Source organism: Halichoerus grypus, chromosome 9 (genome assembly GCF_964656455.1).
Source record: "Halichoerus grypus chromosome 9, mHalGry1.hap1.1, whole genome shotgun sequence".
NCBI classification, from domain to species: domain Eukaryota; kingdom Metazoa; phylum Chordata; class Mammalia; order Carnivora; family Phocidae; genus Halichoerus; species Halichoerus grypus.
Genome location: NC_135720.1, coordinates 111,493,647 through 111,561,801, shown reverse-complemented (window position 1 = coordinate 111,561,801; position 68,155 = coordinate 111,493,647). Strand labels below are relative to the sequence as shown.

At 49.8% G+C, this 68,155-nt stretch overlaps 1 long non-coding RNA gene across 3 annotated transcripts; it reads right to left on the bottom strand.

The window, feature by feature from the left end:
- Positions 1 to 52,523: 52,523 nt before the first annotated feature.
- On the bottom strand, positions 52,524 to 65,288 carry LOC118524253 (uncharacterized). Of its 3 annotated transcripts, none has more exons than XR_004911531.2 (5): positions 65,190 to 65,288; positions 63,329 to 63,565; positions 60,264 to 60,390; positions 59,473 to 59,596; positions 52,524 to 53,863 (listed from the first exon to the last, which is right to left on the bottom strand). It is a non-coding gene; the product is annotated as an uncharacterized LOC118524253 (long non-coding RNA). The 3 variants fall into 3 exon arrangements; XR_013441274.1 differs by lacking the exon at positions 52,524 to 53,863 and adding an exon at positions 58,085 to 58,335; XR_013441275.1 differs by lacking the exon at positions 52,524 to 53,863 and adding an exon at positions 59,088 to 59,179.
- Between the last annotated feature and the right edge of the window lie 2,867 nt (positions 65,289 to 68,155).

Here is a 68,155-nt window from a genome sequence, read left to right as displayed (position 1 = left end):
TGTTTTGAGGCTGGTGCGGCAATCCAGGTGAGAGAGGCGATGAGAAGGGACTGGATTCTGGATTTATCCTGAAGGTAGAGCAGAGACTCCCTTACCGAGTGAACATGGCGAGAGAGGAGGAAGGAGCCAAAGGTGACACTGAGCTAGGCCTCTGATCTGAGAGCCTGGAGGATGGAGCTGCTGCTGACAGAGACGAGGAAGCCCTGGGAGGGGCAGGTCGGGGAGCAGCAACACAGCAGGTCTCTGCCGTGGACAAGAGACAGCTGAGGCGGCTACTCACGGCCACGTCCAGCAAGTGGTCGGGCATCTGAGCCCCGGCACCAGGTCTGGGCTGGTAAACATGGGAGCTGTCATCCCCGAGATGGGGTTCAAAGCGTGCGTGAAACAGGAGGAGACCCAAATACACCCTGCACATCCCATTTTTTAACCGTGCACACGCCGGAATTCTGAGCTTGCCCACCCAGCAACCTTCTGACCTATAATTACCATGCCGAGAATTTCCCCCAAGGAGACAGGCTAGCCAGTGTGGCAAGACTCCTGGGAGTCATTTACAAGAGTTCCCCCAAGTTGAGAACTGCATAAATATCCATCCAAATGAGGAGACCTAGGCCCGTAAACTGACACCCATCCACAGGGACTCACACAGGGGGAGAGCTCACGGCTGTTGGACGAGAAGGCTTAAATCTTAATGTGCTGCCATAGGAAGACAGCCATGAGGTGTTAAGTGAGGAATAACAGCAGAAGGAGCTAACACTTCTTTTTTTTTTTTTTAGATTTTATTTATTTGAGAGAGAGAGTGAGAGCAGGAGCTGGGTGGGGGGTGGGGGGAGGGGGAGAGGGAGAAGCAGACTCCCCGCTGAGCACAGAATCCGCCACGGGGCTCGATCTAGGACCCCAGGACCATGACCTGAGCCGAAGGCAGACGCTTTACCGACTAAGGCACCCAGGCGCCCCAGGAGCTAACACTTCTGAGTACTCACTGTATGCCAAGCACTGTACTAAGGCCTTGGAGGAGATTATTTCATTTGATTCCTGATCACGTTAGAAGTAGATACTATATTCAGATCCTCATTCGACAGATGAGGAAACCGAGGCACTGCTAGTTGAGTAACTTGTTTGTGGTCACATAACACGGGGTAGAAGGGGCAGCCTTCCAAGCCACTGTGTGGTGGAACATTCTGGTCCTGCTTGGTTGAAGATAGTTTATACCTGCACCATCTAAGGGGCTACCCAACATACTTTAGGAGGGGTTGGTTTGCTTTCTTCTTTAGATGCTTCTGTGGTGTCTGAATTTTTTTTTTTCAATAGCGTATATTACTTCTGTAATCCCAAGAACAAAGGTGCTTTCCCATGTTAAGGGGAAAAGAAAGGAAGGAACAAAGGCAGACTCACCTGCTCTGTCCTCCTTCTCCAGGGGCCCGACCTGTTACTGAGCAGGGTTGCTAAGGCATCAGTGCCAGGGCCCAGAGGCTGCGAGCCCCAGTGGCCACAGGGAAACACTACCTGGAAACACCGAGTGGGAATGGGGTCACTTGTTAGTCCAAGAATGAGTATGGAAACATGGAAACATAGGGGAGGGCCTGCACTTGGCAGAACTCAGGCTCCCACCAGAAAGCCAAGGACATGGAGAGGGTGCCGTCCTCGAGGATCTTCTCCTGGGAGCTCAAATGGCCCGGTGGGACCCAGGGGAGCCCCTGATCTCTCTTGGCAGCTCCTCACCCTGGACTCACTCGCTCGCTGACACTGTGCGTCCCAGGCTCTGGTTATCAGGCAGCAAAGACTCTAAGGGCTTTGGATTTCTTCTATGAAAGGTCCCTACCTATAAAAAGCTGGAGGCTCCCTTCGGTGTCTGGCGGCTCTCATGCCCATGCACCCCCACCCTGGAGGGGGAGTTCAGAGGGAGGAGGGGAGGCCGGCAGATGCCAGGGTGGGGGCATCTCTGGAGGGCCGGGGGGACCCAGGCGCCCCTCATTCATTCATTTCTTGCCGTATTCATCAGTGTTAGAGTATTTCATTATGCAGGGAGCAGCACACACCCATCATCTCATTTCATTCCGTAACGGCCTTTTGACATCATTTCAAGCAACCACATTTTACAGATGAGGAAGGTGAAGCTGAGCAAGGCTAGATAACTTGTCCCTGGTCACCCAGCCTATAAGGCAGGAATGAATTCAGATTCAGACCCGGGTCCGTGTGACGCCACAGTCTGGCCCCAGCTGGCCCTAGGGGGCAGCACCTCCCAGAGGCTAGTGGGTCCGTGCCGCCGCACAGCTCTGCCACTCACCGGCGATGTGGTCTTGGGCAAGACTTCGCTACTCTGTATGGGGCTTTCCCCACCCGTCAAAGAGGGATGAGCATGGTCCTACCTCTCTAGGGACTGGGGTGTCAACTGAATGAATATGTGGCCAGCCCTCAGCCCACACGTGATTACTACAGGCATTCAGGGCCATTAGCTCTTTCCCACGTGCGCTGCAATGCACCTATTTATGGAGGACCTGGGGATATAAAGTTGAAAAAAAATCATAGTTCCTGCTCTAAGGGAGCTCAGTGTCTAGGTCATTAACATCACTTGGGAAGCTTTCAATAATACTCCCAATGCCCAGGCTGCACCTCAAGCCCAAATAAGAACCCTGAGTTTGGCTGGGGCCGTGGCATCAGAATTTTCGAGCTTGCTGGTGATTCGATAGACTGCCCACTCCGAAAAGGCAGGACCAGTTCTTGAGCCTGTGAGCTCTGGCTCTGGTCCCTAAGGGACGGGGGTGGAGGGGGGTTAGGCCGAGTGGGGGTGTGGGAAGTGTCCTTCCTGTGGCACTAAATGAGTTAGGTTTATTGAGGTGTTACTTACATATAGTAAAATCCACCCTTCATCGTATAGTTTTATGAGTTTTGACAAAAGTACAGTCATGTAACCACCACCACAATGAGAACACAGAACAGCTCCAAGCCCCCAGAAGTTTCCCCGTGCTGCCCCTTTGGAGTCACCCCTTCCCCTCACCCCCAGTCCCTGGCAACCGCTGACCTATAGTTCTGTCTTTTTCGGAATGGCACATAGACGGGACCGTACGGTACGTAGCCTTTTGGGTCTGGCTTCTTTTCAGAACCATGTATTTGAGACTCATTCCTGTTGCTGCATGAATCAGTGGTGCGTTCTTTTTCGTTGCTAACTCGTACTCCCCTCACATTTTGTTTACCCATTTACCAGCTGCAGGACGTTTGGGTTATTTCCAATTATTCCAGCAATTAGGAAAAACGCTGCTAGGAGTCACACACATTCATGCTCAGGTTTTTGTGTGAGCATACATTTTCATTTCTCTGGGGTAAATATCTACAATTGGATCACTGGGGGTGCCTGGGTGGCTCAGTCGGTTAAGTGTCTGCGTTTGGCTCAGGTCATGATCCTAGGGTTCTGGGATCGAGACCCACTTCACAACGTGCTCAGCAGGGAGTCTGCTTCTCCCTCTGCCCCTCCCTCCTGCTTGTGCTCACTCTCTCTCTCAAATAAATAAATAAAATCTTTTAAAAAATTAAAATAAAAATAAAATTGGATCACTGGGCCACATGGTAAGCATATGATTAACTTTCTCAGAACCGGCCAGCCTGTCTTCCAGGGGGGCTGTACCTTCTTGCATTCCCATCACCAGTAATGAGGGCCCCCCTTGCTCACACCCTTCCCAGCATTTGGTACAGTCAGGGTTTTGTTTGTTTTTAATTTTAGCCATTCTGGGGTGGGGACAGTGCTCACAATCTTTTTAAAGTTTATGAATATATCAAAAATATCATGTTTTACACCTTCATTTTTTTTTTAAGTAAGCTCTTTGCTCAACGTGGAGCTTGAACTCACGACCCCGAGATCAAGAGTCACGTGCTCCACCGACTGAGCCAGCCAGGCGCCCCATGTTATACACCTTTAATCTATATAATTTTTATTTGTCAATTATACCTCAGTAAAGCCGGGGGTGAGTTTATGAATGTAAAAAAAAATAATAATAAGAGCCATTAATAGTAAATGTTTTGCAAACTCATAATCATTTAAGCACCTACTACGTGCCAGGTAGGATCCTAATCCTTCCAAAGTCCCAGGAGCAGCTGGTATGATGGGAAGGGTACCCATGAAGGTATGAAAGGCTCAAATGCCAGCTCTGTTGTGGGCTTGCTGTGGGACCTCGGGCACATCACTCAATCTCTCTGAGCTTCCATTTGTTTATGGTAACTAGACTGAGCAATGCCCTCTTGCAGATTTGGTGTGAAAATCAAAGGAGAGAAAGCAGGTACACTCCTGGCTCACAGGAGGAGTTCAATAGCTGGGAGTTGTTACAAGCCTTGTTCTTTATGTAGCTAAGTACCTGCAAAGTTTTGTTCCAGCAAGTCTGGTTGCTTCTACCTTCATATTCTAAACGGAGCCCCTCCTCACTTACACCACCACTCTGGTCGGAGCCACCACCTTCTCTCTGGAGGTGGGGGGTGGGGGTGCGGGGGTTCCTGCACTTGTCCCTGGTGGTCCTACTCCAAACAAAAGAGTTCTTCCCAATTTGATCCCCCACCTCCACCACCTCCCTGTCCAGGGTCCCGGTCCCAGCCCTCCAGAGGCATCACGATTTGAAGTCCATCTGGTGTCTCCCTCCCACCACCCACCAGGAAACTCTTCCCCTGGATATCTGCATGCCACACCCCCCAACTTCACTCAGGTGCCTGCCTCACAGGACGGCTCCCTGTCCACCTGCCTTACCTAGAGCACCTTGCCACTTTGTCTCTTGCCACTGCTTCACTCCCTTAATCACACCGCCATTATACTGCTTGATCTGGTTTGCAGTAAGACTAGTATCTATCTCCACCACTAAAAATGTAAGTTCCTGGGGGCCCCTGGGTGGCTCATTTGGTTAAGCAACTGCCTTCGGCTCAGGTCATGATCCCAGGGTCCTGGGATCGAGCCCCACGTCAGGTTCCCTGCTCAGTGGGGAGCCTGGTGCTCCCCCTGCTTGTGCTCTCTCTGTGTCAAATAAATAAATAAAATCTTTTAGAAAAATAAATAAAAATAAAAATGGAAGTTCCTGGAGGGCAGGGACTTTGCTTCTCATTCACACCATGTTTCCCAGCCTCTGGCCCATACGGAGTCTGTCCTCGGTCAAGTTCTAGGGACTGCTGGATGAATGGTGTGGCTCAGATGCAGCAAGGCAGTCACCGTCCTTATGAATCATCGCCATGGCCACACAGCTTCGGTCCTAGAACCTTCATGCCGGCCCTTGCCTACCACTGACCCTCTTTTATTCGTCTCTGTATCCCAGAACTCGGCACATGGCGAGTGCTCAAAAATGACCCTCTGGCCTGGATTCACACTAGCTCCGTCAGGCCACCAACATGGCAGGTGCTGTTTTTCTTCCGTTGAGGTGACTGGAGGTCAAAGAGGTGAAATGGTGTGTGCAGGGTCATGTGGCACTTCTGTGGACTTTCTCAGGGACCAGAACGAGGGGCCCCTAACTCTGCATGTGGCCTCACGCCTTGGCCTTTTCCTTACTGCTGCCTGCCTCTACCCCATAGCTGGACCCCCAGACCCTGCTCCTTTTTGAAACTGGTCATGGTGGGTACATTCACAACATGGAAATTGGCAAATTAGCCCCTCTTAAAAATGAACAACTCGGGGGTGCCTGGGTGGCTCAGTTGGTGAAGCGTCTGCCTTCGGCTCAGGTCATGATCCCAGGGTCCTGGGATCGAGCCTCGCGTCAGGCTCTCTGCTCAGCGGGAGTCTGCTTCTCCTTCTCCCTCTGCCGCTCCCCCTGCTTGTGCTCTCTCTCTGTCAAATAAATAAATAAAATTTAAAAAAAAATGAACAACTCATTTTTACCGTTGGACACCCAGGCTGGCGTCCGGAGAAGACCGAGTGAAGCCATTTGTTCGTGCCTTGGGCTTACAACCCTCAGGGTGGCCCAGATGCCTGATCGTCTGTTTTCTCCCCGGCCTGGCCTCGCGCTCTGTCCCGGGCCACCTGCCAGCTGGCCTTGGGCCTAGGCAAACAACGAGCCTCTGCAGGTTGAAGGCCAAGGTGGGGGTGAAGACGCCTTCCTCCTGGCGCTCCTGGCCTGACCCTGGCCTCTGCCTGGCCACCGGCTTCCCGCTCTCACTGTCTGAGCCGTGTGCAGACATGCTGCTGCCTCTGAGTTTTCTTTTCACCCTCTTCTCTCCACGATTCTCTTATTTCTCATCTTTGCCATTCTCCTCATGCCCCTCTTTATCTTTGGGAGTAAAAATGAGAGCTGACTTTTTAAAGATTTTATTTATTTATTTATTTGAGAGAGAGAGAGAGCACGAGCAGAGGGGAGAGGGAGGAGCAGACTCCTCGCTGAGTGCAGAGCCCGACGTGGGGCTCGATCTCACGACCCTGAGATCATGACCTGAACCCAAACCAAGAGTCAGAAGCTTAACTGACTGAGCCACCGAGGCATCCCAAGAGCCTAATTTTAAGGAGCACTTACTATATGCTTTCCACGTATCAGCTCATATAATCCTCACACCAGCTCCATGGTACAGATGAAAGTAAGGAGGCACAGAGAGATTCAGCCACTCGCCCCACATCACACAGTAGGGGAGCAGAGCTGCCCCGAGATGCTCTGTGACCTCTCTGGGAAGCAGCAATAAGCACATCAGACTTAGAATTTTAAAACACGGTGTTGAGGGGCACCTGGGTGGCTCAGTCAATGAAGCGTCTGCCTTCGGCTCAGGTCATGATCTCAGGGTCGTGGGATCAAGCCCTGCGTCAGATTCCCTGTTCTGCACAGAGTCTGCTTATCCCTCTGCCCCTCTCCGTGCTTGTGTTCTCTCTGTCTCTCTCAGATGAATAAATAAATCTCTAAAAAAAGGGGCGCCTGGGTGGCTCTGTCGGTTAAGCATCTGCCTTTGCCTCAGGTTGTCATCCCAGGGTCCTGGAATCAAGCCCCACGTCGGGCTCCCTGTTGAGCAGGGAGCCTGCTTCTCCCTCTCCCTCTGCCCCTCCCCTTATTCATGCTCTCTCTCTCTCAAATAAATAAAATCTTTAAAATAAAAAAAAAACCAGGGGCGCCTGGGTGGCTCAGTTGTTAAGCGTCTGCCTTTGGCTCAGGTCATGATCCCAGGGTCCTGAGATCGAGCCCCGCATTGGGCTCCCTGCTCCACGGGAAGCCTGCTTCTCCCTCTCCCACTCCCCCTGCTTGTGTTCCCTTTCTCGCTGTGTCTCTTCCTGTCAAATAAATAAATAAAATCTTTAAAAATAAATAAAATAAAATAAAATAAAAACAAAAAAAACATGGTGTTGGGTCCTGGTTCTGTCACCCCCTTGTGACTTCAGTCTAGAGGCCCCAGCTTCCTTCCTCATTCATAAAATTGGATGACCAACACGTGCCCCATCCATTCATAGGCTTGTTTCAGGGTCAAAGTACACAGTGGGTGTAAAAGGGCTTCAAAACAGTAAAATGCTGAGTACATGAGTGGATGATTAGCATGTAGTTCTGCTTTCCAATTTTCATTTTCTCTTGCCTCTCAGAAGACTTCTCTGCCTCAGTGGTGCCAGAGTGTGTGGCACCCAGTTAGGCTCCTTCCCAGATATGGAGGCGCTCGGGAAGTGTGACTTCTCTTCCTCTCTTCTCCGCTGGGCTCCTATTTCCAAAGCTTTTCAGGAAGACTCACCACCTGTCCCCTTCTCCCACTACTGAGCACAGACTCAGAGGGTGGAGGGTTCACCCTAGCAGGCTTCTTTTTTTTTTAAGATTTTATTTATTTATTTATTTGAGAGAGAGAGAGCACGAGCAGGGGGAGGGGTAGAGGGAGAAGCAGGGAGCTGAGCAGGGAGCCCAAAGCAAGGCTCATTCCCAGGACCCCAAGATCATGAATTGAGCCGAAGACAGATGCTTAACCAACTGAGCCACCCAGGCGCCCCACCCTAGCAGGCTTCTAATGCTCGGATCCAGACCAGCACTGGAATTAAATCCACAAATACATCTTAGACATTATAGTAGGAACCAATCAGAAATTATGCTTCATTTTCTAGAAACTGGAATAAGGAACCTTTTCAGAAACACATCTACTTTTATGGAACAAGGCAATAAATCCTGGTCTGACTTGATTTGTCTTTTTTAAAAATTATTTTAAAAATATATTTAATATCTTTTCATGAGAAGACATCACTCTATTGGAAATATAACTTAAAGGAAAGTGCACACATCTTAAGTGTACAGATGGATGATTTTCCATGTTTGCTCACCCACATCACCACCACTCAGACCAAGACCCAGGACATTTCCAGCACCCCAGAGGTCTGCCTCATGCCCCCCACCTCAGGCAATACATGCTCCCACAGTATTGATTTATTTTTGGTACAAAATTCAAAAGGGACAAAGGTTAAGCTGAAAAACCTCCCTCCCATTCTTCTGTCAGACACCAGTTTTTTTCTCCAAAGAGTCAATATTACTGGTTTCTTACAGATACTTCCAAAGAAAAGAGACAGGTGCACCCACACACAAACGCACAAAGTTATGTTGTTATATTATGTTATCTTGTACGTGTATTCTCTCCTTTTTATACAAAAATTACTTAACTATGCAATTGTTGTGCACCTTGTGTTTTGTTTTGTTTTGTTTTGTTACTTAACAATACATCTTAAGACACTAGAATCATTTTAGAGACTCTTGGGTGGCTCAGTGAGAGACCAAAAAAAAAAAAAGTGACTAAAATTTGGAAGGTAAACTGTGGTATATCTCAAAGGCCTAAATTGCTGGAGCTTATTAGTTTGGGGTGAATAAAAGGGAAAAGAAATATTTTGTACTTTCAGATGCATTAAGCAGTTTTCCTGGGAAATTGGTCAAGAGAATCCACTGGTGGTGTACGAACTTCCCCGGGGAGGGGGGCAAGTCGGCCCCGTGCCAGAGGGCAGCTGAGGGGACTGGGCTGGGCTGGGCTGCGAGTTCCAGGAAGCAAAGTAGGGCACAGTCAGGAGCGGGAAGTCTAAAAGATAACCCAAATCAAAGTCTTCAGATGCATCAGCAAGGCCAAAGAGCATGAACAGGGCCCCAAACCAAGACACAGCCAACGGGCAGAGCTTCGGAGCTGGACCGGCTGAGAACGGAGTTAGGAACGAGCTGGCAGGCACCAGGTTGTTGTCAAGAGCCAGATCAAAGTGCACTGGTGTCTGCATGCACGTGCGCAGCGTGCCGACCCCGCCGATGGACTTTGCGGAGCATCGTTACAATAAGGGCCCCCAACAGAAATGAGCCCCACCCCTGTGCGCATGCCCCTTTGCAACGTGACTGTGCCGCTTCCGCTGTCACAGGTGGAATCCACGGCACCTCCCCTTGAGTCAGGGTTGGCCTTTAGACTTTGCTTTGACCAATAGGATGTGGTAGGGCTGATGTACAACCTCTGAGGCAGGGGTCCTGCTTTCTCTCTTTTGGAATGTTCTCCTCTTCTCTTTTCTCTCTCCTCTCCTCTCCTCTCCTCTCCTCTCCACTCGCCCCACATCACACAGTAGGGGAGCAGAGCTGCCCCGAGATGCTCTGTGACCTCTCTGGGAAGTAGCAATAAGCACATCAGACTTAGAATTTTAAATATCTCCTCTCCTCTCCTCTCCTCTCCTCTCCTCTCCTCTCCTCTCCTCTCCTCTCCTCTCCTCTCCTCTCCTCTCCTCTCCTCCCCTCCCCTCTCCTCTCCTCTCCTCCCCTCCCCTCCCCTCCCCTCCCCTCCCCTCCCCTCCCCTCTCCCCTCCTCCCCCCTCCCCTCCCCTCTCCCCTCCTCCCCCCTCCCCTCCCCTCTCCCCTCCTCCCCCCTCCCCTCCCCCCTCCCCTCCCCTCCCCTCTCCCCTCCCCCCTCCCCTCCCATCCCCTCTCCCCTCCCCTCCCCTCCTCCCCTCCCCTCCCCTCCTCCCCTCCTCCTCTCCTCCTCTCCTTTCTTTTTCTTTCTTTCTTTCTTTCTCTCCTTTCTTTCTTTCCTTCCCTTCTTTTCTTTCTTTCTTTCCTTTCTCTCTTTCTTTCTTTTTCTTTTTTAAGATTTATTTATTTGAGAGGGAGAGTGTGCAAGCTCACACACACAGGGAGAGGGAGAGGGAGAAGCAGGCTCTCCACTGAGCAGGAAGCCCGTCACCTAGCTCAATCCCAGGACCCTGAGATTATGACCTGAGCCAAAGGCAGACGCTTAACCAGCTCAGCCACCCTCGTGCCCCTTTCTTTCACAATGTTTCTATCACCACGTGAAACCCATCATGGAAGACCCGACAGAGAGAAAAGTTAGGCATTCCGGCTGTTCACCGCCCAAGTGGGCTGAGCGGTCAGCAGACTCCAGCTACATGAATAAGACCAGCAGAGGAATCGCTCAGCCAACTCACAGACCCACAAGAAATAACAGATCATTGTTTTAAGTCATTACATTTGGGGATGGTGTGTTCACAGCAACAGATAACTTATATATCCCTTTACCCTTATACGGTTACTACATGAGTCTACAAAGGGTCTCTCGTGTTAGGCAAGCTCAGAATGATGAGACCCAGAATTACAAATATCTTACGTGTTAATAATTATATTTTCTGAATCCCTTCACATGTAATTTAATGTCATGACAATCCAGTGAGGAAGAGGAATGTGGCCTATCTCTGTTAAACACATGAAACGGTGGCACAGAAAGATTATATGACAGTCCCAACATCACTCAGCAAGTTAGTAGGAATACTATTATGGACTGAATTGTGTCCCTCCCCACCTCAAATTCATATGTTGAAACCCTAACCCCCCCTTGTGACTATATTTGGAGGCTGGGCCTCTAAAAGAGGTAATTAAAGTTAAATGAGGTCATAAGAGGGAGTCCCAATCCGATAGAATTTATAAAAAGAGGAAGGGACACGAAGGATGCATACACACAGAGAATAGGCCATGGAGGACATAGTAAGAAAGTGACTGCAAGTCAATGAGGGAGGCCTCAAGAGAAACCAAGCCCTACTGACACCTTGATCTTGGATTCCCAGGCTCCAGAACTAGGAGAAAATAAATTTTTAAAAAATATTTTATTTATTGGGACGCCTGGGTGGCTCAGTTGGTTGAGTGTCTGCCTTCGGCTTGGGTCGTGATCCCAGGGTCCTGGGATGGAGTCCTGCATCAGGCTCCCTGCTCAGTGGGGAGCCTGCTTCTCCCTCTGCTTCTGCCTGACACTCTGCATGCTTGTGCATGGGCTCTCTCTCTCTCTGGCATATAAATAAATAAAATCTTTAAAAAAGTATATTTTGGGGGCTAGGGGGATGGTTTAGCCCGGTGATGGGTATTAAGGAGGGCATGTACTGCATGGAGCACTGCATGTTATATGAAAACGATGAACTGTGGATCACTACATCAAAAACTAATGATGTATTGTATGGTGACTAACATAATAAAAGAAAAAAAAGAAAAAAATATATATTTTATTTATTTTATTTGAGAGAGACAGAGATAGTGAGAGAGAGCAAAAGCGGGAAGGAGGGGGAGAAGCAGACTCCCCTCCGAGCAAGGAGCCTGATGGGGGGCCCAATCCCAGGACCCTGGGATCATGACCTGAGCAGAAGGCAGACACCCAACCAACTGAGCCACCCAGGCACCCCGAAAAAATAAATTTATGTGGTTTAAACAACTCAGTTTGTGGTATTTTGTTATGGCAGCCCCAACAAATAGTGATACTTAAATTTAGGTCTTCCACTTTCCTAGTAGGAATTTTTTTACAATGAGATACCATTTCTTGCGTATCAAACTGGCAAAGATTTTTAAAAGATAAACTTAGTTGTAATAAGGATTTAGAGAAATGGACTTTCTCAGACACTGGTGGGAGTCTAAATTTGTACAACTTTCTAGAGGGAATCTGGTAATACATATCAGAGGTCTTTAAGATGTAGTTACCAACATTTTTTCATAATAGCAAAATATTGGAAATGGCGTATGGCAGATTAAATTTTCTAAAGAAAGTACTGGGGCATCTGGGTGGCTCAGATGGGTAAGCATCTGCCTTCGGCTCAGGTTATGATCTCGGGGTTCTGGGACTGAGCCCTGGGTTGGGGTCCCTGCTCAGCGGGGAGTCTGCTTCTCCCTCTCCCTCTGCCTCTCCCCCACCCCGCTCATGCTCATTCTCTCTCTCTCTCTAATGAATAAATAAATCTTCTAAAAAATAATATATAAAGATGGAAACACTGATATAACTCATTTCCTATGCTCTTCTTACAATGTGATGTTAGCACTCCTCCATTGAAGGGCAGGGTCTATTCCCTCCCCTTGAACCTGACAAACCTATGTAGTTGCCACAACCAATAGAATACAGTGGAAATGAAGATGTGTGACTTTCAAGGGATTGTAGCTTCTACCTTGGCCTCTTGGATAAACACATTGTGAAAATCAGCCACCTTATCAGGAGGACACTCATGCAGCTCCTTAGGAAGGTCCATGCAGAGAAGAACTGAGGCTTCAAGCCTTCAGCCAGCACCACCTTGCGAGTTACATGGGTGAGTAACCTTAGAAGTGGATCCTCCGGTCCCAGTTGAGTCTTCAGATGACAGCAGCCCCAGCCAACATCTGACTGTGGCCTGTGTAAGACCCCAAGTGAGAACCGTCCAGCTCAGTCCTTCTCAAATTTCTGATCAACAGAAAACCTAAGAGAAGATAAATTTTTATTGTTGTTATTTTTGTCACTGTGTTTTGGAGTAATTTGTTATACAGCCATATAGAATTAACACACAACTTATATGTCCATCAATAAGGGACTATTTAAATATATTACAGTACATGCCTATCATGAAACACTGTTCAGCTGTTAAAAAAATGAGGAAACTCTTTAGGTACTGACATGGAAAATTCTCCAAGATAATTCGTTAGGTGAAAAATGCAAAGTGCAAAATAATATATAGAAGATAATCCCATTTGTGAAAAAAATTATGTATATAGATATATGTATATATAGAGAGAAATGCATATATATGTACATATGCATATTTATAGAGAATACACCTGTATTTTTTTTAAAGATTTTATTTATTTATTTGAGAGAGAGAGAGCAAACGAGAGAGCACGAGTGGGGGCTGAGAGGCAGAGGGAGAGGGAGAAGCAGGCTCCCCACTGAGCAGGGAGCCCGTCTTAGGGTTTGACCCCAGGACCCTGGGATCATGAACTGAGCCAAAGGCAGATGCTTAAATGACTGAGCCACCCAGGCCCCCTGAGAATACACCTGTATTTTATAATTGTGTGTGTATATATACATACACACATACTATATATATATATATATATATACACACACACACACACACACACACATATATATGTATGTATAATTTATATACATGCAAAATATCTCTGGGAAGAGCATAAGACCTTGATAATAGTGATTGTCTCTGGGTGGGGAGGAGTTGGGTGACTTGAGAACAGAGGTGGGGAGATGCCTTTGAAATTTTGAACCTTGTGAATATATTCAAAAATAAAGTGTAAAATTTTTAAATAGTGTTTTCTCTTCAACTCAGAAATTTCACTTCTAAGAATTTATACTTAGTAAATAATCATGGCAAAGATTTAGCTACAAGGATGTTGTCACCGCTTCATTTAATATCATCAAAATGGTGGGGTGCCTGGCTGATTCAGCTGGAGGAGTGTGCAACTCTTGATCTTGAGGTCGTGAGTTCGAGCCCCACGTTAGGTATAGAGATTCCTTGAATAGATAAATAAATAAGCTTTAATATCGTGAGAATGGTAAACCACCCAAGTATTCAGCAATAGGAAGTTTGTGGAATGGCTTATGCCACTCTCATAATCTGCCACCATCAAAAATGGTGCCAGAGAGAACAATTCGGTGCCCAGTGAAGGGATCGTGATAGAGTAATTGACAAGAAGTTATGAAATGGTACGGCTTAAACTTATCTTTAAAGTAAATTTAACTGTATAAATGTAGATGGAGATCAAAACACATGGATAGATACAGTTAGAGAAACCAAAATGTTAACAGTGATTGTCTCTGGGAGGTCTGATTCTCGTTAATTTTGTTTTCTCCTGTTTCATCTGTGTTTTCAACAATAAATGTTCCACGTTTATAAAAACACAAAGGCTAGAAGTTTGTGTCTCTTGCTCTCTCTTTTTTTTTTAAGACTCATGGATGATCCTATAAATAGCAGCTCTGGGTAGAGAATTTGAAACTTTGTTTTAAAATTTTTTTTTTTTAAGTTTTATTTATTTATCTGAGAGAGAGAATGGGAGACAGAGAGCATGAGAGGGGGAAGGTCAGAGGGAGAAGCAGACTCCCTGCTGAGCAGGGAGCCTGATGTGGGACTCGATCCCGGGACTCCAGAATCATGACCTGAGCCGAAGGCAGTTACTTAACCAACTGAGCCACCCAGGCGCCCCTAAAACTTTGTTTTTAAAGAGGACAGTTCTTCAAGAGCAAAGGTCACTAGACCTTCATCATTGAGTAGAGAAGGCGGCCCACCCCACTAAGAAGTCCTAGCATTTTGGTTACAACATTGACCTCCTCCCAGCCTGCTGGCCAGTGGGGGCCACGTCCAGTTGCTATGTCCCCCCAACCCTGATCAAAACTTGTAGGCAGGGTAGACTCCAGAATTTCTAGAGGAAGGTGGTCATCACTGAGGAGTGATCTTGGGACAAGTCTCCAACCTGCATTTCCAAAGTCAGCACACTGTTTTCACTTCCATTTGTAGGTTAAAAATCACCGAGTGTTATGGGATGAATGTTGTCCCCCCCAAATTTGCATGTTGAATTTCTAGCCCCCAGTACCTCAAAATATGACTATATTTGAAGATAGATCTTTACAGAGGTAATTAAGGGGGCGTCTGACTCTTGGTTTCGGCTCAGGTCCTGATCTCAGGGTCATGAGATCAAGTCCCACATCAGGCTCTGGGCTCAGTGAGGAGTCTGCTAGAGATTCTCTCCCTCTCCCTCTGCCCCTCCCCTGCTTGCATGCATGCTCTAAATAAATAAATAAATAATCCTTAAAATTTTTAAATAAATATATTCTTTTAAAAAATAAATAGATAAAGAGGTAATTAAGGCAAAATGAGGTCATATGGGTGGGCCCCAATCCAATATGACTGGTATCCGTAGAAGAAGAGGAGGGACGCCTGGGTGGCTCCGTTGGTTAAGCATCCACCTTCAGCTCGGGTCATGATCCCAAGGTCCTGGAATGAAGTCCTGCATCGGGCTCCCTGCTCAGCGGGGAACCTGCTTCTCCCTCTGCCTGCCGCTCCCCCTGCATGTGCTCTCCCTCTCTCTCTGACAAATAAATAAATAAAATCTTTAAAAAAAGAAGAGAAAAGAAGAAGAGGAGATGAGGACACGGACGGCACAGACGGAGGACGGTATGAAGACCCAGTGAGGAAAAGAGAGGCCTCAGTAGAAACCAGCTTTGCTATCATCTTGATCTAAGACTTCTAGCCTCCGGGATGGTAAGAAAATTCACGTCTGTTGTTTAAACGACCCTTCTGGTGGTACTTTGTTACAGCAGCCCTAGCAAACGAATACAGCAAGTTTCCTAGAGATACACTCTTACATAAGATTGAGAAGATGCCCATTGTCCAGAGGCGCCTGGGTGGCTCAGTCGGCTAAGCGTCTGCCTTTGGCTCGGGTCGTGATCTCAGGGTCCTGGGATCGAGCCCCACATCGGGCTCCCTGCTCAGTGAGGAGCCTACTTCTCTCTCTCCCTCTGCTCCTCCACTCATACTCTCACTTTCTCAAATAAATAAATAAAATCTTTAAAAAAAAAAGAAGAAAGAAAGAAAGAAAAGAAAGAAGAAAGAAAGAAAGAAAGAAGAAAGAAAGAAAGAAAGAAAGAGAAAAGAAAGAAAGAAAGAAGAAAGAAAGGAAGAAAGAAAGAAAAGAAAGAAAGAAAGAAAGAAAGAAAAAGAAAATATGCCCATTGTAAAGAAAGAAAGAAAGGAAAGAAAGAAAAGAAAGAAAGAAAGAAAGAAAGAAAGAAAGAAAGAAAGAAAGAAAGAAAGAAAGAAAGAAAATATGCCCATTGTCCATAGCGAAGGGTATTATCTTCTGCTAGTGGCTCTGAGGTATGGAGCTGATGGTGATTATTGGGGCCCCCCTTGCCCCTTAGTGGCACCACCGCTGGGGCACGTTAGCATCCCTGGACTTCCCAGAAGTAATCCCAGCACCCATCCAGCCTGAGGGTTTGAGATGTGGTCTCCAGTTCCCTGCCAAGGCTGCAGCCCTACATGGAGGGGCAGCCTGGCCCTGAGGTCCCTGCACGATCTTGCCAGTCCCCTCTCCAGGGACCATGTGGGACCCTGACCCTCCTCCCAGAGGGAGCCTTCCTGGACCTGCCCACCACCTCTATCCCCAGAAAGGCTGGCTGCTAAAGTCCACCCCACACAGCCATCAGATCCTGGAATACAGTGGCTGGTCTGGAGGGAACTCGCTGTCACCACATCCCAGGGACTGCCCTTTGTGGGGCTTCAAAGGCCCTGGACATTCTTGGGGCACCTGGGTGGCTCAGTCAGTGAAGCATCCGACTCTTGATTTCGGCTCAGGTCATGATCTCAGGGTCGTGAGATCGAGCCCCGAGTTGGGCTCTGCACTCAGCAGTCTGCTTCTCTCCCTCTCTCTCTGCCCTTCCCCCTGCTCTCTCTCTCTCTCTCTCTCAAATAGATAAACAAATCTTTTTTTTTTAAAGATTTTATTTATTTGACAGAGAGAGACACAGCGAGAGAGGGAACACAAGCAGGGGGAGTGGGAGAGGGAGAAGCAGGCTTCCTGCTGAGCAGGGAGCCCAATGCGGGGCTCGATCCCAGGACCCCAGGATCCCAGGATCATGACCTGAGCCAAAGGCAGACGCTTAACGACTGAGCCACCCAGGCGCCCCGATAAATAATCTTAAAAAAGGAAATAGTAAAGGCCGTGGGCATTCTCACTCTCAAAGGCCACATCCCTCAAATGTATTCAAATGCACCCACGTGCCACATCACATATAATTTGCATAAACTATAGAAGCGGAGTTGCAGTTGTCTAGTTAGCATTTTGTAGACATTTAATTATTTCATCTTTATAATATGCTTTTCTAATTTTGGAGCTAGTAACAATCCTCACTGTGGCTCAAGTGTTTCCATGGATGTTTGAAAATCTGGCTGGTCCCGGGCACCGCAGCGATGGACACAGCTGTGGGTGGTCCCTGGGGCCCTTTCCAAGGAGGTCCAGCATGCACTGGGTGTGCCTGACCCAAGAGGAGCCCCCCAAGCACCCAATGTCCATTTGCAATGCCCCAACCCCCTTTCAGAGCTGTAAGGTAAGAGGGCCACTCTTTTCCCGGCAGAGCTGGCATCTTCCTCCTCCTTAAACTTGCTCCTTGGCGAGCTTGCACCTTCTCTTGCTTCCAGCAGATTTCCCCTGGGTTGGAAAAGCCAAGGGCTAGGAAGTCCTTAGCCATCATAGAATCCAAACCTCCCCCCACTACAGAGATGAGAAAACTGGAGCCCAGAGAAAGGAGTGTCTCCTTCAGGAGCACCCATGCCTTTTTGTGGAATTTGAATGCAGAACTCTGCCCTAGGTTGAGATTGAGGTTTGGCGATTACTCAGGAGGAACCCTTGAAGCAGAGTGTTTCCACCCTTCTCTGACCATTGCAAGTCCCGGGTTTGCTTTCATCCCAGGCCAGTGGTTTTCTCCCAGCTGTGCTGTTGCTTACTCTCAACAGCACCCCGCTGGGACCTTGGGGAAGGTGGGGGGGGGGGGGGAGGTTTGCCCCAGGTGCTTTGTGTCTAGTGTTGCCAGATACAAAACAGGATGCCCAGTTACATTTGAATTTCAGATCAACAACACTTTTTTTTTTTTTTAGTGTAAGGCTATTCCAAACGTTGTTGTTGATCTGAAAATCAAATGTAACTGGGCATCCTGTATTTTTATTTACTAAACCTGGCCACCCTCTGAGCATCCTCTTTCGTTTGGGTCAGGCCCTTCCGACCAGCAGCTGTGAATTTTCCTGCCACCTCACCAGTGTGAGTCACCCAGCAGCAGACCTCCAGGCAAATGTTTTTGAACGGAACAGCATCACGGTTTGGGGGAATCCCCCCACTGTCCCCATAACACATGTGCTGGCAGAGAACGATGCCCGTGAGAGGAAAATAAGAGGGCCACAGGAGTTCCCACCACCTTGGGGACAGCCCCAGCCATGCTAGCTCTGGGAAGGCGGCTCGAGTTCAGCGGCTTGCTCTTCAGATCTCGGAGAAGCACATACTGCTGGGAGAATCTTCAGGATATCGGCAGTCGGAGCTTTCCAGCCAACTCCTCTGAAGGTCTGATAAGTCTTCCTTCCCCGCCTTTCTGAGAAGAGTTCTACTGGGAAGAATGGGTGCATGGGCTGTGAGCTGGACCGGTGGCTTGACTTCAGGGATCACCACTGTATCTTCATCGGGGGTCACTGTGGGTAATACAGGAGGAAATTAATGCAAAATGCTTGGCTTACCATCAATAGTGGCTATTGTTCGAATACTCTAAAGGCTTTTGCTTTACCCCCAAGCCAGTGGGTCTTCCTGAAAAGGCTGCTCTCAGTTCTCTGGGCTCCCACACACTTTGTCCTCATGAAGCTTTGGGCCTCCAAAATGGGCACGTCCCCTGGACCAGAATCGGCATTCAGCTGAAGTCGTCTGTCAGTTCTTCATGTGGGTTAAATTTTTCAGTTGCCCAGCAGAGCCCTGAGGAAGCAGGGCTCAGAAGAGGTTGGCTTTGAGGGTTGAGGAAATACATTTCCTACCCTGGTGTCCCTGAGGGAAGGCAGGCCACATTTGTGCCTGTCAGGGGGAGCCGGGAGGGGGCTTGGGGTTGCGTCCCTGGAGAGGAAAAAAGGAGGGGCCGTGGGAAAGGGCCTGCAAAACACACGTCCTCGCTTTTCTCTTCTGGAACTTCCGATACCAGGCCCCAACAAACGCGCTTTGGTTGGAACTGAGGTGGGAAAGCCCCTGAAGTGGAAAGGTCTCTCCCTTTAACATCTGGCTCGGCCAAGGGCCCTTGGGTTGGGACACTCCGGCTTCTTAGAAAGAAACTGAAAGCCCTTAGGAGAAACTCCACCACTTCCCCTTCCTTAGTAAGAGGAACTTGGAGTTGCCCTGACAGGAAAGTCTTGGTGGGGTTTCTCGGAAGCTGCCACTGCTTCTCTACTGAGGAAAACCGCAAGCCGGGGGCCAGGCCGGGGGCCAGGCCGGGGGCCAAGCTGGTGGAGAACCAGCCATTGACAAAGTCATGGCCCTCAGCTAGGCTCCTGAGCAGGACTGGGGAGCTGTCAGCGTTTCCTCTCCAGCACCACCCGCCACCCTCTCCGTGGGGTCTTCATGCTGCTCCCCTCCCTCTCAGCTGCCAGGTTCCGTCCCCACTGCCTGCCCCCTCCCCAGCCTCCTAACCGAATCGCCCTTGTGTCTGTGTTCTAGCTCCCCGACTATAGTCACCACCTGTCAAACCTCATGCATCTAGTTCCCACCCCTCAGAGAGGCACTGACTCTCCAGTAGGGAGGGTACCTTGGGGGTACCCCGTGGGCACAGGGAGCAACATTCTGGAAGAGGCCACACCTCCTGTGCTATCTCAGACGGCCTACCGAGTGAAGAAAGGCATCTTCTGGACACACAGGGCTGCCTGACTTAAGGGTGGCTTCTGTTTACTTCATGCATTTCTAGACTGGACACAGGCTTCTCTCTGGGGACTGGGGTGCCTCTCCCCCTCTCAGACATACCCAAGGGCAGCTGCTACAGCAACAAAAACGGTACACAGGCACAGATCACATCCCAGGCCCAACCCCAGAAGAAGCCGGACACCCTCAGGTCCTAAGCTTTCGTACACACGGGTCCATATGATATGGCACCAGAATTTGGCCGTAGCACCCTTGCTGATAACCTTGCATGGCTTCCCGCTGCCTGGAGGACAGAGTCTGAGCTCTGTGGCCTGTGTATAAGACTCTTTGCCAAGGGCCCCAGTTGTCCTCTCCGGCTCCTCTGAGCTCTGATCTATTGAGCCTCTGCCTCCTTCACCCAACCATCTCCCGCTCACATAAGACCTAGCAGGGCATGGATTTCCTAGGCCAGTCTTCGTTGCTCCCCCATCCCAGTTCAAATGGGCTGGGGCCTGCCCTCGGGACCTCACTGGCTGCACCACTCCCAGGACCCTTATCCACATCACCTTGTGATCTCTAGTCTCTTGACCATCACCCAGCCTGTAGGATCCTGAGGGACAGCGACTGAGGGCTTGGATATCTCAGTGAACGTTCTGTGAGGGAATAAATGAATAAACGAGTGAATTTACTGCTATGTGCCAGGCCGTGTGGCTGAGAGCCCCACGTGCCCACAGGCCCAGACATCCACGTGTGGATGTGGACGCCCACGTGCAGTGGGAGGAGGCACGTGCATGCCTGTCACGGTGTCCCCGACATGTGTCTATGGGTCTCTGCGTGGATACGCCAGCATCCGCGATGGCGCGCTGTGGGCCAGCAGGTGGCGCTGCGCCCTTCCGCGGCGGCGTCGGTCCTCACCCGCGCCGGGTGTCCACGCGGAGGGGGCCGCAGCGGGGGCACAGAGCAGCCTCCCTTACCCCACGGCGGGGGGCTGGGGGGTGGTGGGAACCAGGCCTGCCTTGGTCTCGCGGGGAATCAGTCTGGTCTTCCAACTGAGCAGCCGGGGCTCTGACGTCACAGTGCCCAAACTCCAGTCCAACCTGGCTCCGCGGCCCTCTGTAAGCCCAAGGCCAAGCCGGACCTCTCGGGAGAGCCGGAAGCCCAAGCAACTGCAAGACATAAAGATTAAAATAGAAGCATGGGCTCAAAGTTCCAGCTCAGCCTCTGGCTGGCTGTGTGACCTTGGGCCAGTCCCCTACCCTCTCTGAACTCATTTCTTCGCGAAGTGGGAATCGTGCCAATTTGTGAATGAGAGAATCGGTGTAAACCACGGGCTACAGTGGGGTTGTGCCACAAGGCAGCGGTTCTCAAAGTAACCTTGGAAGGCTTGCTAAAACACCGATGGCTTGGGCGCTCCTTGCTCAGATTCAGCAGGTCGAAGGTGGGGCCTGTGAATTTGCATTGCTAACGGACTGCGGCCGTCTGGAGACCACACTCGGAGAACCCCTGGATCCAGGATGCTCACAGGCGTCAGGGGAGACAGGCAAGGGACAAAAGCGTCGGGCCTCTGGTGGGATGTAATGGAAGCAGAGGAGAAGCGGCAAATCCTGAGGGCTGCAGGGGCCTGAGGGAGGGAGGGGGGTGACCTGGGCAGTAAGAAGGGACCTGGCTCTGTTCCTTCCTCCAGCCCTGAGCAGTCACCCTGGAGGAGGTGAGCCCCGGCGCTGGGCCCGCTGCCGGGCACCACATGGCTGCCGCCTCTCTCCGTCGAAGGGATGGGACGATCGGGTCTCTGCTCCCGGCTTGGCCACCACTGTGCTGCCTCAGCTTCTGGGAACCCACATTTCCTTTCTGTCTTTTTTTAATAGTGCTTTTTAATCAAATTGTCATAAAGGCGACGCATGTCCATCTTGGAGCATCAGTACAAGGCAGAAACGTATAAAGAAGAAGTGGGAATAGCAATCCAACATCCAGTCACTCAGAGATCAACCGATCTCTTCTCCGTGTCTCCGCGCCTCGTGCGCAATACTGCGTCCACCTGACGTTGTAGCCCACGTCTTGTCCTTTGCCATGAAAATGCTTAGGAAACATGAATTTAAGGATAGCGCAACAGTCTAAGTGGAGGTCTTATGACCTTATGAAATGCTGCCTGCATTTCAGGTGACTTCCCCAGGGGGGAGCTTCCCTGAAAGGGGCTTACTGGGTCAAAGAGCACGAAACGTTTTCTTTTTTAAATTTTATTTATTTGTTTGTTTATTTATTTGGTGCATGAAAAGTTTTAAGACTCTTGACACATAGGGATAAAGGGCTTCCTAAAACCATTGCGCAGGTTGACCAACCTAAGACAGGAGGGTGACGGCAGCTGCTGGGCCCAATTCACAACATTTGAAAAGAGCCGAGGCGGCCCAAGCAGCCGCAGGGAGGGAAGAAGGGCCCGGCCCCGTCCAACGTCCACGCCAGCCCAGGCGGCGCCATGCCCCGTGCCACGCTCCAGGCAAAGGATGTGGCACCTCTAGCCAGACACGGCCCCGGGCAGAGCTGCCCTCCTGCTCCCCCAGCCAGGGTGGCTGCTGAACCCTCGCTTCTGTACCTCACGTCCAGTCTGTCTGCAAAGGCTGCTGGGACTCCTTTTATTTATTTTAATTTTTTATTTTTTTTTAAGATTTATTTATTTATTGTAGAGAGAGAATGTGCACACGAACGTGGGGGGGGGAGGGGCAGAAGGAGCAAGAGAATCTTAGGCAGACTCCCCGCTGAGCATGGAGCCCAATGCAACCAATCTCACGACCCTCAGATCATGACCTGAGTAGAAATCGGGAGTTGGATGCTTAACCGACTGAGCCACCGAGGCGCCCATACTGGAACTTTTAGAACGTCCTGAATGTGACCATTTCTCCCCACTCCACCGCTACCAACCTGGCCCATCTCTGCCTGGATGATCGCAGTAGCCTGTCACTGTCTCCCTGCCCACCCCCACCTCTTGCCTCATTGGAGTCTCTTCTCCACAGCAGCCAGAGAGATCTTTTTAAAACCTAGCCCAAACCAGGTCGACCCTCAGCTCAAAACCCCCCAGTGGCTCCTATCTCACCAGGGGTAAAAGCAAAGACCTTACTACGACCCATAGAAGCCTTTAAGGATCTATGCCTCCCCCCACTCCCATGACCTCCCTGACCTCACTCCCTATCACTGCCTCCCTTACCTACTTGGCTCCCTGATGCTCCTCAGAGCACCCCATGCACACTCCTGCCTCAGGGCCTTTGCACTTGCTGTTCTCTCTGCCTGGCATATTTCCTCAGATATCCTCAGGGTTCCTCTGTTCAAATGTCATTTCAGAAAACAACCATAAGCAAATATGACCTATTTTGGAAGAGCCTGCCCTGACCACTGCCTCAAATAGCACCCTGGCCGCTCTTCGTTGCCTTACCCTGTGTCGTGTTGCTTCAGGAGTACCTCTCACTTACTTGATTATTGTCTGCTTGCTGCCTCCCCATCGCCAGCTTGCAGACAGAGCCCTGCACATAGTAAGGCCCTGTGCGGTGTTGACCGCACAAATGAGTGCGTGAGGAGAGGGAGAAATTCGGGACGGGGTATGAGAAACCTCTGCACGGGAGCTGGGAGACTGGAATTCCAGGTGAGCCCTTGCCACTCACAATCACTGAGACCTTGAGCAAGTCACTTCACTTCTTCAGACCTTGGTTTTGTCATCCATAAAATGGGCAGGATGATGCCAGGGCGGCCAGCATCACACGGCTGCTGATTAGACAACAGGTGCAGGTCAGCAAAGCACAAGGCAGCCCTGCGCAGGCTGCCCCTCCCCTGCGAGGCTCTGCCCAGCACTCAGCCTCCCCCTCCCCGCCACTCCCTTGGAGCACTGGCGGACCCCTCCATAGAGACGTGCACAGTATGAACGCGCTGCTGGTGTGGGCAAGCACGGTGTCCCGGGCACGCTGCCGGCCCCCCCGCACCGTGTGCCCCCATCTCTGCACCCACCCACCGGGCACCGGGCCTATAGCGACTGAGCGGTGCCCCTTGGACATCTGATAACTGACCAACAAATACACTCGTTGAAAGCTCTAGATGCGTTACTGTGAAGTGAATGAATAAGGGTGAGGCTTTCAGACCTGGACAGAGGCTGGGGTGAGGCTCTTTGGGTTCTGGGCCAGGCGCCTGCAGGACCCTGACCTGAGAGGAAGGGAGGGAGGGGCTGATGGACAGGCCGCCCAGATGGGATGCTCTGGGATGGGGCCCGGCCAGCTTCAGCCCCAGACGCCTGCCACACCAACTGCACCTTCTGGGCTGCGGGGCGGAGGCCTGGCCACCCACCTGCATTCCTCACTCTGTCTACCCATGGTCTCATCCTGGCCCTGCAGCCGCCCACAGGGCAGGAGGCTTTGCCCCACTTTGCAGATGAGGAAATGGAGGCTCACGGAAATGGGCTCTGGCAGGCACTCTGGCGGGCCCAAGGCTCCGGTAGGGCAGGTGGGATGTGGTCCACGAAGGCCATTTCATACTCTCCAGTCAGTTTTAAAAGCCCCATTGATCCCAGCCACACGCTTGATCAACTCTGGCCAGTTGGTAGGTTGACTCTGCCGGGCTGCCCAGGGGGCGTCCAGCCAGGCCCAGCTGCCTTCCCTCTGTGGGCTCAGTGAGCCAGACAGGGCTAGCTGACAAACAGGTCCAGCCCGGGAGGGGTGTGGGACGCAAGGAGCGAAACTCCTTTTAGGAAGGAAATCTTGGAGCCAAGGTTGAGAAACTAGCGTCTGGCCAAGGCCTAGGGGTGGGGGAGCCCAGGTGAGCCGACTCAGTCCTCAGGAATGGGTGGGGTCTCGAGGGGAGGCGGGCACTTCCTCCAGCCCCAGCCCAGGGTCCTGTTCAATCCTTATTAAGGAGTTTCCTGGCGACAGGCAGTGACCTGTCAGCCGCCCGTGTGGGAAGCAGCTTGGCGTGGCCCTCACCATCTCATTAGTGGTGATTCACCCTGGACTCACCTGGCTGTCGGGGACCTGTCCCACTGCCCGCCAGAACCAGCTCGGCCAGCCCCCTCACAGGGCCGGAGACCTTGTTCCTTCAGCCCGCTGTCCTCTGTGGCACCTGAGGCAGAGCCTGCCGGGCACACAGTCAGACTCAGATTCACTCATTCAACCAACAGATATTGATTGAGCACCTACTGTATGCCAGGCACAGTGACAGGTGCTGGGGATACGGAGTGAACCAGGAAGACCCAAATCCCTGCCTTCCTGGAACCCACAGTCTTATGGGGAAAGATAGACAGTAAACAAATAAATAAGTGAATCACACAAGCTCTTGAGGGTGGTGAGTGCTAGGGAGAAAAAGCAGGGAAGAGTGTGAGATGGAGGTCAGTTTTAAATAGGGGATTCTAGGGGACCTCTCTGAGAAGGTGATATGCTAGCAAAATCTGGTGAAGATGAAGATAAGGAAGAGAAAAAGGTATACCGGGAGCAGCAAGTACAAAGGACCTGGGGTAGGAATGTGGGGGTGGGAGACCTACTGAAAGAACAGCAGGGAGACCAGTGTAGCTGCAGCAGTTGGCCAAGGCTAGAGCCGTGGAAGATAGGGTCAAAAAGGTAGGGGCTAGTTCAGACTGTGCAGGGTTTTGTAGACCTTTATAAGAACTTTGGCTTTTACTCAACTAAATTCTGTAAAAATACTCCAACTCCCCACCCTCACCCTCCTGCCAGTCCAACCCAAGACCAGCTCCCCCAGCTTCTCCTGCCTGGCTCAGAGCTCAGAGAGTTAAGTGAAGGGTCAGAGGTGTTTTCATGGGGAAGGGTCTCGAAGGAAGAGTTTGCTGAGCTGAGGGTTGCTGCCTGTGGAAGATATGTGAAGAAGATGCTTCTTTGGGAAATAAATACCTACTGCAGAGGGATGTTGTGGGGAAAGGAAGAAAAGGGAGTAGAGGCCAAACAAGAAAGGGGAGGCCAACCTTGCCCCAGTGTCTGCCCCAAAAGCCTGTCTTTCTAGACTAATCTAGAACATACCCCATCTGACACTCTGCTACAACCCCCTCTCACCTCTGGGCCTTTGCACATGCTGTTCTCTCTGCCTGGGAATCCTTGCCATCCTTTGCCTGGTGAACTCCCACTCATCCTCCATGAAGTGGTCTCTGAGACCCCAGGGTAGATGCCCCTCCCATGGCCCAGCACGCCCCTGATGAAGCACTTTCACACTGGGTCATATCTGACCACTGAGGGATCTTGTTTCTCCATGGCCGTGGACCATGCTGGGGTTTGCTCACCTTTATATTCTCTGAGCCCAACAGAGTAGGTGCTGAAACAGAAGAGTGAATGAATAAATGCTCACCAGGATTTGGATCCCTTAGAGGTTTTGGAACAGAGTGACAAGATTAGATTCACATTTTTGGAAGATGACACTGACTCAGTTTGTGTTGGGTGTGGGGGGAATTGGAGGAGGGTGACAGCTTACAGGCTACTGCAATAGTCCAAGCAGGAGCAAAAGAGAGGTGAGGGAGGACAGAACCAGGATGCTAGCTGCTGGGAACGAGAGGAGGAGCAAGATCTAGGAGAAGTTTTTATTTCTTTTTATTTTTTTTTTTTAAGATTTTATTTATTTATTTCAGAGAGAGAGAGAGAGAGCATGAGCAGGGAGACGGGGAGCGGGAGAGGAAGAAGGAGACTCCATGGTGAGCAGGGAGCCCGATGCGGGGCTCGATCCCAGGACCCCGGGATCATGACCTGAGCAGACGCTTAACTGACTGAGCTACCAAGGTGCCCCTAGGAGAAGATTTTAAAAGGGACATCAACACTGGCCCTGGGGCTGAGGAGGAGGAGGAGGGAGTAGAGGGCAAGGTCTTCTTTTTTCGCCATCCTTCCTTCTATCCTCCCGTGGACAGCTACTACTTCCTCAGAAGCTATATAGCACCGTGGTTATGAGCCTGGCTCTGGGTTCAAATCCCATTTCCACCACAGACTTGCTATGTGACACTGGAGTGGGGGTTGACTCAATCGCTCTGTTCCTCAGTTTACCCGTCTGTAGAGCAAGGATGACAACTGAGAATTAGTTACTGCGTTTCATTGATCCTAAGATTTCTATTTTAACATTTCTGGAATCAGGGTGAGTCTTAAAATCAATGGCACACCATGGATTAATTGCCAGCATCTTTTTTTTTTTTTTTAAGATTTTATTTTTAAGTAATCTCTACACCCAACGCAGGGCTCGAACTCACGACCTGGAGACCGAGAGTCACACGCTCCACCGACTGAGCCAGCCAGGTGCCCCTAACTGGCAGCATTGTTTAGTGGTAGGTACATCAATAGCGGTGTGTCAGAAGACTCATGAAGCCTCAGATATGATGGAGAGATCAGCACCCGGCACGTCATAGGAACTGAATAAACGACAGCTGTTGTTATTACTGTCATAATTTGCTTTCTGGAGTACTGTTTGCAGCAGTGACAAATACTCTATCAGGGTAAAGAGAATTCATAAAGAGCTGTAAAGGTGAAAATTTTTTAGTAATTTCCCCCAGAAAAACACCCAGAGTCTAATACTTCCTCTGAAAGATCCCATAGAATTCTGCCAAAGTTCCAGAGAAAACTTTAGAAATTCCTCCTGTACAGTGGGGACCGGAAGTCCTGGCTCCCTGACCGGCAGGGGGAAGCAGGGCATGTCCCCAGATGACTTCGGGGGTGTTCCCTGTGTCCTTGTGAATTTTCCTGAGTCACCATTACTCACTGCCCACAATCAGGGCTCTGCTACCTTCCGACCAGGAGCCCGATGCCCTGGGATCAAGAGCCATCCTCAAACAAAAGTGTGATTACAGAGCGTTCCGCACGGGGCTGGGAACCGTCTGCCGCTCAGGAGCATGGGGTGACCCTCACCGGGTGTCTTATTTTTGGCTTCCCGGGGTTGTGTTCCTGCCTACTGACTTGGCAAATCCTGGGTGACTCGCCTTGTTTTCTCTCCTCACTTAAATACATGTCTGGAAAAAGCCTCCACCCCCACAGACACTGCTGCTTCGAGTGGAAACGGTGACAGGCCGGGTGGAGGAGGAGAAACCAGGCGGCTGAGTCCTGGAGCCTCCCTCTCAATGAGGGGGAGGAGGGCTGGCCCAGCTGCTGGGGTTAGGGACACTCCCAGGCCCGCCTCCCGCCCCTTCGGGCTCAGCCAGGGCCCCCATCCCAGCTCTTACTCTCTCCTCCTCTGTCTGGGGTGACAAGAGACCATCTCGGCCACAGACACCATGTCAGGCTCACGAGTCAAAAGTCTCTGGTTTGCACCCGGGGTCAGGAGGCTGTCAGCCTGAGAACGCAGGAGCCTGGTGACCCACAGGCGGCGTGCATGTGCTGGGCCACGCAGGGGATGGGCGGAAGGCGCTCGTAGCCGCTCCTGCCAGCTCTCGGCCGGCTGGGAGGCAGGACACTCTCCCGGGGAAAACGAGGGACCCAGCCATCGGTGGTGGGTCTGTTGGGAGGCCCTTTGGACAGGACGACTGCCCTCAATCCTGACCCCCAGACACCAGGCCCCACTTTAAAATGGGGATGACAAGCGGCAATGATAATGCCTGTCTCCCCAGGTTGACACAGGCGTCGGGGAGGGGTCACACAGTGCTGGGCACCGAGTACAGCTGCTTTCATCCAACGTGTTCATGACTGGCCTACTATGTGCTGGCACTGTGCGGGGGACAGGTGATCAAGGGTGGGATTAGACACAGCCCTGCCTTCGGGAAGTCAGACTTTAATGGTCGAGACAGACAAGGAAAGAGCTCCCGGTACGACAGCCCACCCCAGCTGCCCCCACGCGGATGGCATCTTCATACCAGGATGCTAACTCTCCAGCAGATCGGTCCATTTGCAAGTTCTATGGAAGCTCTTCTCCAGGCTGGAACAGACACCGGGATGGTTTCAAAGCCTCGGGATGCTCCCTCACATTCCTCCCATTTACACTGGGAAGCTGGAACTGACAAAGAAGAAGGCAGGGCTACTCCCATGCCCAAAACTCCAACAGGAATCCAGAAAAACAGGTGGCATCGGAAGGGGGCTGGAAGCAATGTCCCCTCTCCATCAGCTCTGCCGTGCTTTGATCAGAAACGTCTTTATTTTATGTAAAGGTGCTTTGCAAATCCCAACCCTCCCCACTCCAGATCAGTATTGAAATGAGCTGTTTCCTTGTCTGTCTTGACCATTAAAGTCTAACTTCCTGAAGGCAGGGCTGTGTCTAATCCCACCCTTGATCACCTGTCCCCCGCACAGTGCCAGCACATAGTAGGCCAGTCATGAACACGTTGGATGAAAGCAGCTGTACTCGGTGCCCAGCACTGTGTGACACCTCCCCGACGCCTGTGCCGAGCTGGGGAGACAGGCATTATCATTGCCGCTTGTCATCCCCATTTTAAAGATGAGTAGAGGGGCGCCTGGGTGGCTCAGTCGGTTTAGTGGGTCTGCCTTCAGCTCAGGTCATGATCTCAGGGTCCTGGGATCGAGCCCTGCATTGGGCTCCCTGCTCAGTGGGGAGCCTGCTTCTCTCTCTCCCTCTGCCCCCCCTCCAGCTTATGCTCTCTCGCTCGCTCACCCTCTGTCTCTCAAATAAATAAATAATCTAAAATAAATAAATAAATAAAGATGAGTAGACTGAGGCCCAGGGAAGTAAACAGCCTTGTCTGTGGTCCCACGGTTAACAGGTAGCAGATCTGGGCTTTTAACCAACATCTGTCAAACCCCAGAGCCTTCACTCTTTTTTTTTTTTAAGATTTTATTTATTTATTTGGCAGAGAGTGAGAGAGAGAGCATGAGCAGGGGAGAGGCAGAGGGAGAAGCAGGCTTCCCACCGAGCAGGGAGCCCGAGGTGGGGCTCGATCCCAGGACCCTGAGATCATGACCTGACCTGAAGGCAGACACTTAACTGAGCCACCCAGGCGTCCCAAGTAAGGAAACTGAGACTCAAAGAAGTTCCATAACTTGCCCAAGACCACACATTGACTAAGTGGGGGAGGCGGTCGCATTTGAACCCAAACCTTATCTCGCTTTACAAGCCATGCACTGACCACTGCGCACCCCATCTCTTTTGGGGAGACACCACTGGCCCGGCTCAACTGCACAGCCAGCTTATGTACTCTTTCTGCAGGGCCCCCCATCTGGAATTTTCTCTTGTCTCTTCTGGGCAGCACCCGAGCTTTCCATCCAGCTTCCCAAGTGTGAGCTGTCCTGCACAGCACCCCAATGCAGGCCGCCTCTTATTTGGCCCTCAGTCATGCCTCGAGGCCCTGCAAAGCTCCTTCAACAGAGCCAAACAGCCCCGGCTTTGAACTTGTCAACAATTTCTTCACCAAAGGTAACCTTGGGAGAGATGTCAGGAGTAAGATAACAGCGGTGAGAGGCCACTGAGGAGGGTGACAGAGGCCGCTTGAGGGGATCTGGCCCCCTGAGAGGACCTTGTTTCCTCTGTGGCATCTTTTGAGCCAAAGTGAAGATAGTGGCGGGCTTGGTCTGCCTTCGCAGCTCACGCGTGCACCTCTCCAGCCACAGGCCATGGGTGACAGCTCTCAGCAGGTCAAAAGCATTGGTGTCCCTGCCCCACTTGGAAAGTTCTCCAAGGATTGCAAAGAAAACACACTCCCTTGACCAATGCCGGGTCAATCTCATAATCAGACTCAATAGAAGCATTGCTGGAGCAGTGAGAAGAAATTATAATAGTTTTACAAAAAGAGAACCTGTTTACTCACACCCATTAGAATGGCTAACCTTAAAAAAAAAAAAGGTAACAAGCATCAGCAAGGATGTGGAGAAATTGGAACCATTGTGCACCGTTGGCGGGATTGTGAAATGGTGCAACCACTAGGGACAACAGTCTGGAGGGTCCTCAAACAATAAAAAACAGAACTACCATATGATCCAGCAATCCTACTTCTGGATTTCTATTTAAAGGAATTGAAAGCAGGGTCTCAAAGAGATATTTGCATACCCATGTTCATTGCAGTGTTATTCACAATTCCACCAAGAGGTTGAGGTAATCCAAATGTCCACCAAGGATGAATGGATAAACAAAAGGTGGTCTATCCATACAATGAAATATTACATAGCCTTCAAGAGGAAGGGAATCCTGTCACCTGCTACAGCATGGATGAACCTTGAGGACATTATGCTAAGTGAAATAAGCCAGACACAAAGAGGCAAATACCACATGATTCCGTTTACAGAAGGTAGCTAAAGTGGTCAAGTTCACAGAAACAGAAAGTAGAATGGTGGTTAGCAGGGGCTGGGGGGAGGAGGGGAAATGGGGAATTATTGTTGAATGGGTATAGAGTTTCAGTTTTGCAAGATAAAAAAGTTCTAGAGATTTATTGCACAATAATGTGAATATATTTAACACTCCTGAACTGTATACTTACAATGGTGAAAATGGTAAATTTTACATGTTTTTTTTTTACCATAATTAAAACTAAATTAGGGGTGCCTGGGCGGCTCAGTTGGTTGAGCATCTGACTCTTGGTTTCAGCTCAGGTCGTGATCTCAGTGTTGTGAGATCAAGTCCTGCATTGCGGCTCCGCATTCAGCAGGGAGTCTGCTTGTGATTCTCTCTCCCTCTCCCTCTGCCCCTCCCCCAACCCTGAGCGCATGCAATCTCTCTCAAATAGATACATAAATCTTTAAAAATAAATAAAGTTTATAAAAATAAATTAAAAGCAGGGGAATCTTGTTAATTTCCTCACTTTGGAGATGATTTATAATATTGACTGTGCTAGACATTTTATATGCATTATTTTCATCCTCACCACGACTTAATGTGGCAGGCATCACTATTTCTTTTTCACGGCCTAGGAAATTGCGGCCTGGTGAAAGAAATGGACTTATCCACAGTCTCTTGAAATTTACTGAGGCGAAGAGCCCCATTTGTACTCGGGTTTGTCTACCTCCAAATTGGGGCTCCAGCTGCCTCACGCTCACGACCGGTGGAATGTCTCCGGATTCAAGCTGCCAGTCATTGACAGAAAGAAAACAGACTTTTCAGGGCACCTGGGTGGTTCAGTCGGTTAAGCATCTGCCTTGAGCTCAGGTCATGATCCCAGAGTTCCAGGATCCAGTCCTGCATCGGGCTCCCTGCTCATCGGGGAGTCTGCTTTTCCCTCTGCCCTTCACCTCATGTACTCTCTCTCTCTCTCAAATAAATGAATAAAATCTTAAAAAACAAAAGCAAAAACAAAAACAGACTTTTCATGTGAGTGTTCCATTTCCCCAAATTGAGCAGAAGTTCCTTGGTGACAAGCTACAGAGATCTATTTCTTGACCTGCTAGGGGAATTAAGTCAAGGACTGAGCACGCATAGTTAGTGGGGAACCAACACTTGAGAACTAGCTGAGTTTTTTAAACTTCTCAAAGTGCCGGAAGGGGTCTTCACAGAAAATACGATTTAAGCACTTTAGCTCACAAAGCATTTTCACGTACTTTAACCTTTTTGCTCCTGACGGAATCCCTGGGTAAAAGAGATCCTTGGGGCGCGTGGGTGGCTCAGTTGTTAAGCATCCGCCTTCGGCTCAGGTCATGATCCCAGGGTCCTGGGATCGAGCCCCGCATCGGGCTCCCTGCTCGGCGGGGAGCCTGCTTCTCCCTCTCCCATTCCCCCTGCTTGTGTTCCCTCTCTCGCTGTCTCTCTCTCTGTGAAATAAATAAATAAAATCTTAAAAGAGAAAGAGAGAGATCCTTATCATCTCCATTTTACAGAGGAGGGAAGCACAGCTCAGAGAGGCATGTTCAAGGTCCCACAGCTGGGATTGCAATTACCGGAGGTATGACTTGACAGGTGTCTCAGGACCCCGAAATCTGTGATGCTTTTGCAGGCGGCCTCGTAAAGTTAGAGCCAGGCACCCTATCTCACTCAGCGTTCTCTGTTGATCTTGTGCTACACTCACCTGCTGACCCAGAGGGTGGGCCTTGACCTCCAAGGCCAAATAAACTCTGGACAGTCCGCGTGAAGGCTGGACGTGACTTTCTTGAGATTGCAGTTGTAACATCAGTACTCAGCCAAGTAGCATGTGCCAGTGAGTGAAAGGCCGGGGCATTCCCAGCTCCAGGAAAGTGCTGGTCAGAAGGGGTCGGGCCGGAGTCCAGCTAAGCAGGGGGGCCGGGCAGCTGGTGCAGGGCAGGGAGGCACAGAAGAGGTCAAGCTTGGGGAGATAGCTAAGGCCATCATATCGATGGGAGACAACTGTGTCTGCCACCCGGGGGTCAGAGATTCGTCAGGAGGGGCTGGAGCGAGCAGAGCAGAGGACCAAGGCTGCTTGTTTGTCCTCCGCTCTATTTCCCACCGTCTTGCCAAGGGTGAGCAGCTGCGAGCCCAAGGATCCTGGCCCTCCAGTGAAGGCAGGCGGTGGCCCGCAGGTGGGGGCAGCAGGATGGCCACTCGGTGGCCAACCACATCTGTTTGGTCCTTTCATTATGGCATTTTTCCCCTGATACAAAAGTATCTTGTGTTCACGATTAAAAAAAAAAAAAATTGAGGACCACCAAAAAAGCCACATATGTGCCAAATAAAAATCACCTGTAATCCTCTCTTTTTTTTAACTGTTATAAAGGACGAAAATTAAAAAGCAAATGCCCTCAGAGCGCCTGGATGGTGCAGTCAGTTGAGCTTCTGACTCTTGGTTTCTGCTCAGGTCATGATCTCGGGGGCCTGAGATGGAGCCCCACGTCGGGCTCCCAGCTCAGCACTGAGTCTGCTTGAGATTCTCTCTCTCTCTCCCTCTGCCCCTCCCCCCTCAAAAAAAAAAAAAAAGCAAACGCCCTCTCCTCTGCCCCAACTGTCCCCTCCCCACACCTGAGGTCGTCAGTGGTGGTCGCTTGATAGCTTTGGTTAAATCTCCTTCTCTCTTTGCTTCCCTTTGGAGGGAGGGATTTTCCCAGGAAGGGAAGCAAAAACTCCGGTCACTGGTGTCAATGACGACATAAACGTCCATTTTATCCTAATGTTGGTAACCAGGTGCCCTGCCTGGGAAGTATTCTGGCTCGGTCCACTCTGGATGCTTCTACCTCCCCCACCTCCAGCCACACTTAAAACCTCCCCGCGAGGAAAACCAGAGGAGGACAGCCCTGGGGTTTGACTTCAAGGCCCCCAGGAGGCTTTGCTGTCCTCCAAACCCTGCGAGATCACTGACACTGTAAATTCCGCCATGAGAACGTCATCACTTCAACAGAAAGCTTCACTTTCCCGGAAAATACAACTCCCTCATGGGAACTATGAATCTTTTAAAAGTGTGGAATAGACAGTGTGTTGTGTGTTTTTTTTCCTGAGGACACAGTTTAGGGTTGGGGAGGTTGGTTAATGATAGTTATGGTTTCTTTTCCTGATTATAAAATAACACATTTGTTGTAGAAAATGTAGAAAAAGAGAAGAGCATGAATAAGAAAACAAAACAAAATTTGTTCACAGCACCCGAAAATAACCACCACCACCATTTTTTCTATAAAAATCTTCTAGTTTTGGGGGCGCCTGGGTGGCTCAGTCATTAAGCGTCTGCCTTCGGCTCAGGTCATGATCCCAAGGTCCTGGGATCAAGCCCCGCATCGGGCTCCCTGTTCAGCGGGGAGCCTGCTTCCCCTCTCCCACTCCCCCTGCTTGTGTTCCTTCTCTCGCTGTGTCTCCCTCTCTGTCAAATAAATAAATAAAATCTTAAAAAAAAAAAAACCTGCTAGTTTTTTTCTATGTAAATTGTGTGGATGTAAAATGTATGGATAAAGGTACACAAACACATTTGCACACACACATACCAATGATGCCAAATTGACATTTTTAAAAAATACTTTATCACGTCATTAAATATTCTTTGATCACCTAATTCGTAATGTATACCCGCGTGCTGTCACATAAACACACCCCAGGACAGCCCAGGGAGCCAGTCCCCGCACCGCTGCGCATACGAGCTGGCTCTAACGTTTCTGCACTCTGCAGCGCGGCAGTGAACATCCTCGCGGAGAACTACCGCGAGCAGGTTTCGATCACAGGATCGGGGAGCACACCCAGCAAAGCCGGCGTCCGCGGGCAGGGGCCTTGCAGTAGAGAGGGTCTGCCCCGGGGAAACCTGCAGAACACCGAGACCCAGGGCCCCACCACCTTCCCAGACTGCACAGCGCGGCCCGCGGCTGGCCTGCGCGGGGTGGCACGTGAGACATGACAGGCAGGTGCTGTTTGCTGGCCGGCTTAAATGCCTTAGTGCTGTCCTCCTTCTATAAAAATAGCTCGCATTCTCTGATGGACAGTCCGCACGGTTCTCTCCGAGGGCAGGCCACAGCCACAGCCCCCACAGGCGCAACCGCCCGCGGCCGGGCCACGGGAGCCCACGCCCTGGCCACCGGGGCCCCGGCCAAGCTTGGGCCTGACACAAAGCTGCCATTTACAGGCTGGATGTGCAGGAGGGCCTTGTGGGCGGGGCAGCTCAGCATTCCAGCTCTGCCCGGGGGGGCCCTTCTGGATTGGACAGTGGCTTCCCAAGCCGGCGCCCCCTCCCGGGGATGCTTGAAAGCCAGGGGACCATTAAGCGGGCAGAAGGTGAGGGCTGCTTGAGGAGAAGGCAATGGACAGGAGCCAGGAGGTGGAAGCCAGGAGGCAGCAGAAGACATTAGGTGGAGAGAGTCCATTACCATGTTTGGTTTAAGCATCCAAGGACTCCAGAAGGAGGACCCAATTGTACCAGAGGGCTACTCCCTGCCTGATGAGACCGCCTCCTGGGCTTCTTACCTTCCCAGCACAGCTTTACAATAAAGCCTTATGGGGCGCCTGGGTGGCTCAGCCTGCTAAGCATCCAACTCTTGGTTTCGGCTCAGGTCATGATCTCATGGGTTGTGGGATCAAGCCCCACGTCAGGCTCCATGCTCAGCTTGGAGCCTATTTGGGATTCTCTCTCCCCTCCCCTGTTCATGCACTCTCTCTCTCTCTCTCTCACATAAATAAATCTTTTTTAAAAACGAAGTTTTAATAAAGCCTCATTGCTGGAAGTAACCACAATGGGTCCGTGTTCCCTGCAGCCTGCAAGGGTCTCACTGCACACGTCTGGACAGCACCTTACAGTTTATGGGGTGCCTTCCCAGCCAGTCTGTCATCACAATGACCCGGGGAGGGAGAGTGGCTTATCCCCATTTTACAGATGAGGAAACTGAGGGGATATGAGTCTGCTGGCAGGTCAGGGGGCAGATACTCAGAGCCAAGTTTGCTGACTGCACATCCAAGCTGTTCACACCACACCAAGTGGCCTCTCCTCCCCTCCCCACAGATGTCCTCAGATGCTGCCAGAGCGCTGTCACTAGCCCTCTCTGCTTGAAAGTGAACTAGCCTCAGTTGACCTCATGTGTTTCAACTTGTCTACTCATCTCAATGTTGTAATGCATGAGGACTGGACTCACAGGTTTTCTTGTCCACAGTGCCCAGCACACGGAGGATACGGCAGGTGCTCAATAGCTGCTGATGGTTCCAAAAGCAGTTTTTCAAAATGTAGAGCCCACATCCCACCCTGAGGATCCGGAATGGGCCTCTCGGCAGCTTTGAAAAATCCCCCTGGGAGTCTGATTACATTCCAACTTGAAAATCAGATATACAGGCGGCTTATCCAGCCCCTTGACTCTCAAAAACACATCTATGAACCAAGAAATAAGCAAAAATATGTAAATAAGTAACTTATTAATATGTAATAAGTAAATATGTAAATAAGTAATAAAAAAAAGATTCAGTTTGAATCCCATAAATTCCATGCACAAAAGCTAAAGCATGCTTGTCTTTAAAACAAAACAAAAACTGCTTATGCCTCACTCTGTGCCCATATACCCTTACTTTACACAGAATTCTAACAAGGCTGGTCACTTGGATTCTCAGCCCAGAAGCATGCATAGGAACAGCAATGAGAAACTGAAAGTTGATAGTTTGAGAATGGAGGTTTCAAAATAGTTACAAACATCAGTAATCATAAGCATGCCCTTTATCAAGAAGAGTTATCAAGACAAGGTTCAATTTATATACAAGCCATTTCAGAAAGAGCTTCTGAAGAGAATGGTTTGGGTGTTTAAAGGGAAGAGTTCCAAGGATACCTAGCTGGCTCAGTCGGGGGAGCGCGCGACTCTTGGTCTTGGGGTTGTGAGTTCGAGCCCCATGTTGGGTGTAGAGATTACTTAAAAGTAAAATCTTTAAAAAATATATTTTAAAGGGAAGAGTTCCAGTTGCCCAGAAGACTCGCCATGTGCTAAGACTCGCCAGTCCTCCCTCCATGCTCCTATGTTGTCAGTCCTGCCCGCAACGATTACCTCATCACACTGCACTGAGAGGGACCCTCTCTCCAACGTGTGTGTTGTGTGGTAGTTAACAGCAGGACCTCTGGAACCAGATTCACAGGGTTCAAATCCTGGCTCTGTCACTCTAAGCTGTGTGACCTCGGGCAAGTTAGTTAACCTCTCTGTGCTCATTTCCTCATCCATCACATGAGGATAATAATAGTAACCCCCAAACCTGATGTCCCAATCGGGTACATGTAGAGTTCTTGTACATGATCGTGATGAGAGCAGGGACTGAGTCTTATTCAGCTCTGTATCCCCACCTGTCCCCTAGTTCATTACTCCTCAAAGTGGGGTCTAACAGCAACTGGGAGTTGTTAGGAATGCAGAATATCACACCCAGACCTATTAAATCAGAACCAGCATCTTAAGATTTTGCGTGCACATTAGAGTGTGAGGCTCTCAATGAATACTGCCAAGTGAACAAACAAAATTTGGCATTATTGTATACAGAAGTTCCAGAAGCATCCAAAGGACAGAGAGGAGGGAGCGGTGGTGGTGGGGGCAGGGCACTCCAGGGGAAAGAAGAGGAACTCGATAAGGAGAAAGTCGGGGAGGCTGGGCACTCAGAAGAACTTGGTTCAGCCACTTTCCCAGCTCTGTAAACTTGGGCCTCAGTATCCTCATTTGTGAAATTGGAGGGGCTAATGCCCACTTTACAGACTGTGACCAGGATGAGTGGTAAGTACATAAAACGCCGCAGGCTGTCATTACTCACAGCCCTCCACCTGAAGCCCTGGGGTCAGACACGTGCGGGTTTTCAGAGCTTTCCAGATGCCAGAAGGGTCACATGATGCACATGCTGACTCTACATAACACCCCAGCAGAGTCTGGGGCAGCACCCTCAATTAAACACAGCGAAGTTTCTGTGGAAATGTATGATCAGTAAGAGACATAATAAAGACTTTAAATAACCTCATGGGCAGGCAGACCAGATTTGCAGCCAAATCAGTTATATATCAAGCTCACTTTTTTTTTTTTTTTTAAGGCTGGTTTCTAGAGCTTTCAGATTTCAGAATTGCAGAAGAGGGAGTGTGAACCCGGATGACAAAGGAGGAGGGGCGGCCCCAGTGGGGACCGTGGGGAAAACCTGCCAGTCTTAAAGCAGGATGCAAGGAAGGACCAAGCAGTTGTCTGCCTGCAGGGGTGAGGAGAGGGCAGAAGGCAAGCCATCAGACGCTTTGGAGACAGGAGGGACCCTGACACACGGACTGTAGGAAATTGTCAAGGTTAGGGTCTGGGCAAGAGTGTGACCCAATCAAAGACAGAGCAACAGATTGGTCAGACTTGCCAACACACAGGAAGAGGGCATCCTGGAGTCACCTCTTGGCCCCACTCAAATCTCCCAGCCTAGAAGGAAGAGCCCAGCATGCTCCACCCCCTCCAGAAACACACAGGGAAAAGATTTTAATATTCTATCAGACTGCCAGGGACAGCCCATAGGGTCTTATCAATTACATAGGTACATGTAAAATTATCATAATGTAAATAAAAAATAAGCATAGTAAGAGTTCCACTGTGTGCCTGGTGCCATGAACAAGTTAGGTATGAATTATTGTTCCATTTTACAGAGGAGGACACTGAGGCTCAGATCACCTAAGAAAGTCCAGGGTCACATGGTTTGTTCATCCAATGCCAGTGCCAGAATGACTTCCATGAAACCACATGCTCACGGGACCACTGTGGCCAAAGCAAAGAAACGGACAAGTCAGAGGGCTGAGGTCTAGGAGAGGGATCATCTCCTGCATGCAGCCCCAGAGACACCTGCTTCAGACTTTGGTTCCCTTGATCTTTGTGAGTCCTTCTATGTTTTGGATGGATCTCTTGTAAGCCCCAGACAGTTTGTCCTCTCTCCATTCTGACGATCTTTATCTTTTTTGGGGAGCATTTAGCCCATTTATATTTAATGTAATGATTAATGTATACTTGGGACTAAATCTACTCTGTGCTTTCTATTGGTTCTATCTATTCTGTGGGGCTTTTTTTTCCTATTCTATTTTTTTTCCTTCTTCTGGATTTATTATATTTTTTGCCATTGAATGTTTCCCTCTATTAATTTGGAGGTTATTCCTCTTTCTCTATTTGGCCCTGCCCTCAATATTTTGAGGATTATGTAAGATTAGATAGATAGATATAGATAGATAGACAGATAGATAGGTAAGAAAGAGTTTTGTATCTCTAGTAGGATAGTTTGAGATGATCTTGTAAAAACAAGAGCTTTGGAGTTAGACAGGCCTGGGCTGGAATCCTGGCTCTAGCACGTTCTATTTGTGTGCTCCTTCCTAGCTGTTTTTCCCCGAGTCTCAGTTTCTCTGGCTGTAAAGTGTGTAAAATGTCACAGAGCTTATTGTGACACTTTAGTGAGTCAAGGAAGGCCAAGTGTGCTGCCCAGGACTTGGCACAGAAAAGAGGCTTGATGCTCCCCTGTCCTCTCTGGCCTTTGCTTCTTTGTGTCCCAGAAGAACCGGCCCTGGATGAAAGCTGCTCAAGAGCCTGGCTGCACAGCTGCCCTTGACCGTAGAAACCCTTCCCAGAAGGAGTCCCTCTGCAGCGAGATGTTCCCAGGGTGCAGCCAGTCTAGCATCATCGATGACGGACAACACCGCCTCAGTCTGGGAAGTGGGAGGCTGTTGGGAAATTCTGCTAAAATGTGGGAGGGGGATGGGTTGTATTGATCAGTATCCCAGGGGAGCCCCGGGAAGGGGGAGGTTTCCCAACAGTCTGTGTGTCTCCAGCCTGGCCAGGGAAGGGGGCCTGACCAGTGAGCCCAAGCCTCCCCTCCTGGGAGGCAGGTGTGTCCTCTTGGAGAGCGGAGCAGTGACTCACCAGCCTGCCACAGCCCGTTATAAATATCCCTTGAGACACCTAACTCCCTCAGCCCAGATTCTATATTAGCACAAGCAGCGCTCCGTAATTCCATAATTAATTAGGTTTCCTAGGCACCCCGAGACTGGGAGAGGGTGTCCCAACCTGTGGACACAAATATGACAAACTACATGTGAACTGAAAAATAAGTTTTCTTTCTCTCTTTTCTATTTGCTTATTTCCCAATCAGCATTGTGGACATTTTGGGCCAGCCAAATATCCCCTACTTAAATAATGCTAAAATGTTCTGTTGGACCCAGTAGCCCAAACCAATTTCCCTTGACCCATTTGGGGAAACTGAGGCCCACAGAGGGAAAAAAGCACCTAGATCGAAGAATATGGCAAACAGTGGCTGAGTGGGAACTCAGGATTCCTGCCTCCCCCTTGCTTCAGCTCTCAGACCCTTGGATGCCTCACCCGTGAACAGAGGTACCAGTTGCTGCTCTGACCACTGCCCGGACACAGACGGCAGGAGAGGGTGAAGGGGCCCAGGTCGTGGGAGCCCAGCCCATGGAGGGGCTAAAGAACACAGCGTCCCCTTGTCGGGTCCCTCCTCATTTTCTCTTTACAGACCAGTATCTTTCTCCGCTTCCTTCTATGACACCTGGCAGTCAATGGGCACAAAAGTCTTGATAACATGATTAGAGATTGCATTTTACCAGCAGCAACTCTAGGCTTTAATAATAGTAGATGCCATTTATTGCATACACCCTCTGTGCTAGGCACTGTTCTTCATTCAGTACCTCATTTAATCCTTTAAATCTGGGCTGTCCGATATCATAGTCCCTAGCTATATGTGGCTATTGAGCCCTGAAAAGTGGCTAGAGCGACTGAGAAACTATATATATATATTTTTTTTCAATGCTTAACTGAGCCACCCAGGTGCCCTGAGGAACTACATTTTAATTTAATTTTAATATAATTTTAAATTTAAAAATTGATAATTCAGTTCAGATAATTCAAGTATGTTTAGAACGATTTGGCTATGTTAATCTACTGTTTCAACTGTAAATTTTATGGAAGTCTAACTACAGATCAACTATTCCCTTTTTTTCAAAGATTTATTTATTTATTTGAGAGAGAGAGAAAGGTGGGGTGGGGGGAGGGACAAAGGGAGAGGAAGAGAGAGAATCCCAAGCAGACTCCCTGCTGAGCGCAGAGCCTGATGCAGGGCTCCATCTCACAACTCAAGAGTCTGATGCTCAACCAACTGAGCCACCCAGGTGCCCCCATATCAAATATTTCCAATGAAAATTTAGTGTCCAAATTGAGAGGTGCTATTGGATGTAAAATCCACACTGATTTCAAAGGTTTAGTATAAAAAATTTGTTGAGGGGCCCCTGGGTGGCTCAGTCAGTTAAGCGTCTGCCTTCGGCTCAGGGCATGATCCAGGAGTCCCAGGATCGAGCCCCATATCAGGTTCCCTGCTCAGCAGGGAGTCTGCTTCTCCCTCTGCCCTTCACCCTGCTCATGTTCTCTCTCACTTGCTCTCTCTCAAATAAATAAAATCTTAAAAAAATAAAAATAAAAAATAAAATAAAACATTTGTTGAATACCTCAATAATGGCTTTTATTTTTTTTAATTTTTTTTAAAGATTTCATTTATTTATTTGACAGAGAGAGAGACACAGAGAGAGAGGGAACACAAGCAGGGGGAGTGAGAGAGGGAAAGCAGGCTTCCCGTGGAGCAGGGAGCCCAACGCGGGGCTCAATACCAGGCCCCTGAGATCATGACCTGAGCTGAAGGCAGACGCTTAATGACTGAGCCAGCCAGGCGCCCCTCAATAATGGCTTTTATATTGATGAATGCTTATATGACAATATTTTGGGTATATTGGGTTAAATAAAAAATGTTATTTAATTAATTTTACCTGTCTTCATTTTACTCTTTTAAAATGTGGCTAGTGGGGCACCTGGCTGGCTCAGTTGGTAGAGCATGTGACTCTTGATCTTGCGGTCATGAGTTCAAGCCCCACGTTAGGCATAGAGTTTACCTTAAAAAAAAAAAAAAAATGTGGCTAGTAGAACATTTTAAATTACATATGTTTTGGAAAAACCAGCAAAATCTGAATAAGGTTTGTAGTTTAGTTGATAGTATTGTGCCAATGTTAACTTCTTAGTATTGGCAAATGTACCTTGGTTATGCAAGATGTTAAGCTTAGGAGAAGCTGGGTGAAGGGTTTACTGAAATTCTGTACAATCTTGGCAACTTCTCTACAAATCTAAAATGATTCCAAAATGAAAAGTGCAAAATACTCCTCCAATTACATATATAATTACTATTGGAGAAATATATAATACTATTGTATTTTTTTTTTTTGAAGATTTTATTTATTTATTTATTTGAGAGAGAGGGAGAGAGCATGAGGCGGGGAGGGGCAGAGGGAGAGAAGCAGACTTCCTGCTGAGCGTGGAGCCCGCCATGGGTCTGGATCCCAGGACCGCGAGACCATGACCGAAGCCAAAGGCAGATGCTTAACAGGTGCCCCAGTGCTACTGTATTTCTGTCACAGAGCTGAAAACAGTTCTCTAAGAGATATTGTCCTCATTGATGAGGAAACCCATGCTCAGAGGCATAAGTAGTGGGATTTGGGGCCCTATCTGTTTGGTTAGAAGCCTTTGAGCTTCTACATGAACAAGTGGCACCTATTAGAACTCCCTGAGAGTTTTCCCAAGGACACTAGTGTGGGTGGGCCCATTGCTAAACCATTCACTGTGATGGGCAGGGGCTGGTGGGTGGAGAGGAGGTGGGGAGATGTGAGCAGAGGCAGGGGAATCCGGAGGTTTCTGTGATAAGAGGGACCATCCAGGTGGGAGCCAGGCGACATCTAAGGGTCTAAGGCCGCGGACAAAGGGGAGGGACAGGGGTTGAGCTGATGGGCTTTCCATTTCATTGACTGGCTGTTTTATCTCTGCCTTACTTTGGAAAGGATCTCGAGAGCATCTGCTGCTGTCTCAGGGAAAGAATCGGCGGGGCTGCTAAAGCCTTAAATTGACGGCCCCAGCGTGGACAAATAACGGTACCTCAGGCGTAGAGCCAGGGACCCGGTCATGTCCCAGTGTAAGGAAAGGCAGTGGGGATTGTCTTCCAATGTGCCTCATTGCACTGCCTTCCTTTCTCCTGTCAAACAGGAGTATTCTCCGTCCTAACGTGTTAGATAGACCCTGCCTCCCAACCTGCCCCCCGGAGGCTTGGCCGCCCACCCGACGTGGGGCAATCCGTGTTCCTGTGGTTCCTTCTCTGCAGCCGGTCCTGAAGCTACTCTCTGTTCCCCATCCTGGCAGGCCCCCAGGACCCAGCCCAGGCCTCCCCGAGGGCGAGAGAGAGAGAGAGAGAGAGAGACCCATGCATGGGGTCCAGAGGCCCTGCCCCTCCTCTGGGCCACCCCCTCCCCCCCAGCCTGGGAGGTGTCAGGGGGCCTGGGTCTCCCTCGCCAGGGAGGGCGCTGCTCTGCCGGCTTGCGGAGCCCGGGCCAGCCTGGCTGGCAGTGCAGTCTGCGGCCAGCCGCCCACCAGCTTCCCACTTCCAGATGCCTCGGAGCGCGCCGGGCGGCCCTGTCCTGACGTGCCCCTTCCCCTCCGCTGCCCTGCCGCGAGCTTCGCCGAGAGGCGGCCAGATGTGCCGGCTTTGGTGCGGCGGCGCCTAACGAGGTCCAGATGTGCGGCCTGGCCTGGGCCGGTGGCGGCTACCAAAGCAGAGGGAGGCCCCGGGAGGGAGGAGCCGGGCTGCAGCTGGACGCGGCGGCCGCGCTGGAAGAGGAATGCGCTGGGAAGGATTCCCACTGGAATGCGAGCTTGGGATGTCTCCTGCCTAAATAAGGGCCTGGCCTCTCCTGGAGCTGGAGGCCCGGCGACTCGAGGTGCCGCAGGGCCCGGGACGCGCCTTCCGCCGTCCCAGGATCCTCGGCAAGTTTTTCTCTCTTCTTTCTTCCTTTTTGCTTTTTTTCTTTTTTCTTTCTTTCTTTTTTTTTTTTTTTACTAAGTGTGAAAGTTATACACAGTAATGAAAGGCAGTTTCATAAACCCCAAATAAGCTAAAAGATGAAACCCCCCCAAAAAAGATAAAAACCACCTATCATTCCACCACCCCAACCACCATTAAAGTTCTGGGGAGCCTACCGCTGGACTTTTTTCAAATACAAATATGTACCTAGGTTTGTTTGTGTCAGGCACGCTGCAGAGACTCTCAGAACCTGTATTTTTCACTCTGCTCTTCCCCAACTGGTCCCACAGAACCCCAGAGCCATTTTGCTATTAATAGGAGAGTCCTTCCCCACCTGTTTGGGATGTACTGACTTACGCCAACTGTAAATGGGCTTCCTTCCTGGAGGATTTCTCAGAACCTTTAATTTACTAATGTGCATTCTGAATCATCAAGAGGAGACTGCCATTTCCTAAGCATATTTCACTATGAAATCCCTTGAGGGATCCTCTTGAGGCTCTTGTCTGTGGAACATCATGTAGGAAATGCTGTTCTGTAACATTATTCACCTGGCTCCATTGAAGCCAATTGCATGTATCCACTGCCTCCCTCAGTGGGTGGGCATTACGGTTGTTTTCGATGTATTGCTATTCCAAATAATTCTGCGATGACCATCCTCGTGCTCCCCCTTTGTCATACAGGAACATTCCAAGAAGTAGGACTGTTGCCCACATGAAAGATCATTTTTAACTCTCAGGTTCCGGGCTCCCTGTGGAATTCCTTCCTCAGCTCTCTCAGGACAGCAAAGGGGTTTACCCCTCTACCACGGAAGGGGGCATTGGAGAATGTGAAGAGTGGGGTCTGCAAGTCTTGAACTTAACGCATTTCTTGAGCACACATTGGGCCTCGGGGATTACAGTGAAAAATCTTTTCTTGGACCATTATAAGAAACACTGTAACAAACATCTGTGAACAACTACTCTTTTCCAAAGAGCTGTTGCAACCACAGAGTAAAACCATATTCGGGATGCAGAGAGCCTTTTACTGGCTCACCCATAAGGCTACGAAGCCCCAGAGCATCCCTGGGTGCCTCGCAGGTGGAATGGAGCGGCTCCTTCCGGCGTTTGAGTGGGCGTACAGCGGGCACGTCGGAAGCGCAGTCCAGATGCCTGTAAGCCTTGCCATTGACATCTTCCTCCATACTATTTCACTTGGTCCTCACAACACTCTGTGAGGTAGGGAGTAGTTTATTCCACAGATGAGGAGACGAAGACTCTGGGCAGGAGACTTGTCCAAGGTCACACAACTAAGTGGTGGAGGAGAACTAGGCCCCAGCCACCCCACTCCACGCCTCCGATTAACACATCACCTTGACCCCTGCAAGCCGCTTTCAGCAAAGAATGCCTTCCTTCCTTTACCTTGGGCTCTATTGACATGGGACTCAGGGCTTAGGTGTGTTTATGGGAAGTGGGGGGATAGAGTCCAAAAGGTTTGGGGCCTGAGGTGTGCATGGCGAGGCCACTCCTGGTGTAGGTTTCTTTGGTGGAGAGGGGGAGGGGGCAGACATGAACAGGGAGCTCATCAGAGGGGAGGAATATGGCCCCCCCCCACAGGCCCCACAGCTGCGGAACAGGTCTTACGCATCTTTATGTCCTTCTCTTCTTCCTGCTCCTTCTCCACACCTAAACCTCTGCCATGTTTGCCCCTTCTTGCCCCCCGACAGTCACCGAGAGTCTGTCATCAGACTCTTGTCCCTTAGAAATCCCGGGCCACAGCTGAGGGGCTCTGACTAAGCACTACTTGGACCCTCAAGGGCACTCTCCAACTGGGCTCTTAACCTTATTTGTGTAGCAGATCTCTTTTGAAAATCTAAGCAAAAATAGGACTTCCAGAAGAACGCCCAAGTGCACAGGCCCATGGCAAAGATCCGCCTTTAGTGTCAGAAGTTCATGTGCAGATCGCCTGAGTGGCCCGACCGAGAGAGCCCATCCTGGCAGACCCAGCTTGAACACACTCCAGTGGAGGCGGCTGCTTTCTGACACCTTCTATCAGCACTAGAATCTCATGCTCCCCAATAAGTTTGCCTTCCCTGGAGCCGATGGCTTGTCGGGAACAGGCCCGCCATCCCCTACTCTCAGTTTCAAAATCCCCAAACTGCTGCAAACTGTACGATAAAGCCATTTTTTATCATAAGGCATTTTACTACAAAGCCTGACCTGATGTGAACTCATTTGGCAGCAAAACGGACCTCAACTAATGTGAGGCTATTTACAGCCTTTATTTCCACCACTTAGTGTGGGAACATTCGTGGACTTCGCTCAGCACTGTTTCTGTGTTTACTGGGCGCTGTCCCACAGCCTGCCGGGGCTGTTTTCCAGCACACAGTGTAAGTGAACCCATCATGGCACCTCTCTAAACTATGAAAAATTCTGAATTCTTGGGGCGCCTGGGTGGCTCAGTCGGTTAAGCGTCTGCCTTTGGCTTAGGTCATGATCCCAGGGTCCTGGGATCGAGTCCCACATCGGGCTCCCTGCTCGGTGGGGAGTCTGCTTCTCCCTCTGCCCCCCACCCTGCTCTTGTGCTCTCTCTCTCTCAAATAAATAAAATCTTTAAAAAAAAAAATTCTGAATTCTGAAACCTATCTGGCCCCAGTGGTTTTAGGTCAAGGATTGTAGGTCTGTTTTTATGAAATTTCCCCCCAAAAAACTTCACGGGCTTACAAGTAAAAGGAGCCAGACACAGAGCATAGATACGGTATGATCCCATATACAGGAAGTTCAAGAACAGGCAAAGCAAACTGACAGCGGTAGAAATCAGAATTGCAATTACCTCTGGGGAGGAGAACGGACCAGGAGGGAGCATGAGGGAACCTTTTAGTGCACCGGAAATGTTCTGTACCCTGATCTGGGAGGAGATTTCACAGGTACATGCATATGTAAGAATTCACCAGCTGTACATGAAACCTTAAAGTTTCATTGCCGTAAGTCCCTTATACGTCAAAGTAAAAGTAAAAATATAGATGATGGGAATATATTCTCTCAAATTAAGCAAGAAGCTGCTCCCCTTAGCACCTCACCCCACCCTATGATGTTTTTGAACTTCTCGACAAAACTTAATGTCATCTTAATATATGTTTGGCTTGTCTTTAACCCCAAGAAGCAAGTTCAACACAAAAGTCAAATTTAGTAAACAGTTAAAAAAAAGAACTCTGATGTGCCCTCAAAAAGAACCCATCCCCAGGGGCACCTGGGTGGCTCAGTCGTTAAGCATCTGCCTTCGGCTCAGGTCATGATCCCAGGGTCCTGGGATCGAGCCCCGCATCGGGCTCTCTGCTTAGCAGGAAGCCTGCTTCTCCCTCTCCCACTCCTCCTGCTTGTGTTCCCTCTCTCTCTGTGTCTCTCTGTCAAATAAATAAATAAAATCTTTAAAAAAAAAAAAAAGAACCCATCCCCAGAGTGTATCTTTGCTTTGAAAGTACCGCAGGCAAGCACTCAGGGCCTGGCTCCCTTGGGTGAGAGCCTCTCCACTTACATCACCCACCAGGAGGACATTTCCCAGCCCCGCCGCCTCCAGTGAGGCTGCTCGAACACCCCAGCTGGGAGGGGGGTGAGCCCAGATCCAGGCCTGGCATCCTACCCACAGGTACAGCAAGTCAGAACTTGCACCCATCCAACAATATCCTTTAATTGCATCTGATTAGCTGGAATTTGGAGTTTGTATCTGAGAACAGAAGGGCACAGGGGACTCCTTGATTAAACAGGTCAGATAAGCATATATTGCTGAGAGGCATGAGCTGCTTTCCTGTACCTTCTTTCCTGTAGCTTGCTCATTGCTCAGTATCTGAGTGCTCAAGGCCTTGCCCTTTGACACTCACTGCCACAGCATGCCCACCTCCGCTTTCCCTCCCACTTCCTAACTGGGCCCCCGAGGTCGGAGCTTTGCTCCACTGGGGCCCGGCTTCTGTCTGCGCACCACTCGTGACTGTGACCAGGGTCAGCCCATATGCCAACCTACCCATGTCCAGCCAGAGGACTCTGGTCTGATGGCCTCAGACTGTCCTCCGCAACCTCTGATCCTTTCAGGAACAAGTCAGAGTAGAAACAAACAAACTGACCCACTTGAGCTTTCCCCCACTTTTCCTAGAGCACACAGCCCAATAGAAGAGTCTGTGTTGATGGATATATTCTACACCTCTGTTGTCCCATTCGATAGCCACTAGCTATTGAAGCAGCATTCAGTGTGTGGCTAAGTACAACTTAGGAACTTAAATTTTTTTTTAAAGATTTACTTATTTATTTGAGAGAGAGAGAGGGAACTGGGAGAGGGGCAAAGGAAGAGGGAGAGAATATCAAGCAGACGTCCTGCTGAACGCAGAGCCTGATGTGGGCCTAGATCCCAGGACTCTTGAGATCATGACCTGAGCTGAAACCAAGAGTCAGATGTTCAACCGACAGCCACCCAAGTGCCCCAGGAACTGAATTTTTAATTAAAAAAAATATTTGGGGGGGGGCACCTGGGTGGTTCAGTCGATTGACCGTCTGACTCTTGGTTTCGGCTCAGGTCATGATCTCAAGAGTCCTGGGATCTAGGCCCACATCAGGCTCTGCTCTGGGCACCGAGTCAGCTTAGGATTTTCTCTCTCCTTCTGCCCCTCCCCCCACTTGCGCCCTCTTTCTCTCTTAAGTAAATAAAATCTTTTATTTTTTTATTCTTTTTTAAAGATTTTATTTATTTATTTGAGAGAGAGAGAGAGCACGAGAGGGGGGAGAGTCAGAGGGAGAAGCAGACTCTCTGCTGAGCAGGGAGACCGATATGGGACTCGATCCTGGCACTCCAGGATCATGACCTGAGCTGAAGGCAGTCGCTTAACCAACTGAGCCACCCAGGTGCCCAATAAATAAAATCTTTAAAAAAAATTTTTTTTAGAGGCGCCTAGGTACACAGTCGGTTAAGCGACCAACTCTTGGTTTCGGTTCAGATCATGATCTCAGGGTCGTGAAATCGAGCCCCCTGTGGGGCTCTACACTCAGTGCTCAGCACAGAGTCTGCTTAAGATTCTGTCTCCCTTGGGGCACCTGGGTGGCTGAGTGGGTTAGCCTCTGACTCTTAATTTCAGCTCGGGTCACGATCTCAGGGTCCTGGGATTGAGCCCCACATCGGGCTCTGCACTCAGTGTACCGTCTGCTTGCCCATCTCCCTCCCTCTGCTTGTTCTCGCGCGCTCTCTCAAATAAATAAATAAAACCTTTAAAATTAAAAAAAAAAAAAAAGATTTTCTCTCCCTCTCCCTCTGCCCCTCCCTCCCCCCTGCTGTTTTAATTTAAAATTTTTAATTAAACATGTCCTTAATTTAAATGTAAATATTATATGTGATTAGTGGCCACCATAGTGGACAGTGCAGCTTTATAGCGAGAGACAGATGACACTCCTTTAACCTAGCCCAGAGTCCTGGTATCTCAGGAAAGCCTTCTGGCTGCTCTTCAGAGATACCCAGCTGCCAGGTCTGTCTTCTTCCAGAGTAATAACTGGGAGCATTTGTCGAGCCCCTACAATGAGATGGACATTTTGCAAATGGAGCCCAGAGGCATTGGGTCACCTCAAGATCTATGACAGCATTCCAAAGCTCAGGATTCTAACACAGCTTGGGTCTTCTCGGAAAACCTCCCAAGGAGGCACAAGGGGGAAAATACATCACCAGAGGGACTTAGCTTCTCTAGTCCCACTGCTCAGCCCGCTGCCCTGGCCCTCTCCTCCCACACCCGCAAACCAGGTATGGTTCTGATGACCTGTCTACCTCCCTCCTACTTCATCTTTCTCTTCCTTTCTTCTTCTTCTTCTTCTTCTTCTTTTTTTTAAGATTTTATTTATTTATTTGAGAGAGAGAGTGAGCACGAGCAGAAGGGAGGGGCAGAGGGTCAAGCAGACTCCCTGCTGAGCAGAGAGCCTGACATGGGGCTCAATCCCAGGACCCTGGGATCATGATCTGAGCTGAATGCAGACGCTTAACCAACTGAGCCACACAGGCATCTCTCTTTCCTTCCTTCTTTCTTTCTCTCTTCCTCTCTCTCTTTTCCTGCCTTCCTTCCTTCCTTCTTCTTTCTTTCTTAGCTCTAAGCCCAAGGTGGGGCTTGAACTCACGATCCTGAGAGCAAGAGTTGCACGCTCTACTGATGGAGCCAGCCAGGCCCCCCCACCCTTTTGTATTTAAAGAAATTTCACCTACTCTGGGCTTTGCCCTGCCTACTTCACCTGAAACAGCATCCCAATAGGTCAGCCTTCCTCCTTGATGGGGGAGATAGAATAGAAAAGTGACAAATACCTAGCATGTCCCTTTTTTATTTTATCCCTGTTCCACAAGGACACTATTATCCAGTTTACAGATGAGGAAACTGAGGCACAGAACACTTCACACAGACAGTGAATGGAGAAATCATGAGCTCAGAGTTGTAAGAATCCTAGGACAATGAGGGGTCTCTCCAACCTTCCTCCTCAAGCCTTACCCATGCAGTGCGCTGCACCACCTGTCCTCACTCTGACCATCGACCCACGACTAAAGGCTAACGAGCAAACCTATCCTCACTTAATAAGCCAGCTATCAAGTTTCTGGGTTTCCCCACCCCCAGGAAATTGTTCATTCCAAACAGGAGACAAAGGCTGAACCCCAAGCAGTGACTCAGTGAGGATCTCAAATCCCACTTTCTCAGCCTAGATTTCAAGGCTCACCAGGGCATGCTGAGCCTCCTCTCCCATCTCCTCTGGGTTCTGACGGGGCCAACCTACTCTCCAGCTCATCCTGACTCAGCTGTCCGGCCGGCCAAGCCCTTCCCACCACTGAACAGCCGGCTGCTCTATTTGTTGGTTAATTACGGTAAAATATACACAACACAAAATTTACCGTTGTACCCATTTTCCGGTGTACACGTCCGTGGCATGAAGTACACTCACATCGTTGTGCAACCATCACCACCATCCACATACCTCCTCTAACTGGAATCATATATTTGTCCTCTTGCGTCAGGCTTATGTCACTCAACATCGTGTCTTCGAGGCTCGTCCATGTTGTAGCAAGTGTCAGAACTTCATGTTCAAGTAGGAAGACTATCCCGTTGTATGCATAGACCACACTTCCTTTATCCATTCATCCGTCAGTAGACACAACCTTTTGGCTATTGTGAATAATGTTGCTACGAACATGGGTGTGCAATGACGTGCTTGATTCCCTGCCTTCAGTTCTTTAGGGTATATACCCAGGAATGGGACTGTTGGATCATATGGTAATTCTCTGTCTAATTTTTGAGGAATTGCCTTTCTATTTTCCACAGCTGGTGCTCTACTTTTACTCTCAAGCCACGCTCCTCTGACTGTTTCCACATTAGCCAGCATATTAGCTGTCACACTCAAAAATGTAGGGCTAAACTCATTGCTTTCAACCCCAGGAATGCAGATCAATCTGGAGGAAACTCAGTGGTGGTGTGCCATGGGATTGGTTTTGACCTGGCTCATTACAGTGTTTATATTAGAAATTCCGGGGCGCCTGGCTGGCTCCGTTGGAAGGGTGTGCAACTCTTGATCTCAGGGTTGTGAGTTCGAGCCCCACGTTGGGTGTAGAGATTACTTAAATAAAACTTAAAAAAAAAAAGAAATTCCAAAAAAGGTGTGTAGTCTGCTAACCAAATACAGACAGCATGTTATAAGATGAGAGGTCTGGCATACACAGAACAATGATTTCAAAATATTGTGACAGGAAGGAGTGATGCAGCTATAAAATTAGCTTCTCTTCATTGAGTACTTCAATGGACCAAGCACTGTGCTAAGTTCCTTTATGTATCATTTAATTGTCACACCTCTATGAGATCAGAAATAGGGGCCCACTGGGGCTCCTGGGTGATTCAGTTGGTTGAGCTTCTGATTTCAGCTCAGGTCATGATCTTGGGGTCCTGCATCTGTCTCCTTGCTCAGCAGGGAGTCTGCTTCTCCCTCTCCCTCTGCCCCTCCCCCCTGCTTGTGCTCTCTCTCAAATAAATAAATAAAATATATTTTTTAAAGATTTTATTTATTTGAGAGAGAGCGACAGAGATAGCAAGAGAGAGCACAAGCTGGGAGGAGAGGGAGAAGTGGACTCCCCCCCAGCTCAATCCCAGGACCCCGGGATCATGACCTGAACTGAAGGCAGACGCTTAACCGACTAAGCCACTCAGGTGCACCATAAATAAAATCTTAAAAAGAAAAAAATAGTGACCCACTTTACAGATGAGGAAATCGAGACTCAAAGAAGCTAAGTAATTTACCCACCCTGAGCTTCCAGTCAAAGGAATCTGACCCCAAAGTTCATACTCTTTCCACCACACCATGCCATCTCCTACTCGACTACACCAACAAAATGAACATGAAAGGGGTAAGAGACCTTGATACAATTCACAGTAGAGCTGGAGGAGACCTGGCTTGTTAAACGTTCATGACATCAAAATCTTGGCATTTCTGTTGAACTTAAAGGACAGTGATAGAACTCTTAAAAGAGATCACATAACCTCGGGCTCCACCAATGAGTGTAGTGACCACATTCAAGGAGCTAACTATCCTACTGTGCTCCCCACCAGTCAGTGACATCAAGAGGATGTGGCCATTTCCAGATAGCAGTCTCTCTAAACAGCTTTCTTGCGCTATCGTTGACCTACAATAAACTGCATGTGCATGTAGACTTTAGTCTACAATTTGAGAAGTTTTGCCATATGTATAACCTATAAAACCATCATCCCACAGTTTCCTTGTGCCCTTTGTGCTTCTCCTGATCCGTCCTGCCTCCACAGCCCCCCAGCAACCGCTAAGGTGTTTCTGGTCGCTATTGATTCGTTTGCGTTGTTTACAATGTTGTACAAATGAGATCACCCAGCATGGACTCTTGTTTGTTTTCAGCTGGCTTCTTTTACTCAGTATCATTATTTTGAGATTCACCAGTGTTAAGTATAGCAATAGGTTTGGTTTGGTTTTTGTTTGTTTTGCTGCCTAGTATTCCTTTTTTTTTTTTAAGGTTTTTCTTTTAAGATATTATTTATTTGAGAGGGAGAGAGCGTGCACAAGCAGGGGGAGAGGCAGAAGGAGGGGCAGAGAGAGAAGCAGGCTCCTCACTGAGCAGGGAGCCTGATGTGGGGCTCGATCCCAGGACCCTGAGCCGAAGGCAGACACTTAACCGACTGAGCCACCCCGGCGCCCCGCTGGCTAGTGTTCTGCTGCATGGATGTGCCGCAGTCTGTTTATCCATTCACTGCTGATGGACATTCAGGTTGTCTTCAGATCTTGGCTATTACAAATAAAGCTGCTATGAACACTTGTCCTTAAATGGACAAACGCTTTCATTTATCCTGGGTTAAATATCTTGCAGTTGAATGGCTAGGCGATATGTTTAAACTTTTTTAAAAACCTGCCAGCTCTTTGCCAAAGTACCTGTCTGGTTTTCCATTCCTGCCAGCAGCTGGAGAGTTCCATTTGCTCCACATGCTCACCTGTACTTGCTAGGGCCTGTGTTTGAATCTGAGCCATTCTGATAAGTGTGTAGTGGTCAGACAGCACTTTTAAAAAGGGTCATATGACAGGGGTGCCAGGCTGGCTCAGCCTGTGGAGCGTGAGACTCTTGATCTCGGGGTCGTGAGTTTGAGCCCCACGGTGGGTGTGAAGCTTACTTTTAAAAAAAAGGGTGGGCGGCTCAGTCGGTTCAGGGGCCGACTCTTGATTTCGGTTCAGGTCATGATCTCTGGGTTGTGGGATTGAGCCCTGCGTCCAGCTCCAACCTCCACAGGGAGTCAGCTTGAGGTTTCTCTCTTCTTCTTCCTCTGCCCTTCCCCTAGCTCGCTCGCTCTCCATCTCAAATAAATAATCCTTTTTTTTAAAGGTGACATTACAAAGCCAAAAGTGTATGGAAGAAAAAGCTAGAAGGGGAAGGATCTGGAACCAGGACCCACAAAGAACTGGGAGAATTTGGCTTGGAGAAAGATCTTAAATATCTGAAAAAGGGATTCAGTTTCCATGTTGTTTGAGAAGATGCACTAGAACCTGAGGGAAAGGTCACGGATAGACAGACTTTGCTTCATCCGAGGATTTGATCCAGCCTCTCAAAGGCAGAATGGGCGTTTGAGGAAGTGGAATCTCTGTCTTTAGAAGGATCGGGCAGCAGGATTTGGAGCATTTTCCTCTCAGGGATGGTCAATTCAATTCTGTTCATCTCAGTTGAGCACCTACTATGCGCTGGGATGGGACGGGATGAGAGGATACAAAGGTAGATGTTATCACACTTTTGCCTAAATACTCACATGTAATTAGAGCCCTGGCAAAGCTCTGGGCAAGGGTAATGGGAGGGAGAGGGAGGTGGGGCTTCCCAGAGGAGGCGACATCGACCTGTGTCTCCCAAGTGCAGTAGGATGCTCTGAACAAATTCCTAAGCAGGGTGGGAATTTGGACCTTCCAGTTTCTACCAGTCTAAGATTAAGCTGCATAAAAATACATACATACATACATACATACATACTTACACGTACATAGATACATATGCTGAAAGTCCATCGGTAGGGGCCTGGCAATATAAATTAAGGTCTCTTCTTAAAGGGGACTAACATTCAGCTAAAATACAATCTGGGGCATTCTTTAGATATGATATAGAATGATCTCCAAGATATATTAAGTGAAAAAAGCAAGGTCTCGGGGCGCCTGGGTGGTGTAGTCGATTAAGCGTCCAACTCTTGGTTTTGGCTCAGGTCCTGATCTCAGGGTTGTGAGATTGAGCCCCGAGGTGGGCGCCGCACTCAGCGTAGAGTCTGCTTAAGACTCTCTCCCTCTCCCCCTGCCCCATCCCCTGTGCGTGCATGCTCTCTCTCTCTCTAAAATAAATAAAACTAAACCTTTGGGGGCCCCTGGGTGACTCAGTCTGTTAAGCATATGCCTTCGGCTCAGGTCACGATCCCAGGGTCCTGGGATCGAGCCCCACATCGGGCTCCCCGCTCAGCAGGGAAACTGCTTGTCCCAGTGCCCCTCCCCCTGCTCGTGCTTTCTCTCTCTCTCTCTTTCTCTCAAATAAATAAACAAAATATTTTTTATTTTTTATTTTTTTAGAGATTTTATCTATTTATTTGACAGAGAGAGACATAGCAAGAGAGGGAACACAAGCAGGGGGAGTGGGAGAGGGAGAAGCAGGCCTCCTGACGAGCAGGGAGCCTGATGTGGGGCTCGATCCCAGGACCCTGGGATCATGACCTGAGCCGAAGGCAGACGCTTAACGACTGAGCCACCCAGGCGCCCCTTTGCATAATATCTTATACCTCTCGCCTAGTAACATAGGTTGCTTTTAAGAGAGGAAGTGGCTGGGAGACAGGTGTGGGAAAGAAACTGTCTGACATACCCTTCTGCATCTTTAGAATTTCAACTGTGTAAGTGAATTGCCAAGAAAAATAAAATTAAAATAAAACTAAAAATGTTAAAGGCACCTGCCTATTTCAGCATGTTTTCCTGGAGTGCCTTCCTTAGCCTTTTCCTCTGTGTTCCTTCCCTCCACTGAACCAGGCGTGCGGACGAGTCTTCCCCTCAGAGGAGGCCTCCCTCCAGGGAGCTTCTATTTCTTTCCTCCTACCTCTGCAAGGCATGCATCATCCAGACCAATTTTTCTCAAACATTAATGCCCATTAATATAATCAACTTGGTATCTTGTAAAAATCCAGATTCTGATTCAGTCGCCTACCCTGGCTCCCGAGATTCGCCATTTCCAAGAGGCTCCCGGGGGGAGCCAATGTTACTAGTCTCAGACCACGCTCTGAGCAGGAGGGTCTAGGGCTCAGTGTGCCCTGTGCTGAGGCTCATGGGTTAAGCGCTGACAGGTCTCCAGAAGCTGCGCTGCTCCAGAGAAGAGGAAGGGGTAGGATGGTGGGGATTCCGGTGGAGAGTGAGACATGTCAATCCCCAGGCTGGGCTGAGCCCGTTAGCACTGCCAACAGAGTGGGGACCACTGACCATCACCCTAGGTTTCCATCCCCACCCAACCACTCTCCTGCCTGGAGCACAGACTGACCCCCCTTCCTTCCTTCTTTCCTTCTTTCTTCCTTCCTTCTTTCCTTCCTCCCTTCCTTCCTTCTTTCCTCCCTTCCTTTTCTTTCCTTCCTCCCTTCCTTCCTTCCCCCCTCCCTTCCTTCCTTCCCCCCTCCCTTCTTCCCTTCCTTCCTTCCCCCCTCCCTTCCTCCCTTCCTTCCTTCCTTCCTCCCTTCCTTCCTTCCTCCCTTCCTTCCTTCCTTCCTTTCCTTCCTTCCTTCCTGCCTTCTCTACCCCCAACATGGGGCTTGAACTCACAACCCGGAGATCAAGAGTCACATGCCTTTCTTAGTTCTGATGGGCTAATGGTGGCTGCAGGCCACCCCCTTCTCATGCCCTCCCTGAAAATTCAGAAGCCAAACCAAACCCCCTACAGAAAAGGAAACCAGACAGCATCTGGCAAAGCCATCCTCCCTGGGTGAAAAGCAGATGTCTTGAATCCAGGTGCGGCAGGACCACCTGCCCCGGCAGAAAGCTGACGGGCCTCCAACAGAGCTCTCCTCACTTGCCCGGGATGAGAACTGCCTGGGAACGTGGAAGTCGAGCTGCTGAGTGCCCCACCGCACCCCATCGCCCGGGGCGACAGGGTAGTTTCCTGGGCCACACACGTGGCTTTCCCTGATGAGGCATTTTTCTGTAGGACAAAACCCTGCTCTTGCCCACTGCCAGAGAGAAATCCGTGTGGTGTAAGTTCTGGAGGGAAACCAACAGGCACATTCCCTCAGGGCTGACACCACCCTTGGCTGGAGCAGCGCCCCCTCCCCCCAGGGACCCCTGGAGAAATGCCAGGAAGGGCACCCCCCTCTCCCCACATCATCCCCACCCACCCGTGACCATTCCTGAAATTGCACCACGCACGTTCATTCTTTGGGGATGAGAAATGGCCTCTCTTAAAATATTCCCACCCACAGGAGAGGTAATACATTAAGCTGTTATCAGTCATCTACACCTTAATGTGAATTAGTTGATTGATCCTGGAATGTTTCACCCGGAATGGGCCTGGTCTAATCCTTCTTTTTGCAAGTGAGGAAAACCTCAGCCCCGAGTGGAGGGGATGTACCAAAGGTCAAGCAACAAGGGGGTGGCCCAGTCATGGTAGGGAAGAGGTGCGAGGGAAGGATGGCACACAGGTGCCTGGGGTCACAGGGGAACCCCAATGACACCGAGAAGAGCAGGGACGTCGTCAAGGTTGCACTTTATAGACGAACTCAGAGCTGCACCAAGGTTTGCCCCCACGAGAAGGTAGGAGGCAGAGCCGAAAGCAGGTTTCCTTGACCCCACCCTTGAACATAAAATTTCTTTGAAGTCTCTGTTTTTACCTTAAGAGTTCATTCAGATGCAATATTCTACTCTAAAATATATTCTGGTTTGTTTTCATATAAAAATTATAGTAAGAACAAACTGGTGGTTGCCAGAGGGGAGGTGGGGAGGAAAGGGGCAAAATAGGTGAAGGGGATTAAGAGGTACAAACTTCCAGTTATAAAATACATTTTTATTTTTTATTTTTATTTTTTTTTTAAAGATTTTATTTATTGGGGCGCTTGGGTGGCTCAGTTGGTTAAGCGACTGCCTTCGGCTCAGGTCATGATCCCAGGGTCCTGGGATCGAGCCCCGCATCGGGCTCCCTGCTCGGCAGGAAGCCTGCTTCTCCCTCTCCCACTCCCCCTGCTTGTGTTCCCTCTCTTGCTGTGTCTCTGTCAAATAAATAAATAAAATCTTTGGAAAAAAAAAGATTTTATTTATTTATTTGACAGAGAGAGAGATAGCGAGAGCAGGAACACAAGCAGGGGGAGTGGGAGAGGGAGAAGCAGGCTTCCTGCCGAGCAGGGAGCCCGATGTGGGGCTCGATCCCAGGACCCTGGGATCATGACCTGAGCCGAAGGCAGACGCTTAACAACTGAGCCATCCAGGCGCCCTAAAATAAATTTTTAAACAGGGGCACCTGGGTGGCTCAGTTGGTTAAGTGTCCGACTCTTGATTTCGGCTCAGGTCATGATCTCAGGGTCGTGAGCTCAAGCCCCATTTTGGGCTCTGTGCTCAGCCGGAATCTGCTCAGGATTCTCTCTCTCCCTCTCCCTCTGCCCTGCCACCCAACTCTCTCTAAATAAACAAACAAATAAAATCTTTAAAAAAAATTTTTTTTAAACATAAAATTTTCTTGGGGCACCTGGGTGGCTCAGTCGTTTAAGCGTCCAACCCTTTGATTCAGCTCAGGTCATGATCTCGTGGATCGTGAGATCCAGCCCCCCCTCAGTCTCCATGCTCAACGGGGAGTCTGCTTCTCTCCTTCTCCCTCTCCCTCTGCCCCTCCACGATCTCTCTCTCTCTAAAATAAATGAATAAATCTCTTTTTTTTTAAATCTTTAAACATAAAATTTTCTTTAAATGGTTAGATTTATTTAGCCAGATATCATTTTCCACTTGCCGGGTAGGCTGTTTGTGTTTCTGAGGAAGATACTTGGATGGCTGGGACAGGGTGAGGCGGCTTCTCTCTGTGTGCCCCGTTGCACCTTCTTTTTTTATTTTGTATTTTTTTATTTTTAAGTCATCTCTACACCCACTGTGGGGCTTGAACTCACAACCCCAAGATCAAGAGTCGCAGGCTCTCACATCTTTTAAAATTTTGTGCCATCTGCAAATATGACCTAGTCAAAAAATTAATAAAATTGAAACTTAAAAGAATGTAGGGGGGTTAGGGTATGGGGAGACAGACTCTTTTGCTCTGACGGGAAAGAATGCAAGCAGGAACGTATGCATGTTGGACCACTGTGATACTCATCCACACGTTCAATGTGCGCCCCTTTACCCAACAAGGTCTGCTCTGGGGAGCTAGCCCACGGCTGGGGGGATGTGCGCAGGCATTCATGGCCACCGCATCTGTGCTGAGCCTGAGAGGCTGGGCCTGAGCGGCTCGCTGCCTTTGAGGGCCTTGCTGACTCTGAACCAAGACCAGGAGCTAAGATTTCCTTCCTCCTTCCCAGTCCGGTGACCTCCTCACGCCACCTCTGGAAGCATCGCTCAGTAAATAATAGTAAAACATGGGGCGCCTGGGTGGCTCAGGTCATGATCCCAGGGTCGTGGGATCGAGCCCCGCATCGGGCTCCCTGCTCAGCAGGAAGTCTGCTTCTCCCTCTCCCTCTGCCGCTCTCCCTGCTTGTGTGTGTGCTCTCTCCTAAATAAATAAACAAAATCTTAAAATAATAATAATAATAATAGTAAAACAAGAGTTGCTGCCCACGGAGTGCGTGGTTTGTGCCTGGCTCTGGTGCCCAGACACCTCACCAACCAGCCCGTCCCCTCAGCCGTGTGGTACACGAGGACTCGAGGGCCTGTCCGCGCGGTCACACTCCCTAGCCCAGCAAGGGGTAGGCAGAAGATCTGAACCGAGGCACATGCATACATACCAGCTACCATTTATTAAGCCCCTTCTGTGTGCTGAGCCACTGTGCCAGTCACTTAGAGGTGTTTTTACGAGGTCATCTCATCAACCTGCGTTGAGCGCAAGAGGTGATGGGGGTGAGGGGTATCACTGAGGGGACTGTGCCTGCCCTGGAGAAGCTGACAATATGTGTCAGTTTCTTAGATGACCACAACAATCCCTCCATCTGTGCCACACTTCACAGTTTGCAAAGCCCTTGATCTATCTCATTGAATCTTCTTGACAATCCTACCAAATCATGTTCACCATCTCTGCTCTGGGATGAGGAAACCAAAGCTCTCCAGGTCACACGGGGCTGCCCCCAAGATCACCCAACCAGTCCAGGGAGGGGCTGGAACCTGACCTCAGGTCTCATGACTCGGTCCCTGCGGAGGGGGGATGACATGCCGCCCCCACAGCCCGGGCTCAGTGGCTTCCAACCTGCTCCGGCAGGAGGACTCCCCCCCACTTCGGAAATTGTTGCAATCCTGCAAATGAAAGGGGCTGTTATTTAGGGTTTTAGTCAACTGGGGAAATTCGCAGTGGAAAAACGACCAGGGATTCAGCACAGCTGAAAAGCAGCAGCACAGTTAGACCCAGACGTTACTTACCCAGCCGGCAGACAGTATTCGGAGTACAAATAGACACCGAGACTTCTTGCAATAACCCTGCAGCCCCTGGGCAGGCAGCAGCTGGCTGAGACCCCAATGCCAGAGCAGTTCAGAGGAGGACACAGCTCCCAAGTCTGTCTCCGTGGTCAGAGCACAGTGGGGGGGAATCCAATGGCATCGGGGAAAAGTAGCGTGGGGGGGATCGTTGGGAGCAAAGGGGCTTGGTGAGGGCTACAGGGCGGTGGGGGGGAGGCCTGCAGGGTATGTGGGTCTATGTGTTTTTCTCTTGAAGGGCAAGTTTGATTCTAGATGCCCAAGAGCCTTTAGAGCGGTTGGGGTATAAGAAGCAGACCAGAAGTGGAGAGAGTGGTCTAGAGGGGAGACAATGCAAGAGGTTTGAACTTGCAATGAAATTACCTTTTGAGAAACAAAAGAGAACTAACATCCAAGGCTGTGGTAGTGGGTTCTCACTTGTTATTGCGTGCCTGGGTGCCATTCCCTGGACTATGTAGAAGGCCTCTAGGCTGGGTGATCACTTACTCACCTTTCCAGAATTTGCTCCAGGCAGTATGGTACGGCACTGAAGCTCATTGATGTCAGAACCCAGAGGCCCAGGTGCACGTCCCAGCTCTGCAGCAACCCTAAACGTCCCAGGGCTTTAGTTTTCTCACCTGTAAAATGGAAGTAACAATAGTACTTGCCGTGAGCATATGTTAAATACTGAGAACAGAGCTGTCCTAGAATAAGCACTTGATATTATTCCTATGAAAAAGCCTTTTCCACTCCCAACCAATCACACTCCTCTCCCCTGCACACTTGGCTATCCAAGCTCTTCTGCCACTTTTTTTTTTTCACTTATTTGCCTATTTATATGTGTTTCTTGATATTAAACTGTAAACACCTGGCACATCACAGACATTTACTAAGTGAGGAAGGAAGGGAGGGAGGGAGGGAGGAAGGAAGGAAGGAAGGAAGGAAGGAAGGAAGGAAGGAAGGAAAAAGGGAGTGGGGGAGGGAAAGGGCCCTACCTGCAAAAGCTTATATTTTTACTATGGAACGGGGCACCTGGCTGGCCCAGCCTGTAGAGCATGCGACTCTTTTTTTTTTTTTTTAAGATTTTATTTATTTATATGAGAGAGAGAGAATGAGAGAGAGCACATGAGAGGGGTTAGGGTCAGAGGGAGAAGCAGACTCCCCGCCAAGCAGGGAGCCCGATGCGGGCCTCGATCCAGGGACTCCAGGATCATGACCTGAGCCGAAGGCAGTCGCTTAACCAACTGAGCCACCCAGGCGCCCGTGCATGCGACTCTTGATCTCAGGGTCATGAGTTCAAGCCCCACGTTGGACATAGAGCTTACTTAAAAATAATAAGTTTACTATGGAAAGCTGAGATGCCCAGGTGGCTCACATGGTTAAGCGGCTGCCTTTGGCTCAGGTCATGATCTGGGGGTCCTGGGATCAAGCCCCGCACCAGGCTCCCTGCTCAGCGGGGAGCCCGTTTCTCCCTCTCCCTCTGCCCCTCCTCCTCACTCGTGCTCTCTCTCTCTCACAAGCAGGCGGAGTGGGAAAGGGAGAAGCAGGTAACCCATCGAGCCAGGAGCCTGATGCAGGGCTTGATCCCAGGACCCAGGGATCATGACCTGAGCCAAAGGCAGACATTTAACCCAATGAGCCACCCAGGCACCCCTAAATAAAATCTTTTTTTAAAAAAGTTTACTATGGGGGCGCCTGGGTGGCTTAGTCGTTAAGCGTCTGCCTTCGGCTCAGGTCATGATCCCAGGGTCCTGGGACCAGGCCCCAGTTGGGCTCTCTGCTCAGCGGGAAGCCTGCTTCTCCCTCTCCCAATCCCCTTGCTTATGTTCCCTCTCTCGCTGTGTCTCTCTCTGTCAAATAAATGAATAAAATCTTTAAAAAAAAATAAAAATAAAAAATAAAAAAGTTTACTATGGAAAGTCATCAAGGTGAAAAGAAACCACACGATCCTCATCTTCTATAGGCATGTCTTCAAAGCCTTCCCACAAAGCTATGGGGAATGGAGTTTAGAAAAATCACGTAAGTTGCAGTCCCAGCCTTCGTGGAACCAACAGTCTATGCTGGGCGATGGGGCATGACATGTGAAAAACAGCTGCAGAACACAGTTGTGGTGCTTGCCAGTTGAGGGACGGTCAGAGCCGCTGAAGTCCAGAGCCGGGAGAGGGCAGAACAATATGGGATGAGTCACAAGTGCGTGTGTCATCCTTGCTCAAGGTAAAATAGGATTGTTGGGTAACAATAGGAAAATGTCACAAAGCAGGATGAGCCAGTGCATGCCTCGGATTGGTGGGTACAGCCTTGGGTGTGGGGTTCAGAGGACAAGAGAAAGAGAAGGCTTTTTGCTGGTGGTCAGGGCAGGCTTCCTGAGACGGTGGATAGGACTTAAGTCCAGAGTCAGGGTCCCTCAGAGCTCATACTGGCTTGGAACCCTAAGTGTTCAGGGTTGGCTTTTTATCTTCCCTGTGCTATGAGCATTTCTAGATGTTGGTTTCTGATAAATTTATTATTTTTTTAAATTTATTTTAGAGAGAGAGAGAGCATGGGGCGGGGACGCGCACAGAGGGAGAGGGAGAGAAAGAGAATCCCAAGCAGACTCCCTGCTGAGTGCACAGCCTGACCTGGGTCTCAATCCTATGACCCTAAGATCATGACCTGAGCTGAACCCAAGAGGCGGATGCTTTAACTGACTGAGCCACCCAGGTGCCCCTCTGATAACTATTATTATGTAAGTAACATGCTTTCAGAGAAGAAGAAGAAAGGAGGAGAAGGAAAAGGGAATACAGAGAACCAAAGAGAAAAGATAACCTATAGTCTCATCCTCTTCCACCAAAAAAATCACTCCATATTTTGGTGCCTGCCCACCCATCCACCCATTCATCCATCCTTTATGCACCCACCCACCCTTCAACCTACCCATCCATCCACCTATTCGTTCATCCATCTGTATCAGAGTTCTTAGTTGCAAACAACAGAATCCACTCTAACAGAAAAGGAACTTATTAAAAAACATTCAAGGGGCGCCTGGGTGGCTCAGTTGTTGGGCATTGAGCCTTCGGCTCGGGTCATGATCCTGGGGTCCTGGGATCGAGCCTGCGTCCTCTGCTCAGCGGGAAGCCTACTTCTCCCTCTCCGACTCCCCCTACTTGTATTCCCTCTCTCGCTGTGTCTCTCTCTGTCAAAAAAATAAATAAAATCTTTAAAAAAAACAAACAAACATTCAAGAGGCGCCTGGGTGGCTCAGTCGGTTGAACGACCGACTCTTGATTTCAGCTCAGGTTGTGATCTCAAGATCGTGGGATTGAGCCCCGCATTGGGCTCCGCACTCTGAGGAGTCTGCTCCAGATTCTCTCTCCCTCTGCCCCTTCCTCCACTCACGTGCTCTCTCCCTCTCAAATAAACAAATAAAATCTGTAAATAAAACAAAACTTTCAGGGGCTCACAGAAGAATCCAGAAGGGAAGATAGGCACAGAAGCGCAGAACCAGCCCAGATGATGCGCAAACCACCCCAGGGTACTTTTCTAGCCAAGCCACCATGGCAGCTATCAGCATGAATTCTGCAACTTGCTTCAACTCACCCCCTTCCACAATGGATACTGGACCGCAGAACATCCCTCCCGTTGCTCTGAAGGCCGGATGCCTCCTCCGGCCCCCTTCCCCAGGATGCCTGCTTCCTCTTGCTCGCTTCCAAATCAAAAACCTCATGTGCATGCATCTGATTGGTGGAGCCTGGGTCATGTGCCGACACTTTAGTTGCAAAGGGGTCTGGGAAAGTAAATTTCTGGCCTTTACTTCAGAGAAGTGAGATTTATGATCTAGGGAAAACCCACAAGCACCAGAAAGTTAATCAAAAGGTACTGGTGACCATAAAGCATGGCAAATGTCCCTTACGCTAGGCATTGTTTTTCTCCTTACAACTATAGAATGGCATCAATTTCATCATTCTCTGAATCTCCAGTGCCTGGCAGTAGGCACTCAATACATGAGGACGGAAAGGAGACAGAGAAGGGAGAAATCACACATGTACATGCTGCCTTACTAAACAAGATTGGAAGAAGACCTTATGTTTATAGGGTCCATAAGGCTCCCAAGGCCTCCTGTGGATCCTGAAGGAAGGAGACTCCCCTGCCTAGCAGGCAAGTACAAAGCTGTCCTCCCACCCCCGTCGGACTCATGCTCTGCCCCTGGCCTGCAGCATCTGGACCACAGGGAATGCCATCCTGGGGAGTCACTCACTTTCTTTGTAGCCCACCTGTTGGCCTAATGTCACTCAGGCTGTCACTGAATCTCCTCCCCTCCCCAATCCCAGAGTTTCGTGGGGTTTTAAGTAGTCTCTGAAGACCAATCTAGAACAGTTGCTGCAGAGGCAACATTAGAGGCCTCCCAAGGTGATAAAGATCACGGGCACCACATTCGAGTGGATCTGTTACAATCAGGCTTGTCCTTCACGGTCAAGGTGTGCCGTCACGGAATTATATGGGTCCTGCCTTTTAGAAGTTTATGCTGTAGTTTAATTGTTAAGAGGCAAGATACACACACTTAAATGACAAGCTCTCTTACTGCCAAATAAGGTAGGAAAAGGTCCCCACTCCCAGCTCCCAGGGCATGGGGATGGCCAGGCGGCAGAGGCCGGGTGAGAGGGGGCAAGGCAGCCGAGAAGAGGAGGGGCTGGGGGTGGGGGGAGATGAAGGGGCCTGGGAGCCACCGGCAACCTGCATTCTTCCCTAACTCCTCCAAAGCAGGTCAGACCCTGTATCTCCCATGAATTGCTCTAACATCGTGAGCCCCTCCTCATCATGGCAGAATGTTTGGGTGGTTATCTGGTTGTTGTCGGCCCCCTCCCCTCCACCGCGAGCTGGCTGCGGTGACCTAGGAAGGTGCTGGGGTGGGGGGGAGGGCAGAGGTTGGTGGGGTGACCAAGTCAGGGCGAGGCTGCAGAGAGGGCGAGGCTGAGACCCATCACAAAGACAGTCTGAAGCCTCCCCCTCACACTCCTTTCCCCCAGGGAGGAGCCGCTGATGTGTTTCTGGAGTGTTCCAATCCAATTAGTGCCCTCCCCTGCTCCAAGGAGGGGCCCAAGCCACCACTCCCCTCCCTGAGGTGGAGACTGGGTGGGGAGGGGGTGCCGAGGTCTGAACACCCTGACCCAGCTCCTCCTGGCGGCGCGGCTGGCTCGCCGCTGCACAGAGGCTGCCGAGACAGCGCCCGTTTCTAGGCGACTGTTCTGGGGAATGGTCTGTTTTGGCAACCAGAGGGCCCCTGGGTAAAGGGGGCCGCCGGCCCAGGCGCATTTGCATAGCAACCTCCTCCCCTCCCGGAGCCGCGCGCTGCTCGGCGGCCGCAGGGCGGCTGGGCGGCTCCGGCTGCGGCCCCTGCCCTCCGCCCAGCCCCGGCCCCAGGCCCGCCCGGTGCCGCCACCGCCTGGGTGCCCCCTCTTACCTCCCGGGGGGGTGGAGGCTGCTTGCGGAGCGAGGGCATTTCCGGAAAGGCTGGTGCCCTAGGGAAGTGGGGAAATGATGCTTGGGGACCAAACACAGAAACGGGAGGGGGGGGGGAGATGAAATATCATCTTTTACAAACCAGAGTCAAAGTCACATGGCTTGGTAGCGTCAAAATGCCTTCTGGAAAGGGTTGGCTCACCACATGTTTATTTAGGTGACCCCCCCCACAAGGAAGCCCTAGGGGGTACTCAGCTCATGTCATTTGGATCATTACATTACAAGCGTATGTGTGAATTAGGAAATGGGCAGGCCTGGAAAAAAATATTGTTACCTAGGAAAATCAGGCAGTGATATTCCTAGGAAATATTTTCAGATACTTGCAGGAGGAACTTGGTGACATAGTAGTATCTGAATTTCAGAAGAAACCGAAAGGGAAAATAAATAGATACTCCTGGAGGACCCCCCTCCCCCCTCCGCACGGACCCACCCCACCGCAACCACATCTGCTATCTTGAGTCTGTGATGCCAACGGAGATACCAGGCTCTGAACACACAGACATTAACTGCCCAAGGACACATGCCCTGGGCTGGAACCCGAGAAGGGGGTTGGGCAGGGGCAGGTCACCTCAGCTGAGCGATCACATTCCCTGGCAGCTGTCCAAGGGGCAGCTCTGGCTGCACCTGTTTGTGGGGAGATTTGCTTTTATCAGTGTTGACACAGCAGCCTGGCCAGGGAGTAGCAGAGTAATAAATAAATGAGAGAGTGAGAGGGGAAAAAAAAAAAGGCAGGAGCCACCGAGGCGAGGCAAAAATGCTGAGGTCTTTTTTTGCTTTTTGTATGTCAGCGCGTTCAATCCAGTTTCCCCACCCCTGAAATCTCCGAGGATCACGGACCGGCCTTGGCATGGGAGCTCTGGGTCTTAAAGAGATAGAATTGCAGATCGGAAGCACCTGAAGATCCTTGTGTGCCAACGTCCCTCACCAACAGATCTCAAGGTTACTTGGTATCCTCACCTGCCACTTAACAGTTTGTCAGGAAGCTCAGCAGGAAGGGAGTTCCTTCCTCCCTCTGCCAAGTTTCAGCATCGGGGAGACAGTATGATTAAAGTGTGGGTTTTAGAGTTAGTCAAATCTAGGATCAAACCCCGGTGCTGTCTAGCTGTGTGATTTGGGGTATGCTAACTAACCAATCTGAGCCTCAGCTCCTCTCCAGAAATGGGAAAACAAAACAAACTATTGTCGCAAGGATGCAAGTGACGATATAAGCCAAGGCTTAGAATAATTCCTCAGTATATATGTTCACTCAGTTGCTATTATTACCTATCAACAGCCCCTCCAGTTTTTTCTTTTTTTTTTTTTAAGATTTTATTTATTTATTTGAGAGAGAGTGAGAAAGAGTGCACGAGAGGGGGTAGAGTCAGAAGGAGAAGCAGACTCCCTGCTGAGCAGGGAGCCCGATGCGGGACTCGATCCGGGGACTCCAGGATCATGACCTGAGCCGAAGGCAGTCGCTTAACCAACTGAGCCACCCAGGCACCCTCAAGTTTTTTCGAAAATGTCCCTCCCCCCACAAAAAAAGAAAAAAAAAGAGAAATGGATCTGTTCCAGAAACGGCAGAAAGAGCCTGCAACACTCTGTCTCCAGAACAGGGCCAAACGTGACCTCTTAGTTTCTAGTTTCTCGGCCTTGCTTCAGGTCTTCAGGGGCTGCAAACGAGCTCACCTCCATTCTAGTCCAGTTTGGGGCATAAGTGAGCAAACCAGCTCACCTCCATTCTAGTCCAGTTCGGGGCATAAGTCCAGTTCGGATGCAAACAAACCTGGTCATCAGAAGCCACCTGACCAAGCCCAGCAATAAACTGCGTTCATAAAAATTACTCGCAGTGAGTCACTCCCGCGTTTCAGACTTGGAGGTAGTTTCCGCAGAGGGCAGGCTAGTGTCGCAACTAAGAAGGCAGCTTGCTGTCAACCACTGGACTCTAACCCCAGCCTTGGCAGCTGCCCGTGACAGGTTATTTACCTTTCCTAAGCCTTGCTCTCCTCATCTGTAAAATGGGCATAAGAAAGCCCCGTAAGCGTGTTGTGAGGCTTGAATGCATGAAAAAAGCATGTAGTGTGTGCAGGACCCAGAGAAAGTGCTTCATCGTGTCCGACTGGCGGTCATTGGTGTCTGATGAATGAGGCCAGGGACTGTGTCATAATCATCCCTGTACCCCCGGGTCCTCAAACAAAGCCTGGTGTTGAGTAGAGTACAGTAATGTTTGAGGAATGAATGAATGCAAGGCCCCTGCCCTCAAGAAGTTAAATCTACCCAGGAAACAGAAGGCGTAAAGTGCCGATGGCACTCAGGCACAGGAGACTACAGAGGGTTAAAAGCCATTCTGCCAGTTCCGAAGCCCCAGAGGCAGACGGTCCCTTTGATCCCTGTTTCATCTATCCAGGATGCTTTCAAGAGAGGAAAACAGGAAGTATCCCTGATAGCCCAGCTTGCTCTGTTTTGTTTTTTTTTTTTTTAAATGATGAGGGGTGGGGGGAGAATGGTCCTCTGGGTCACATTTTGCCAGTAAATCAGCCTCCTTCCTTTCACATCCTGGGGCTTCCAAAGGGGCTGATAAATAGCTTCTTGCTCAATGCAGAGAGAGAGAGCGAGAGAGAGAGAGATGTGGTCCAGAAATGGCAAAGCTGACAGGTTGGGGTTCCTTAGTGGACTGCAGGTGTTTCTAGAGCATGTCCTTTGCATTCACTCCCTCCCTCCCTCACTCACTGTTGAACAAGTGCCTGGCCTTGGTTAGGGGACCCTAGGGTTACAGCTCAGTGTCTAGTGTCCTGCGTATAAACAGTCCAAAACAAAGGACAGTGAACTCAGAGAGGATGGGCCAAACACGGAAAAGCGAGAATGCTCTAAAGGAGGGAAATAGCAGCGTGATGAGCAAGCAGTCTTAGGAAAGAAAAACGGAGCAGAACA